The 72,089-nt window shown below is 46.4% G+C and overlaps 1 protein-coding gene across 1 annotated transcript; it reads left to right on the top strand.

The window, feature by feature from the left end:
• Positions 1–24,146: 24,146 nt before the first annotated feature.
• LOC149332836 (uncharacterized) lies at positions 24,147–62,074 on the top strand. Its single transcript, XM_089558422.1, has 2 exons — positions 24,147–24,647; positions 57,998–62,074. The coding sequence occupies exon 2, from the start codon at positions 58,057–58,059 to the stop codon at positions 58,846–58,848; it is 792 nt and encodes a 263-aa protein (XP_089414548.1). The 5' UTR covers positions 24,147–24,647; positions 57,998–58,056; the 3' UTR covers positions 58,849–62,074.
• Positions 62,075–72,089: the final 10,015 nt, after the last annotated feature.

Here is a 72,089-nt window from a genome sequence, read left to right as displayed (position 1 = left end):
TTCCCTAATTAAATAGGATTAACGACCGGCTCCCGTCATTTTTTTTTAATTCTCCCCGTACGGTGGGCGGAGTCGACCAACGGCGGAGTAATACGTAGTAATCTGTAGTAGCAAATAGTCCGCGCGTATATATATATACATATATATATATATATATATATATATATATATATATATATATATACATATATATATATATATATATATATATATATATATATATATATATATATATATATATATATATATAAAGGGAATGGGAATGAAGGGCTCGTTATAAATATGAGAGAAGCCAACAGCCACAGAAACCAAGGGACACAGGGGATTTTTAATTTATTTATTTATTTTGTGGGGTTGATCAATTTAGAATATTACTGAATGTGTTATCGCTTAAAGCTAATCGTTTAGAAAAGCAGAAGAAAAACCAACCACACGCCACCGGTACGTTCGGTTCCCACTGGCGGCATGTAGTTGTTTTTTCTTCTGCTTTTCTATGTTGACTTTTTATGTTCCTGAGTGCCTAATAAATATATCAAAGGTGTCTTGCATGTACAGTCGGCCTCGTCATTTGTGGTTTTATAAGTTTTCTACTCTCCCAATCCTGCAACAGCCTCGTACAAGCGGCTGGCAGTATGTATGAAATAATTATATATATATATATATATATATATATATATATATATAAAGACCTCGGAGAACTTCGTCTTGAAGGCCGACCAAGTTACAACAAATGGGATGTAACAACAGCGTGTACAACAAATGAGATGAGGAGACAAAGCTGAACAATGCTATCTTTCTGTCTCACCTGCGCCCCCAACTTATGCTATCGCAACCACGAAGGGGTCGTTGGAACTTGGTCGGCCTTCAAGACGAAGTTCTCCGAGGTCTTTATATATATATATATATATATATATATATATATATATATATATATATATATATATATATATATATATATATATATATATATATATATATATATATATATATATATATATATGAGAGAAGCCAACAGCCACAGAAACCAAGGATCACGAGGGATTTTTTAATTTATTTATTTTGTGGTGTTGTTCGATTTAGAATATTACTGAATATGTTATCGCTTAAAGTTAATTGATTAGAAAAACAGAAGAAAAAACAACCACATGCCGCCGGTGGGATCCGAACCCACGACCTCCGGAGGTCGTGGGTTGTTTTTTCTTCTGCTTTTCTAATCAATTAACTTTAAGCGATAACATATTCAGTAATATTCTAAATCGAACAACAGCACAAAATAAATAAATTAAAAAATCCCTCGTGCCCCTTGGTTTCTGTGGCTGTTGGCTTCTCTCATATTTATAACGAGCCCCTCATCCCCCCTCTCTTGTGTGTATATATATATATATATATATATATATATATATATATATATATATATATATATATATATATATATATATATATATATATATATATATATATATATATATATATATATATATATATATATATATATATATATATATATATATATATATATATATATATATATATATATATATATATAAAGACCTCGGAGAACTTCGTCTTGAAGGCCGACCAAGTTCAAACGACCCCTTCGTGGTTGCGATAGCATAAGTTGGGGGCGCCGGTGAGACAGAAAGATAGCATTGTTCAGCTTTGTCTCCTCATCCCATTTGTTGTACACGCTCAGCCGTTCGTAAGATGCGAGCCAATCTTCCACGTCATGTTCATCTGTTCCGCTGAAGAGAGCCGGGTCCCCGCTGGCCAAGGGCTGTCAAAGATGACAGCCGGCGGGCCTGCTCTCACGGCTGGATGTTGGATGTCCTCAGGCATGGCAGGTGTCGGAGGAGTGCGGCTACAAAGCTCCGGAGACATTATCGTTATTCGGCGTCTCCACCAAATGTAGGACGGGGGTTTATTCAAGGCACTGGGAACTCAGGAGCAGGGGCGGCATCAGTCCGTGGTCAGCGAGGGCGAGCAGACAGCACGCGCAGCGATGGCAATGCCACCGATGCGCAGCGATGGCAGTTTTGTTTAGCGGCGGCTTTGCCATTCTCTTCAGCACCCAGCTCAGGCAGAGTCACTTGGCGGACTGACACCTGCAGCTGATATGCCCTGAGGCAATAAATCTCGTTAAAAAAAAACCTCCTCTATGCTGCAGAAAATCAGATACTGTGCGTGAGGGGGTGGCGCGTCGGCTATAGCATTTGCCTAACCCTTAAGGGTCGCACTTTATTTGGCCCCGGCTCTCCAACATGCTATTCGAGAGCAGGTTGTTGATGCGCTTCCGTCCTCCCATTCACCATCACCTGTTGCTGCTCCACTGACATACACTGACGACGCCGTAATCTGCCGAAACTCTGCTGAATTACGCCGACGTTGTCCCAAGACCCGTCTCCGGTCCACTGACTTAAGCCGAAGTCGTCGCACAAACTCGGCTGCCTACGCACTCAACAATGTCAGTGCCCGTACAAGCGCCGGCAACTTAGTTCCGACTGCCGTTCCCCTTCGCCGCGACGCAGCTCCATTTCTCCGATGCGTCACCACCTTAAATCGAGATCACAACTAGATGCAGCAGTTCCTGAGACAAGAACAGCGTCCCCGTCAAACCACTAACGACCTCAACTATCACCTGCAAACCTTATCGACGTTTCGGTCAATGGAATTTTTTTCACGGCCCTTGGCGACACTGGTGCCGCAATTTCAGTAATAGACGCAAAACTTTGTCGCCGCTCGAAGAAAGTTGAGACGCCATCTGCCGGACTGTCGTTGTGCACGGCCAGCGCTCGTAGATCAAGCGCTCAGTAGCTCGCACCGCTCGACTTGTGATTCAAGACGTCCTCTATCCGATCGAATTCGCCATACTGCCGTTTTGTTCCCACGCTGTTATTTTAAGCTGCAATTTCCTCTCTCGTCATGGCGCTGTAATCGATTGCGCTCGCGCTGAAGTCGGGTTCTCTGCTCTGCCCCAATCCATGCCGGACGCTACTCCTTCAACGCCATGTGTTAAAGCCCTCGTCGCCGAAGACTTCGACCTGCCTCCATGCTCTTCCGTCCTTGTGGACCTCTCTTGACTATTTCCGTGATGACACTGTCCTCTTCACGCCAGTCCATACTTTTCTTCGCCACAAGTGTCTTCCCCTGCCTTAAGCCGTATTTGACTATTTCTGCTGGCCTCTCGGTACTGTGGGTCTGTAACCCGTTTTCCTGCCCTAGTGCACTGTAAAAAATATTTATTGAAAAATACAGAAATTTTCTGGCAGCTGGCCTGCCAGAAATTTTCTGTTATGCTATGTTTTCGGTTTTTTACTTTTTCTGTCATTTTACAGATCTTTTCTGTTTTCGACGAACAGAGAATTTCTGTTAAGACGATAGAAATTTTCTGTTATTGTATGTTTTCTGTTTTTACTTTTTCTGTCATTTCACAGGGTTTCTTGTTGGCAATTAACAGAAAATGTCTGTGAGGATGACAGAAATTTTCTGTTTTTACTTTTTTCTGTCATTTCACTGGTTTTTTCGATTTGCTGCTAACAGAAAAATTCTGTGATGTTCCATTTTCTCTTACCGTATTTTCTGTCATTTAACAACTTTTTTTTCATGACGCACAGGAATTTTCTGTGAAGCTCCATGTTCTGTCATTTCACACACTTTATTTCTTTCACATCATCTTTTAATGACTGACATAAAAACAGATACAGAACATTAGGACTGCTGCCACATTTCAATAGAATAAAATATTTCACCGCTTTTAAACAATCACAAACAAAGGCAAGCGAGTATTCAAGAATATTGGAAAATATGCAGTGTTAAACAATGCAATCATGGCTGATATTTTACTATACAGTAATATCTTTCAGCATCACTGAATTAAGTTAAACGGTAGGAGGGTGGCCGAAGAAAAAAAGAAACTTACGTTGCCCTGCCTGCACTACAGGCATACAGTAAAAGCATGCAAAATATGCAGTAATGGCAAGTAAAGTAGAAACGAAACCAGTGCCTTTCTGTCATACAGAATGGCATGATTCACTCTAAAATAGTAATACAATACAATGAATACGACACAAAGTAATAATACCTGAACAATGAACACAACCAGTCACTAAACTAATGGCAAGCATACGCAAAAAGAGAGTTTTGGAAAAATATGCTTTGCTCATGACTAGTGCTGCATTAAGCAGCAAGATGAAAGCAACAGGACATAACGGATGCCATGGGCTGTTTGCCTTATCACAGTTTAACTGCAAAACATTTTTTCACTCCAGTTAGTAGGTCTTATCTTGAGACTACAATAACTTTAAAATGAAAAAAGTAACACAGACAAGATAGAAAGTAGTGCTACAATTCATACAACCAGCCACTGAAGTGTAACAGCAAGTATAAGCATAAATAAGGCATCTTAAGCAAATTGTGTCTTGCCTGACACTAGTACGAAATGAAGTGAGATAGAAGCAACAGGACATAAAGCATGCCACAAGCTGTTTGACTTCTCAGTGTAACCATATAACGTTGATTCTCTATACACAGTACATCCACTCTTGTGACTACTGCATGATAAGTCATGCCACAGGCTGTTTGGTTTATCACAGCGTACACAAAATATTGATTTAAAAAGTTGTCAAATTTCAGAACAGTTAAAAGTCAAAGTCTTGCATGATGAGGGAAGCAACTTTTGAAGAGGGGCAATGTTGCTTCTTCTTCGAGTGCTCTGCCTTCGTTCCCCGGACAGGATTCACAGCTGCAATAGTTCTGAAACAAGGACAGAGCATTCTTACTCCACCGACAGCGTCCATATCTATACTGTCTTCAAAGAAATAAACATTGCAAGAAGACTGCACCCCTCCTCCTACCCCAAAATTTAATTCCTTTGTAGCCCACATTTCAGTTTCATTGTGTGCACTAGTGAATATATCCAGTAGTCTTTAGTACTCAGTACAAAAACCAGACTTCAAGCCAAAATAAACCTTTCCTAAATGTTCACTTTAATAAGGTTTTTAACAACCATAGTGCTTTGTTACTTGCGTGAAAGCTGCTCACTGAACTCCAACACTAGTTTTTAAAGGGATGCAAAAACAACTCCATGAAACCTGTTGTTCTTGGGAAAAATTCATTCTGTCTGCACTTTCCCAATTTGTTGCACGCCGCGGTGGCTCAGTGGTTATGGTGCTTGGCTGCTGGCCCGAAAGACGTGGGTTTGATACCGGCCGCGGCAGCCGAATTTCGATGAATGCGAAATTCTAGAGGCCCGTGTGCTGTGCAACTTCAGTGCATGTTAAAGAACCCCAGGTGGTCGAAATTTCCGGAGCCCTTCACTACGGAGTCCCTCATGGCGTAAGTCGCTTTGGGACGTTAACCCCCAATAAATCGAATCAAACCAATTTGTTGATGTCAGTGTGGGAGCGAAAAGTGCATTTATTGCTCAGAAAACTACATTTAAAAATTTGCCGGTCACTAAATTTAAATTCTGATGTATACGCCAAAAAGGACTTCATGACCACATTTTGAAGTTAGTTGCGGGGCTGCTTAGGGCCTTGTTATCTGCACCCAGAAATCTGACGTGTCAGTAGATTGCAGTCTACTTAGAAAATGAGGCAATGATGACAACACCTGCACTTTGTTTCTTCATTTTATGTAGCTTGTAAAAGCACCATTTCAGTCTCCTTGCAATCAGACAGTAGCCTCTCGATAAAGGCCAACTTCAGTTTTCATTCAATGTTCCTTCAAAGCGCTCTCTGACACCAGAGTAGCAATGTCTATGTATACACAAGCCGAATCATCAGCATGCCTATTCTGTGTCACTTGAAAGTACAGCCGTAAGCAAAAATCTTTTGACAGGTAATAGATAAGTTTGCAGCACATATTGACGTGCTTTGTCTTTACAGAGATTCAGATGCATGACGAGGGATATGCATTTTAGTGAAGCTGGAATTAACAGAACTGAGCAGAGGCTTGTTTGTATTACTAATGCCCAACTAGTGATACTCAAGTCTAAAATGAGGTCTAGTGCTGCAGAGCAAGCTGTTACGTGAATGTGACGTTACCCTCTTAAATATGCACTCAGCTTCCACTGTCCAAGAATAGTGCAAAGTGCCTGCTGCCCTGAGTAAAACTTTTCTGACCACAACCTCAAGCAATAACCCAGCTAAAGACACATGCAGAATGCACACGAAATATTCTCTGTAGGCAGAATCAAAACAATATTAAGCAATAGCTTCGAATAAAACTTTTCGTTGAGCATTAGAAGTCGCACATTTTCAGTGCTGTAGCATTTTCCCGATACGCCGCTAGTACGGCTCACATGCAGGCCTCAACAATGCAAGTACTAACAGCCTTTTTCAGTATCCTGGCTTATGCTCAGTTTGAACTGGGCTGCAAGGAAAAGGTACTTTCACTATCGCGCATAGCAGTCCTCGAGGCTAGTCAACACAGCTGAGCGTGTCTGTACAGAACCTGGGCTCCTCACTCCTTCCACATATAAATTCCCCCCTACAGATGCACTTTGGAAGAAATATGTGCGGCTTACAGCGCACCCATCAAGAAAGCTTCATGTCAAATGCAGCAATAACAATGCTGTATCTCTCATCAGCAATCCTCACGTAATTGACTGAGGAGCAAGTTTATTGAGGCACACATAGCGAGGTATGTGCCACAACAATATGCAATGCTGTATGCATGGGTTATCTTGCATAGTATACAATTCAAGACTGTAGGCTCAAATACCGCAAAACGGAAGTCTTCCAGTCGACGGCACCAACCAACCATTACGATGTTGTGGTTATTTTGGCTAATTTGTGGTTTATCCTTTCCCTTTGCCAGCTGGTGTGATGGATTAGCAAGTGCATGGGAATTAACAATGAAGTCGTCAGAATCATTCAACACCATAGGGGCATTTGCTGCTGCATTCTTCAGTTGTATCCAGCTATAGCCACAATATGAAGCATTGCCTAACAGTTCACGCTCAAATGAATGCAAATCAAAATACAAAAGAGAAAAAACCCAAACTTCCCATTAGCAGTGAACCTGTCTCCGACAAGTGGGAGCAATGCCAGCCTTAGGGGAGGGTGACCGGTGCAATCGCACAAGACGTCACCAAAATGGGGATGCTGAGTTGCCCTGTGGGTGTTATGCTACATCCTCCAATCCTCTACCCGCCTTCCCTCTGTCCCTTGACCTTCAAAAGAGACATTTCCAGAGCTCTTCAAAATGAGGGAGACAATATGTATGCCTGAAGCATGCCAAAATGAGTGCATAACTCGCTACTGTAGAGGGTTGCAAAGGGTGCATGCACCTTACAGACGCGGCATAGTTTCAGGGGTCGTTTGTTGCGGGCAGGACCATCTAAATGACATTCTTTCCACCTGTAAGCTCTGCTGCGGCAGAAGGGAAAGGGGTAGGGGAGGACAGTTGTGCTTAGAGAGCTTTGTCAGTTCACTGCTTAGCCCTTGTCCCGTCTCAGTTGTGCAGATTCTTTCAATCTTTGAACTTAATACTGCCTTCAGCACGCCCTGTGCATTATCTAAATCGGAACATATCTGACTGTGTCAAGCTGTATTGCATTTAATGGTGGTACGAAATAATGTGTGCACCATTTCTCTCCCTTTTGCATGCTCTGCTCTGTGAGAATTTCATTATAGCTAGTTCTTCTTTTAGGCACCCAGGGCTGCAGAGCAGCACTGCTTGATTTTAGACGTTAATTACAGACCTAAATGTAGACTGGGAGTTTTTGCTAATCATCATCTTTGAGACTCACAGGATTTTGGACTGTGAGCCCATAGTTACTCGTTCATAAGAAATACCTGTCTTGGACAAAAAAATGTTTTTAACTCTGAATGGTGAGAAAATGGGCACAGAAAATTTGAATGATTTTGTAGAGAATGGTTCTAGTGCTACTATTGTTGCTATGGGCATAGATGTGACAAAAATTTTGTGCAGCGTTCAGGCAACTTAGAAACAGAGATTTGATTTCCTGTGTCTGTCATTATGTCGGCATGGCTTGTTTTTATTTTGAAATTCGTTTTCTTCTACCCAATCACCTGTCCTGCCTCTTGCATTGTAGCCATGGACTGTGCAAATGAACTCTCCTAACAAGCTGTCTTGCCTTATGCGCAGTTCTAAGCAAGACAATTTATGAAAGAAAAAGAATGCCAAAGTGCTAAAATTGCTGGTGCATTGTGACAGTTTTCAAGAAAAAGCAGAGACAATGGAAAAAGCCCTTTTTAAAGTACAGGAACAAGATGAATTATCGTAGTAAGGTTAAAGCTAACCTGATCTAGCCTGGCTAACTTCGCATGGCCTACTGTTTAACCTGAGTAAGTTCAGCTCATGTCGACAATAGCTAATTCGCCCCACTAAACTTTTGCCCATGAATATGCAGAAAAGTGGTACGCCAGACCTTCTTCACACCCGTCTGCAGCCAAGGCACAGTTATTAGGAACAGAAGGAATCCGTGATGATAAATATAACGCTTGTACCATTTTCTACATATCCAACTGGAAAAAGGTTTCAATTTTCCTGTCACCCAATTTAACGCTATCAAAATTTTGTTATGCTGGCTTTTTTGTAGTCACTATTAAAAGCAGAGCAGGCAAGACTAAAACATCAGCTTCATGAGCTAAATAATGGTTTCAAAAGAAGCGGAAATGCCCTGGGAAGGCCAGTATCGTCAAACACAGCGACCCAGAGAAGAGAGATTGCATGAAAAGTGGGACAGGTGGAGTGTACTCATGGTTCTAGGAAACTAACGCACAACTTAAAAATCTGGATACCACTTCTCTGCTGCTTCACGGATATGTACACCAACATAACACATGTTGACTACGATAACACCAAAGTAAATCCGGCTGGTCCCGTCCGTGACCGAATATTACAACCATTCAAGACATTTTAGAGGTTATTGCAGGGGCAGATTCATGGGTGCAACTGGAAGGGGGGGGGGATTTGAAGGAGGGGGGTGGGGTACATTAGAACCATGTATTCCTTGGACATGTTTCATCTAAGAAATGAGGTTCAACATGGCTGTTATTTAATATTTTCGAGTGGGAATCCTTTCCTTTTAATCAATTTCTCCTAATTTCTCCTAGGTGAGCATTACCATATATCCTAAACAAGGTTTCTCAAAGACACCTAAAAAACAAAAGTCTTCAGTGGACGCTGGATATTTAACATATTAAGACAGAGTATTCTGTTTCTGCTGCAAGCTCTTTGACAGGGATCCCATGTAATCACCAGCGGCAACTGGATAAAATGACTGGAGGCACATGGCACAGATTCTTAGAAGCCTCGAATATTTGACAAACCACTTCGCACCATATCAAGCTTGCACAGAGGCAAGTCTAAGAATGAAGCATAGCAAATGCACTGACAAGGAGCATGAACTCATCATGGCACAAGCGAAGAAACTCCTCAAGAATGTCTTAGAGCACCTCATCAAGATAAAAAGCATATATGGTATTTCATGGCTGTTCAGACTGGGTTTTTGCAATCTGTGAGGAACCAGGGCAAAAAAAAAATGACAACAGACCACACAGAAGGAGGACCACATGGACTGAAGCACTGAATGATCAACTTTTGTACAGTTTCCTGTCAGCACACATGGCAAAAAAAGGTGAAACCATATCAGGAGATACCCCGAAACAATGTGACAAGTGGTTTTTTTAGTCTGAAAAAACAGAGGGAATAAGCCAGTAAGGATCTGCACAGCTGTTTCTAGGACACAGCAGAAAAGCGAAGTTAGTGAAGAATGGCCAACAAGGAACATGGAAGAAACCAGGGTGGAAACAAGTGCACAAGACATGGTCTTAAAAGCTAAAACCAATAAAAGTGATAAAAACGTCACAGGCCAATGAATAACAGGGCAAAAGGCTAAAAAGATTAAAGTCGCAAAAGTGACAATGAGGTCAAAGACCAAATGTAAAACCAGAAGTGGTGAAGGCAAAAAATAAAAAATACGACTGAAGGCCGAGGGTGCAGATGGTGAGACAAGCGTTGCATATATAAAAACTGGTACTGCATGACAAATAGGCTGGTACTTTTTCAAATAATGAAACTGAAGGTTTCCTTATGCACTGGTCCTTCATTGCCAGTATCTTGCCTGCTTTTATGATTTCCCAACCCAGTGAGTTCTTGTTCTTCGCTATGAATTCCATTCTTTGAAATTCGGATAAACGTCCTGTTTCCAAATTACAGTGAATGCCAAGGTGGCAGCATTACTCATTATCAGAAAAACTAGCCTACCTGCCATCCAATGCCTGGTTTTAGCTACACAACATTTGTCTCATCATGTGTATCCTGGGCCTTCAGCAGTATTTTTTTTATTTCTTGCCTTCACCACTTGCTCCTGGTTTTAGACTTCGTCTTTTCCCTCATTGTCAAATTTTATCACTTTTAACTTTTTAGCTTTTTGGCCTGTTACTTGCTGCCCTCTGAGCTCTTTAACTCTTCTATCACTTGTAACTTTGAAGAGCATGTCTTATTTTTTCACTTGTTTTCATCGTGGTTTTTGGCATGTTTCTTGTTGGCCATTCTTCGCAACCTTTGGTTTTTTGCTGCTTCATAAATACAGCTGCGCAAATTCTTGCTGGCCCATTCCCTGTCTTTTCCGCCTAAAAAAAAATCTCCTTGTCGAATGTTTGTCTTATTTTGGTGTTCCGTGATACAAGCTTTCATATCAAATGGACCTTGCCTAGCTTTTTTCGTCGTGTATCTGACAGCTAGGAAGGTGTACAAATAGCTGTCCCCGTTTCTTCTGATATAAAAGTTGGCAGTTCAGCATCCACGTTGCCGCCTTCTGTGCAGCTCTTTGCCCAACAGAAAGTGTTGCTCTAGCTTTTCACTGAAAACTTTCTGCGATTACCTGAGCTTCTTGGTTAATACGACAAAGTCATAAAAGAGCACTTAGGTGTGTGCCAGATGTGGTAGATCACTACTGCAGCAAAACAAATTATAATAAAATATTTCACGTGATGGTGAAGAATGCGATCAAGCATTTCACAGAAAATGAAATGACTGAAGTGAGTGCTTTTTTGCCTCTGATGCCTCCCTTCTGGCTAGCAATTTCATGAGTACTGGAAAAGGAATGTGTACTATGGTGGCAAAGATACCTTGGTGAAAAGTGCATCATGCTGCGCCATCTAATAAGTATTGTTTATTTTTTTCCCCGTAACGCAAGTGCAAGTGCTTCTGGGGCACTGTAACACCAACAACTGGCTCTCTTGGATCAGTCAGGAGCTCACTCTATGCGACTGTTTCTTACCAAATAAGCACTTTATCGGTCCCTTCATTACTGGGATCTTGTTGCTGCCACTTATCTTTGAATAACTATTCTACTTGTGTCACTTTGATGCCCATTTTATTTATGTCCCTTGGACTGGTTGATTTATTAAAGAAATTTTAATCAGACATATAATATCTATGCATTGCTTATGCATGCACTTTTAGAAGAGGAGCTGAAGGTGTCAGCATTTTCAGTTCATGTAACTAAACTCATCTTTCAGTGGCAAGCCTCTTTGCTTTTCTATATTTTAAACTTGAACTTGAAAAACTTGAAAAAAGGCTGGCGTGCTGCTTACGAAGCGCTGTTAAGTTTAAATCTCGCATATTTTCGCGCGAGTGGTGGTCAAGAGGGGCCGCGTATATCATTTGGAGAGAGTGACTGGGGTGAGAGGTTCAAGGGACGGCGGGAAGTGTTTCTCTGCGGAAAGCAAATATTTATGCCCCCTCTTTACTCCACGCATATGAGTGTTAGCTCGTCGCAGACACTTCAGAGGGCCTCACTGCCTTATATTTGATAAGGCGAAGTGCTCGCATATGTAGCTCTATACAGGGTGTTTCACCTAAGACTTTCTGCAATTTTTTAAAATAAGCTATTTGAATTAGATGCGCGCTTTTTCTGGCATAGCATTGTCAGGCGTGTAGTACATCATAATGCAGCTAAGCCGTGCTAACTAGCAGGCTTGTTAACCAATATTTAATAGTTAACTTTTAAACTATTACCGTTGGGCTCCTTAATTATTGAGAGGCATGTAGCCCACCGCAAGTAATGTCCATATCCGTTTTTAGAATTTCGAGAACGCGATTATCCTCGGCGCTGTGAAGAATGTGAAACTCATCTTTCAGTGGCAAGCCTCTTTGCTTTTCTATATTTTAAACTTGAACTGAACTGAACTTGAGATTTGTTTACCAGAAAGGCTGGTGGGTCACCTGGGCTAAAAGCTGTAATCAAACAGCTTGACGAGGCCCAGGCAACCCTTACAAGGCAGCATAGACGACACCAATAAATAATAACAATACTAATAATAATGATGAAAAAAAAAGGTTAACATGAAATATTAATCTTTACAAAAAATAAGAAACACTTACAAGTAGGTAAGTAGGAAAAGTGTGCAAAAACACTGCACTTTTTTGTTACAGACTGACACAAATCACATGAATAATGAGAAGGCATCTTCGTGAGCAAATGGAAGGAAACTATGAACGAATAACTAGAAAATACTGTAGCGAAAACTGCGTTACAAATTGGAAAAAAGCTGTAGAAGTTGGACAGGTGTTAAACATTTGATGTGTCGATATTTGTTTAATATGGACGGAAGATTGTGACGTAAAGACGGGAGCTTGTAGTCGGTGCGGAAAAAGGGTACGAGCCATGTGTCTTTACTGCGATGCTGCAATGGACCAGTAATTGCTAAAAGTGACCGAAAACCGACAGGTGAAAAGTAATGTGAGCGTAAGAGTCTGTACTCATACATATAGTTCACATGAAGAAGTTTGTATTGCTGAAAAAAATATAGGGTGGAAGATAGATAATCTAGACAAAATATATGACGAATAGCCTTTTTTGTAGCACGAGAATTTTGTTTAGGTTCTGTTTAGTTGTTGTTAGCCACACCAAGCTGCAATAATTAATTTGTGAGCAAACAAAGCGTAATATATTTGAAGTTTTATTTTTACCGGAAGAATTGCGCGTGTACGTGATATTGCCCCAGTTGCAGAGCACAGCTTCTTACATATTCTCTCAACGTGTAAATACCATGTTAAATATGGGGAGAATGTAACGCCAAGAATCTTGTGGTGCTCAACCGCTTCAATATCCTGTCCATTAAATTTAATTGGCTGATCTACTATCTAACCGTACTATCTGCTTGCAAAGTCGGTGGTCCGTGACCTTCGGTGGCATTTTGGTGGCGACTTCCGGGTGCCGCTATTGGTTTGCAGTATCCCTTCAGGCTGCAGCCATCTAAGGGCACAGCTTGCGGTAATGTACTGTAAAGCACAATTTTGTTTTACAATTAGGCTTCCCTCTGAAAAATACCGAAAAAAAATTGCAATGTAAAAAGGTAATATAAACAAAAGGAAATAATGAGAGGCTTTGCAAGTATGGGCCTCAGCAAGGGCTCACACAAGGTGCGGTAAGGTCGTCCCTGAGGTAACGTGATACTGCCAAAATTACCTGGCAATGTTGCAATGTTGCAGGGGTTACACTTACTGAAAGGAGAAAATTAAGAAAGTACGGAGGCTGGGACACATCTTCAGGTGGTACTTGTGAATCTGTGTATTTTGAGGGACTGTTCTGCTACCGTATACGCCTGTGCACACAGACAGGGAAGCTACTGGCAAAGCGTTGTTTGGTAACTGTCATCACTGATTACTTAGTTAAATATGGGGTCCTTCACTCCACGCAAGAACACTGACATGAAAGCTACAAACTGCTGGAAATGAAAAGTTGCATGTCACTCAGAGATCTGCACTCGGCCATCGTTTATGAGGCATTGGATGCATACCTAGCACACTTCCCTCTTTTCCGGATCTCTGGAGGCATCTGCATATATCATATAGTGTAAAAAGAATTTTTTCCATCTTTTTCTTCTTTCGTCCTTCCCACAGCACAATGTATCCAACACAAGCCTAGCTAAACTCTCCGCTTTTATAATTTCCGCTTTTCTTTCGCTGCAGTGTCTAAAGATACACCTCAAAGACTGTTCATTCTCACTGAGCGTATGGAGGATGTAGCTGCCGGCCCATGGCTAAATCTCATCCAACATGATAGTGGATGTTGCCAGCCAGTGCACTACTGCTGCGTGGAGCACTCTTCTCTGCGAAGCATTTGCGAGTTGCATGCCACATATTGTGACTTGTGAGGAGTTTCAAAGGGAAGTTTTCCCATTCTTATATCGCCGGCTGTCATTCAGATGAAGTAAAACAAGCCCAGCTCTCCCAAAAAATCCCCGATATATGTCTTCACACCCGGTTGCACGTGCATATATATAGCACTACCATCGCTCGCACCAGTTCACATATATAAGCAGCAAGCTACGCGGCGTGCACCAGAAGCTTGGTGCTTTCGCACTGGTCTTGTAATCTGTCAGCTCTGCTCGTAATTTAAGCAAGTTATCACCAGCACTGAAGCGCAGCAGAATTGCTAGATCGAGCGCCTATGCTCTGCACAGCACGCATATCCCTAGATATGCCTCTCCGTATTACATAAGAAACATAATGCTAGCTCTTTTTTATCACCAGATATAATATTCATCTCTAAAATATTTATATTATGCCTCACAGCCATGCAAAAGCAAAATATGGGGAATTTATTTACAGCGTTGACCTAGGTGACTCGAAAAGATACTCCACCACAATACAAAAGAACATTGTGGAGGAGCAACCACAAAGCAGGAAGCATGTACAGACCACTTCCGGGCCAACTTGACATTTCTGAGGGGAATACAAGGAAAGTGCCTAACTCGCTGCTTGGTCTTTCAGGCGGAAATTTGCACATATTGAGTGGTTCGAGCTTAGCATGAGCCAATGGGCCCTTCTCAGCCAATGCCACACACCACACGTGTATTTGGAGCACTGATCCTGCACACGCACTCAGCTTCGACTGAGGGACAGCGGATCGTCGCAAGTAAACAAACCTTCAAGTTCACATAGCGGACTTCAGCGCACAACAGAAAAGCACACCTGTGCACCATGCTGCATGGAAATAGCCAGGAATAATTTTGCAGTTTACACACCCTAACCAAACGACATGTGGTGAACGGTGCAACCGGAGAACATGGTGTTTGTCATGCGATCAAGCAGTTCATTGCATGGAGCTCTCAGATTATGTGCGCCAAACACCAATTGGCCCATTTAGGGCAGTGAGTAAACATTCTTGAGCCTAAGGTATGACTAATCCTCATAGAATTCAAAGGAGAACTATGAGAGTAAATCGAGCAGACTGCCAGGCAAGAATCAAATGGCCGGACTTTGAAAAACACTGTCAGATTTGTCCGATGTATTTGGAAAAAAAATGCTCCGGGTCTACCCAACGTACTAAGGGGAGGAAATGCACGTGGTCCATCCGGCGTACCTTTAACCACAGCCTCCTCTCGCAGTCAGTAGTGAGAGCACACCATAGAAAAATTTCACTGCTCTATTTAATAACCCTATTGTGAGTTATATAAACAAAAGACTTAGCAGATGAATGCAATTCCAAAAAATGCTGGAGCTAAAGAAGATTATTTTTTGACAGAACTCACAAAATGACTGCTAACGTGAACAAGGAAGCCTCATTGACTTAGTGTGCTCAAAACATTGGCTGCAAAAATGAAGCACTGTGGTTGCAAAGGCTTGTACACTTACACCATGATTCCAGTCATGTAGACTGACATGATAAGAACAAACACCATGCATGACCCGCCACTAAACCAGGGTGTCAAGCAAGCTACTTTCTTCCAGTTCCCTGACTTTTCCATGGGTTCCCCGACTATTTAAGTCAAAATCCTCTGAATACTGAACAGACGGGAAAATAGAGTGGCCAATGGTAATGGACAGTATACATGATATATTCACAGCAAAAAACTATATACTGAAACTTCAAACGCTGCAATCAAAATAGATTTGCTCTTATTTGAGGCAGCTGATTTCTTCTTGAAGAAAGTCCAGCTTCAATGCAACTTATGAAGCTATCTTTGCTTTTTCTGTTTCATTTCTCTAACACAGGTGGTTAACATAGCCTTTATTCTTCTGAGCATATGTTGTCTCCACTAAGTGTGTTCATTAAACAGTATTAAAAATTTGCTTAGATTACAAGACAAATGTGTTTCCACATAATACAGCAATGAAAGGCATCAGACATTGGACAAATATTTAAATCCTCATCAATTATCCTATCCGAACACCGATTAAGCACCACAAAATACAAAAACAAAATACAAAATATAGCATACCCTCCAAATAACGCCAGAACCACATCAGCTGCCACAGCTCAAGATCAAAGAAGCTCCAGCAGCCGTAGTGTAAATGCGATCAAACCATCACAAAGTTCATTGCAGTTACATGAACACAAGTCCTCATACTTACTAATAGCGAAAGAATGCTGACAATTTCTGCGAAGTACCATCTACGACGTCAAATCCATCAAATCTGCATGGCGACACATTCAAATCTATTCATAAACAATGGATGGTTACATGGCCACAAAAGGGTTACTGGCATTGCATGCACATATGCACTCTTCAGTAAAACCTCTCCCCCAGGTGCTGTGCTCCTCTGGGCAAGTATCTATGACCCCTATGAGCAAGCAACGTGTATGACTTCCACCAAAATAGCCATATACTGCTACATAATCTCAGAAGCAATATAGTACCATGTACCCCTTCCAACCCTTTCATATTAGTGACTGGGCACCATGCAATGCAGGTAATATAGCCATAATCTGTGAAGAAGTGGTTGAAGATCAACTCCACAAAAAATAGTTTTATCTGTCTTTCCTTTCCACAGATTTTTTCGGAGCGCTATTTTACCAGCTGCATTAACCAAGCAGCAGCAGCAGCAAAATTTCATTTCATAGCTGATTCGTTGCCTGGGTTCAGCAAACATTTTCTTACTTTTTTAAAAATTGCTTTTGCACTTTGTTAGCATTTTCATAAAAAGGTCTTATGATAAAGTGGTATATACCTATAACTTTTTTATTATCACTGCGTATTTGAGAAGTGGCAAAACCAAAACAAGAAAGGTTATTACAACTCAGTTAACAAGTGAGATAGGTACTTACTGCTGTGTGAACTCCAGGCAGAAGCTTGTTTCCTTGGGGTACACAACATTGAAAGCAAAGTGCACCAAAAACATGAGCTTGAAAGCCTGGCATGGGTTGGCTGCGTGCATAACTGGCAGGGTGTCGATGCATATGGTGAAGCGCCTCGCAGTAAGGAAACTGCCTCCTGCACAAACAAGTTTTAAATCAGGAATGCTCGCCCAAGTGCGGAACCACAGAGTTATACATTTTGCAATGATGAAAGGAGAACATGGCATGTCCCCGATGTCGTCATCACTGGCAGATCCCTGGCATAAGAAGGAGTTGAATGCGTATAAGAATTGTCTACTAAAGTAGCACCATGTGAAAGCTGCAAGTTTAAACCAGTTACAAATAAGCATGCAGCAGAGTATAAGCATAAATAAGTCATTTCTGCGCTTGCTCAGGCTCTTATTTTTCCCAACAATGCGTGGTGAAATGCTTTGGAGTGTATACAAATAAGCGTCAACCACAAATAAAGGCCCTAAAAATCAGCACAGGCATTTACAAATGCTGGATTATCTACAATACATAAACATTGCACCGTTTTAGTCAAATGCAGCCCAAGAACACAGTGTAAATGCCTCTCGAGAGCAAAAGAGGCGCTCCATCGAGTGGTGTCAAGAGACTGTCCTAGCACTGCAGTTGATCCGGCAGACCGGTAGTGAATAACGTTGCACCTACCAGCCCCCTCAAATGTCACACTACTAGGTCACAGGGGAATTATTTAACATAAGTAGAGCGCAGCTTGCGTTTTATCTCAAGCAACCGAGCAAACTGTTTGTAAATGACTGTTTTAAGTAGCACAGTACAGGTACTAAGGTGCGCAGTCGTCGTGATCGGCGCAGTGCTGCGGAAAGTTCGAGCTCGCGTAGTACATGCTGAATGGTGTACTGTTATCTCGAAGCGCCCATTTAGCGAGTACACGAACTATTTACTACAGAAGCACCAGAAAAACGCAAGCAGCAGATATCGTATTCAACAGCCACAGAGCCCAAGCAGACACGCGCGGCACGGTTGTGGGCGGGCGGTTGCATGGATGGTAGTGGCTTAACCCTTCGTATCGGGCTGTGGCTCGCGCCTCCAGCCTAGGATTCCACCCCCCCCCCCTTTTAATTTGTATTTTAATATGCATAATTTGGCCATCTTTCATAAAGTTACTCCTCCCTTGACCTATTCCACGTGCTGGCCGAAGCGATGCGATCGACATTGGAGGATACGGACTGAGCTCGCGTGTCGAAGGCGCTCAAAAATCTCGAATGTCGGCTCCAATGACATCAGTGCCATTGAAAAACTTCCCTGTGACAGCGCAAGTACGGCATTTGAAACGCCTGTGTAGAAACTTCTCAGCCTGCTTTGACCCGTGCAACGCTATTTCGGCCCAAAGATAAGATCAGTTAAATCTTACAAAATGAACACAATTACTGCATTACTTGTACCGACATGAATAAACGTCAATAAAAATAAAAAGACACAACGTACACTTATAATCCTTTCTTAGACGAGAAACGAATTTGAAAATCCCGCGCTCTTTGACGTCCTGCTCCGCTAACCAATCGCGTACTTCCCTGGCCAAAAATTTCCCCCGCTTACTCATTCGGTTCTTTTAGGAGTGCATATTTCCAGACAAAGCAAAATTTGTGCATTTTCCCGCAAACTATCGCACTCTTCCATGTTTCTCGCTTGTTTTCCTCTCTCTTCCGCGCGCTGTGCACCTTTTGTGAGAGACAGTAAAGCAGCAGTGACGCATCGGCGGTGAAGCGGCTGTGGTGGGCACGCTCAATGTCCGCCGGCGATTTATCTTCACTGCCCGGTTGAACAGCAGTACAAGGCCGCAACAATACTCCCAAAAGACGACAAAAAGCGTATCATTCATGCCGGTAAAAATGTGCACCACTCACCTTGTGTGCGAACGGTCTGATCGGTGAAAATCAGGGACACAGCCTGTCGGTACTATCCTAGCTCCCCGCTCACGTCCATGCCGTCCTCCATGATGCCGGATCGCAGCAAATAGCACTGCTTCTCATTCTGCGCGCTAATATTGCGCGTAGAAACTTTTTGACGCTTAAAATATGTAACGTGATTGATGAAAAGTAGCAAAGGTTTTTCGGATCACTTTTTTGTGTAACGGCGGTGCTCACGTCACCAACTTTCGGTGAAATGGGCGTGTTGCGGCTCCAAAAACAGAAAATTACTTTCTTTTGCGTGAACGTGTTTCTGTTAAGGGCGCAAAACAGATATTCTCTGTATGACAACAGAAAATTTCCGTAAAAATGCTTGTCATTTCACACACATTTCTTACAGTGTGCTTTGCGCCATGGAGAATGCATCGGCAGTGTCCAACACATTGCATCTATTCTAACCCGTGAGGAGACTGCCGATGCATCGCACATCAACCTCACTGCGCTCAGCCCACCATCTTCCTCACCCACTCCTTCCTCTACAGAACTGTTTCTCCGCTCCATCGACGCAGATCTTCCACCGCCGCAGCTCACGTATAGCTTCTCCCCTTGCTCCACCAGTTCCGCGGCGCCTCCTTCGATTGTCATCACAGCTCATTCGGCCAAACGTCGACTGTCACACATTGCATCGACACAGGTGTCCACGCCCCACTACGGCAGCACCCCTATCGTGTGTCAACAACTGAGCGCCAAGTTACTGAAGATCAAGCCGACCAAATGCTCAAGAGTGGCGTCGTCCAGCCCTCAAATAGTGCTTGGGATTCGCCAGTTGAGCTTGTCAAAAAGAAGGACGGCTCAATCCGTTTCTGCGTAGACTAATGCCGCCTTAACAAGACTACGCGCAAGGACGTTTATCCTCTGCCACACAAAGTTGACGTGCTAGACTGCTTGAAAGGTGCTCAAATATTTACTTGTTTAGATTTATATTCCGCGTACTGGCAGGTATCCATGGAAGAAGCCGATCGGCCGAAACCTGCATTTGTCACCCCTGACGGCCTATATGAATTTACTGCGATGCCTTTCGGCCTTTGCACTGCTCCTTCTAACTTTGAGAGGATGATGGATATCATTCTGTGGACCAAAGTGCAAGACCTACCTCTGTTACCTCTACGACATCGACGTGTTTTCGCATTACATTGACACTTATCTATACCACCTAAAGCACGTTTTTACGTTCCTCTCTAGCTGACGCCGGCCTCCAGCTCATCTTAAAGAAGTGTAATTCTGCCGCACGCCAACTTACCATTTCAAGCCACGTTGTTCCAAGGACGGTGTGCGTCCGGACCTGGCCAAACTTCGTGCTGTGGCTGCGTTTCCTCGACGTATATACTTCTATCAAAGAACTGCACAGCTTCGTAGGTCTGCGTTCCTACTTCCGTAGGTTAACGCAACTTTTCCTCAATTGCTGCACCTCTGACGCAACTTCTGTCCGGCTGTTCCGATCATTCGCACTGGTGCCCGAGGGTGTGACGACGCCTTCGATTCCTTGCGCCGTATCCTCACCGCCCCGCAGATACTGCGACATTTCGACCCGACCGCCCCTACCGAGGTCCATACTCACGCCAATGAGGTAGGCCTCGGCGGCGTACTCGACCATCGCAAATCTGGCTTCGTTGATTACGTCGTTGCTTATGCCAGGCCTACGACCACATAGGCTGAATCTATTTACTCATTCACTGAAAAAAGAGAATCTGGCGACAGTTTGGGCTCTTACCAAGTTCCGCCCTTACATCTACGGCCGGCCGTTTGAAGTCGTGACCGACCACCGTGTGCTGTGCTGGCTTTCCTCTCTGAAAGACCCATACAGCCGCCTCGCGAGGTGGGCCTTGCACCTGAAGGAATATGATATCCACGTCGTGTATCGCACCGGATGTAAGCATCAAGAAGCCGATGTTCTATACCGCTGCCCACTTCCAGCCGTTATTTCCAGCCTTTCCACCTCTTACGCCACCTCGCCGACGCTTCACTTCAGTGCCATGCCTTCGGCGCAGCGTGCCGACCAATGGATCTCTTCTCTTTTTGACTTCCTCTCCAACTCAACGGCTGCTTCTCCATCACGTGCTCTTCGCCATCATGCTTCCCATTTCTCAGTTGATGATAATCCGTTTTATCGCCACAAATACAGCTCAGAGCTCCGACGGCCGCAAGTGGTTGCTAGTTATTCCCCGTCACCTTCGCTCGGAAGTCTGCGACTATTTTCACGCTGACCGGAGAGTGGTCATGTTGGTGTGTTCTAGATATACGCTCGCATCCAACTACAATATTACTGACGTGGCATGTACAACTTCATCCTCAAATACGTGCGCTCATGCCCTATCTGTCAACGTCACAAGACCTCTTTTCATTGTTCTGCTGGAGAACCCCCCGCTACCTTGTCCGCCACGCCCATTTGACAACGTCGGCATTGATTTATGCGGACCCCTTCTGTACACTTCAGCCGCCAACCGTTGGAGCATCGTCGCGGTTGACCATTTTACAGGGTATGCAGAATCCGCCACCCCAATTGCGGCTGCCTCCGCCCAGGAGTTGCCTCGTTCATTCTGAACCGATTCGTCCTTTGTCACGGCGCCCCTCGCGAATCGCTGAGCGACAGATGCCGCGTTTTCTCGTCAGATGTTGCGAAAGCACTGCTCACCAAGTAATTCATCGTACCACCTCCGCATATCATCCTCAAACCAACGGCCTCACCGGGCGCTTTAAAGGGCAACTCCGGCGATTTTTCGATGTGCATCGATTGAAATGAAATTTTAAGTCTGTTTTCTTTATGATAGCCTGATGCCTCATGTAAAATTTCGCACCTGAAACCGGCGTAGTTTTTCCGCAAGCGAATTTTGAAGACAAGCGCTCCTCGACGCGAGCGGCACCGACTGATCGAGCAACTTCTACAGGCCACCCTGTTCTGTGACGTCACTGGCGGGGCGGCGTGTCAAGCTGGTTGGGCGCGCGCTGGCGCTGGCAGTGCAGGGGAAAACTGAAAATTGGTTTTGAGGAAAGTAAATGACGCAGCAATGAACACCCGAACCGCGACGTAAGGGAGGAGTGAAAGAAGAAAGGAAGAAAGAGGTCCGTAGTGTAGCTCTCCGGAATTAGTTCGACCACCTGTGCAATTTCGCGCCATCTCAACGTGCTTGATGTGATGTGTACGCCAGAGAGATGGGTCACGGCAACTTCTGTTGTGCTGTGGGGTGCACAAATTCTTGATCTGTGACAACGGGCGTGATCTAGCGTAGGTTTCCTAGCGGTAAGAACCTTCGCGATAAGTTGGTGAGAGCTGTCCGCCGTGTAAACTGGTCTCCGAGGAAGCATACACGCTTGTGCTCGCGCCAGATTGCTATGAAGACAGCGTGTACTTCAAAGAGAGCTTTGGACTCGCTAAGGCTTCGTTCAACTGGCGCTTGAAGGCATATTCTGTGCCAACGTTATTCTAGTACAACCGTCTATCGCAGCGGCCAGCTGAACGAAGCGCGGCCGTCAAGAAGCGGTATGTTGGATTGTAGAACTGTAGCTGGCGTGAACTCACTTCGAAAAGCTCGCCGTCGAGATAAAGCTTCGCAGAGAGGACTGTTGGTGATGCATGCCCCTGTAAGGACGTTGTGCACCGCGGCAACGTTCCGGCAGCAGATTCTTTCATCAGGCTGGGTCGGCCGGCACTGGCCACACGAACAGCTGTCGGCGGGTGCATCTCATTAACTTTTGTTCTGACGACTCTGTCACAAATGCATGCACGAGAAATGACTCAAGTAGTCACTTCTCCGAGTTCAGACCGTCTCCGTGCTGCAGGTGACGCGGCCTGTGGTGTGATTCGGCTGGCTCGCTCGGCGGTGGATCATACCTAAAAGGCGACTCGTCCAGTCCAAAATCGTCGAATGAGTCGTCTTATAAAGACTCGCTGGTCTCGGAAAAGCTGTCCTCCGCGCTTTCAGTCATGTCGACAGCGCGGCTCAGGGTAGTTGTGATATCTTCGGGGGCTTCACAGCGCGGCGAACCCGCTCGTGACGTCACAGTCAATACCGCACGAAGGCACCTCCCCGGTTTCGGTTTTGCGGTTTCGGTTTCGAGTTTTGCGTTTTTTGCTGTTTAAAAATTATTTTACGGTTGCCTTTGAAAACCTTGTATCGTACACATTACAGGAGGTTCCTAGGAACACAAAACAGCCATTAACTTAAAATGGCTGAAAAATCGCCGGAGTTGCCCTTTAAGCGTACCGGCCTCGGAGACATGCTGTCTATGTGTATCTCTCCAAACCACTCTAACTGCTACCGTGTCCTTCTGTATGTTACCTATGCGTACAATACCGCAACAAGTCCACGACTGGCTTCTCTACTTTCACGTTTACGGCCGTCACCCTTCTACTACCGTCCATACCATTCTGCCGTACCAACCAGACGCTTCCCGGTATACCCCTCTTTCTGAAGCCGCACAGCGCGCCGAAGGCCAGAAAAAAAAATAGTGAGATAGTAAGTGCACAGTTCCGACAGCCACCTCGTTGTTAAAGAAAAATTCGTCCTGGTCTGGCCTCGAACCCGGAGCCCCTGCTTCACTGCAGCAGTTTCTCTACCAACTGAGCTAACCGAGACGGCCAGCTAATGGTAGGGCGAGAGCTAATTGATCAATAACTAGATGCACGCGCAAAGCTTTGTCGCTCGCAATACCATGAACATTCGCGGCCCCATGCACACAACGGCGGCTCACCGAAAGGCAACGCTAGAGAACCGCAGCGAGACCGAGCAGTCCACTAGGCTCGACAAGGCGTCGTCATCAATGCAGTCATCGTCATCCAAAGTGCAAGAGAGTGGACGGTACAAAGCAAAAAACATCACCGAATAAAAACGAACGATGAAAAAAGCTCCGGAAAGACAGAGCGGCGAAGTAACGTCAAGGAAAACGAGCCGCTACCGCCGCAACCGGCGAAAACAAAAAGGAATAAATCGAGCGACGGCGAAGCGCATCGCGTTCTTACTTTTTCGATTCGCCCCTCTCTCCCTTTCGCCCTCGCTGCACTTGCTCCAGCCCCCCCAACAGGACTACCCGCCCCTCTTCGTGACGTCACGTGGTAGGCGGACGGCCATTGGTCGACCACCGCACTCTTTAAGACGCAGCCACGCGCCGCTGCTGTCCGTTCGATCAGACAAGCCGCAGACGCCGTCGCGTCGTTGCGTCCCAGCGAAGGGCTGTGCGTGCCGCTGGTCTTCTCTACGACGGCGCCTGGAGCAGCGGGCGGGGGGAACGCGCGTGCCCCTCTTCTTCACGTCGGACGTCCCAAACGCGGAAACGGACTCCCGCGAAGCCCCAGCACCGCTAAGTGCGCGCGTGCGCCCAGTCGCCGGCACATCGGTGGTGTGGGAGGACTGCTTGGATTTGTCGGCGCCTTTGAAGCCAGTGCGCCTTGGCCTGGGATATTAACGGCGCCGCTTGCTCGTTGCGTTTTACGCTGGGGCTCTACCGGCGATCGTCGTGAAAACGTGAGGAGGACCGTCGAGCAGGGATTGTTAATCTACGACTGCTCTGCCCCGTACTGACTCTGAGCGACCTTCCCTGCTAAAGGACTATTTTTTGGCCTGGATAAAACGAGGATTAGGGACTCACCGGGGGCACCTCAGCAGCCTGCCGCGTTGGCAGCGGGAACAGCTGTCTCACTGGTGAGTGTAGGGTTCAGCTTCGACGATAGTACTGTGCATCTTTTGTCGAACGTCCACGAGCCAACTAAGCAGCCGCTTTGCCATAGGATGCAGTAGTTTGCTTTTATACTTGAAAAAAAAAAAAAAGAGGCCAACATGGATATGTGAAGTGCGACGACGCAGACTGGCGCAAGTCTCTTCCCGTGCTTAGTTTAGAACCACGCGAGTTTCGAAGCGGAGTGCAATATTCACTCGGCTTCGAAATCCAGATTTAACGAGAGATGTTCAGGATTCAAATGTCGATGTCAGACAGCATCTCCTTAGGTACTTGTAAGCTGTTTTGTTGCGTAGAAATGAGGATCTACATATTTGCGCTGTGTCGCAATGCGTTCATTAAAACAAATGTTTAGTTGCCCCCTGATTCGGTAATCTGGAGAATCTTTTCTGCGCGCAGTGCATTGTGCTATTAGGCGCCGACCGGAGAGAGCCACCATGTGTACGAATTGAAAACTCTAGCCTGCAGAGGGCGAATTTTCTTGAACGGAATATAGCCACTGCGTCTCGTGCAAAGGTTCTGGCATCCGATATGTATTCACGCTATGCTTTGCTGCAATAGCTCTTCAGAAGCTAAGGGCGTGCGTACACCGTTGGAAAGCTAATTGCGAAAAGTATTCACCTTTCAAGTGACGGTTATCAGGAAGGCTCCACATTCTGAGCCTGAATGGACTAAAAGAGTGCAGGGGTTAAACATTTTTGGGCTAACTGCTTTGTCACGATTAGCTCCTCACAGAGCAATCAATACTACTTTAGAGACTATCTTTAAAGCCATCTTCAGTCGCAGTCTTTGCGTGGACTAACCGTTTCATGGAGAAACTAAGCGCTACATTTAGTCGATGTTCACCTGACTTTTGACTTAGTGTGCCTGTATCGTGTTTTCGGAACCGCATTCCGGATATACAGACGCATCCACAAACGTTTCGTGCGGCGAGATATATTTTACAGGAACACTCGGGTCTGTAGGGCGCATATACGGATTTTTTGGACTGAATAACCACAAGTCATGAATTTAGTTGGCCTTTCTAGCATTAGAGACATGTATATATATTGTATCTCATATAGGCCGTCGTTTATATGGTTCATCTTTTTTCTGACTTTAGTGCTATATTACCTGAAGGGCGAAAGCGTTCCAGTGGCCTCAGGGTTAAAGCTCGCTTTACTGCTCCAGCAATATGAACTTCACAGGAGTCGCTATACACTTAATTAAACCCGTTGACTGCCTGTAGAGCTGGTGATGCATGCTTTCTAGAAAAACAACTCGGGCTACTTACTTCAGGCGAGCACACAGAGAGGACAGCACTCGTAATGTCTTGTCTGAATCGAGTAGGGCTGAATTACTTTTCTAGATACAATGCTTACCTCTGATTAGTTGGAACGATCTTCCGCTTCCACTGGCCCACCAACCTGTGAGCGGCACTGCAACGCCGTATAACGCTGCCACACAGCCTCAATCATCTTAAGCGGCATGCCCTTATAAAAATGATCTATAGATAGTCTATAGACTTCTTATTGATTCTGTTGACTTCCTATAGATATTGCTTTTTGTCTATTCATAGTCTATAGACTGTCTGTAGACAAAAGTCTTATGAAAGTGTATGGCCATCAATCTATAGATTGTCTGTTGTAGAGTGTCTATGGCATTTGTATTGCCTATAGACTTTTGTCTATAGGCAGTCTATAGACACTCTATAGACTGTCTAAAACTTGTTTTTAAGGGTGCGCAGCTAGAAAATTGATTTTTGGTGACATCCCAACATTGAGGTGCCGTCAAGGGAACGCATTGCCTTTATGCATTGCAGTTATGCATTCCTTTTCGCACGAGTGTCTCGACCGAGCACGTTCCCGCGGCTATGCACATACGGTCCCGAAAACCATTGTCTGCTGCTCGATGTTCGTTGTCTCGCGAAAATTACAGCCTTAGGAAGTAATTAGCACCAGGAACGGAGCGAACGAAATTGATAACGATGCCCAACCAAGGTGAACCACTCTCGAGGTGTGCACGAGCCGAGGCGCGCTGCCACGTTCCGCCCAGGAAGTGTCGAACGTGCGCGCATGGGGCACTCAATCACTCCTTGTTCACAGGTTGCAATTAACGGATGGTGCGGCCTATACTGCCATAGCTGGCGTGCGCCCTAACCAGTAATCTTGGCTGCGAGACGAAAGTTGACTAGCAGAAGAGTGTCCCCTCGTGGGGCATTATTTGAGAAGCGGGACGAATACGCACGAACTTGCGTGCGCGCACCTCTCATTTGTCTAGCATGCTTTCGCGGATCAACTCAACTACGTGCACATCTTCGTCTTCATCAACTTCTACCTGCAGTGCGCAGCCACAGTCAAGGAATTCTCTATCTTCATCGTCTTCGTTACCGTTCAAGCAGTTCTGCTTTCGCACGTTTATAGAGTTTAGGTAAAAGTCATCTGCCATACTTCAAAACTCAAGATGTGTTTCACGAGGCAAACATCATCTACAGACCACGTATAGTTTAATTTAGTTTATGGGGTTTTAACGTCCCAAAGCGACTAAGGCTATGAGAGACGCCGTAGTGAAGGGCTCCGGAATAACTTCGACCACCTGGGGTTCTTTAACGTGCACTGACATAGCACAGCACACGGGCCTCTAGAATTTCTAGAGGCCCGTGTGCTGTGCGATGTCAGTGCACGTTAAACAACCCCGGGTGGTCGAAATTTCCGGAGCCCTCCACTACGGCGTCTCTCATAGCCTTAGTCGCTTTGGGACGTTAAAACCCCATAAACTAAACTAAACTATACGTGGTCTGTAGATGATGTTTGCCTCGTGAAACACATCTTGAGTTTTGAAGTATGGCAGATGACTTTTACCTAAACTCTATAAACGTGCGAAAGCAGAACTGCTTGAACGGTAACGATGAAGACAGAGAATTCCCTGTCTGTGTCTGCGCGCTGCAGATAGAAGTTGATTAGGACGAAGATGTGCAATGAGTGCACAGAGCGAGAGTGTGTTGCAGTTCAACTCGAGGCGCGATCGGCTGCGGCGGTAGCCGGAGTTTGGTTTGGTTTGGTTTATGGGGTTTACCGTCCCAAAGCGACTAAGGCTATGAGAGACGCCGTAGTGGAGGGCTCCGGAAATTTCGACCACCTGGGGTTCTTTAACGTGCACTGACATCGCACAGTACACGGGCCTCTAGAATTTCTCCTCCAAAGAAATTCCAGCCGCCGCGGCCGGGATCGAACCCGCGTCTTTCGGGTCAGCAGCCGAGCACCGTAACCGCTGAGCCACCGCGGCGGCGCAGGTAGCCGGAGTGTTGTGCCATGCGATCTATTTGTGTTTATGGGACTGTTTAGTCTCTGCGAGAGCCGTGTGATGGACCGCCATGCCGAATCACCGCGGTCATTGAAATCTTTTTTCCTGAGCTGCGCACTTTGGCGCGGGGAGTACATGCTGCCCTGGAAGAGCCACACCAGAATTTTAATGTTTGGGAATGTGGGGACTATTTCATATGGTACTATTCCATATTTCGGCACTATTTCCATGCAATAAAGCAAAAAAAAAATGCGGTGATAGCCTGTAGCGCTCTTTAGTGCACTGACCACCAAACTATGAGTTCGCGCCGCCGCGGGTTGGAATCCGAAGCGCGGCAATATTTGTTTCATTGCGTAATAATATTTGACGCGTAATACGCAACAGAAGGTGCCAGTACACAGTACTGGTGCACTTTGCATGTTATCTCTATCGGATCGAAATTCTGAAAGGTGCCATGGTCACAGTCGCTTATAACTTTTTTTTTTCAAACCTGCTTCTGGCTTCTCTTTTCAAAAACAGCTCCCTGCCTAGTTGGATTAATTCAATCTCCATGTTTGCGTAATTTTCAAAGCGAAGGACACAGTGCTTCCTGCGTCTTTTGTCGCTGTTTGAGCATCGCTTCTAAAATCTGGGAGACACGCCTACTGCGTCAACTTCTTTCCCGGTACCGTATACTAGTTTTGCATTGTTCAGTCTGTACGCCTGGTGGATGCTTGCCAGCGAAGGAGGATGAAAGAGTAAGGCATGTATACCTGTCAAGAATGGTCGCCTGACGCATCCCGATAGCCGCCTTGTGTACGTGCAGCGGAGGCGCCATTCCGCAGGCATGAACCAGCCTTCTTCTGTTGACGCGCACAGATCGCGCGGAGTCGAGGACGATACTGCGTCGCTCCGAATGCCGCTACGTACAGAACGGGCCTTTAAGCGCTTCGCCGCCGCCGCCAAGTGTACAACGTAGTACATGGAGTACGCACGGTTAGACTAAGAGTGGCGCTTTGGAAGATGAAGGAAGACCTTCTGCGCGTCCTTGGCCATCTCGAGCGGTGCGACGACGAAACTGCGCTCGCGGTAGACTACGCGCGCGGGTGCTCGACGGCGGCAGTCGATCATTTTTTTCCGCGTCTATTACGCGAGCCGTCGGAAGAAGTTTCGCCACGCGCAGTATGCATTGGCAGCGCAAGAAGAGAAGAAGAACCTCAATGCGAAAACGAAATGAAACAAAAGCGTACTACTAATGCCCCATAAATCTCCCTCCCGCAAACGGTTCATTTCCCCGTGGGTTCTCAAGCGACCGCCGCCACTGCTACGTGTCACGAGCAACGGCGCCCGTATGCATTTGAAGAAGGATGGGGCGACGCCGGTGTGCGAGTACCACGCTAGGCCTAGATTTAGGCTTAGCTAGCGAGGAGGGCGCCGCCTCGGGGCTTGAGGCCTAGCTATAAGAACGGAGGAGCGCGCGCGTGCTATATATTCAGGCTTTTCTGTCCGCGCGTGCTAGTTCGAGCGCAATTATAAGCGCCGGTAGGAGAGGACCGCGGAAACGACTTCCGCGTATGCTCGTGCCAGGACGTGAAGGCATTATGTCAAGGAACGGGAGGGGCCGAGAGGGGAGTCGGCATGCAAGAGGCTGGCCTATAAGCCTCGAGCTCTGAGGCCGGGCATGTGGGTGAAATAAGTGTGAGACTGCGCACTCTGTGTAGACGTTCTATGCATTTTTCGATGGAAGAGATAGTGGTTATTGGTGTCATTAAAATTAGTTCATCGGCTTTTAGACAACTCCGCACAGCTTATTTGCACGCCTTTCTGCAATATTATTTTTTCGTCATATGTTGTTGTGGAGCAGCAATTCTTCTAAGCGGCAAAGAAAGACAAAATAACCGTAAAGCGTTGTATTCCTTCTGTGACATGACTAAAATGAACGCCAGCATTTCAAGACCGTTTTGTCATGCCGTCTTGAGGTCACAAACGTACGAAGGGGACAGCAAAACTATATAGCTTCCAAATAGGCTACAGCTGCATGTTACCACCCACCGCGATGGCTCAGTGGTTAGCGCGCTCGGCAATATACTGAGCGGAAATACCCGGGTTGGAACCCGACCGCGGCAGCCGCGTTTCGATGAAGGTGAAACGCAAAATGCGCCCGTGTGCTGTGCGATGTCAGTGCAGGTTGAAGATCCCCAGGTGGTGGAAATTATTCCGGAGAAGACCTCCACTACGGCACCTATTTCTTCCTTTTTTCTATGAGACTCTCCTTCCTCCCTTCCCTTACGGCTTGGTTGAGATGTCCACCGAGATATATGAGACAGGTACTGCGCCATTTCCATTGCTTGAAAAAAAAAACAATTTCCAATTTCATGTTACCAAACTGAAAATGAAAATCGGATTTTGGTCTCCTCTGGTCTCATTAAAGCTCGCAAGTGCGCTCGACAGAAATTGCACTGGGCGCGACGAAAATTGGCTCTTTATGCCTACTGAAGACGAGGGCCTTTCCAGCAGAGCTCTTGTCTGGGCTGGTTTATCAAGTCATCAACTTATTATACGCTCTGACAGTTCTTTGATCCCATGTATCGCGTTTTACACCGATCCATATCGAAATGTTTCTGCGAGGCGCGCACGCGGAATATGAAAAATGCGCGTGATTCATATGGTCCGAATACTACACGCCACTCAATAAGAAGGTCTATACACAGGCTTCCCCAATATTTCCGCCCGACGTGCTCTAGGTCATGCGGCGTCCATCTGTATACCTACCTTTGCGTGCCGATTGGTCGCAAAGTCTGTCTATTGTTAACCTAGGTACTGCGTAACACTAACATGGACGTGAAGAGCACGAGGACAGGTGCAGAGGCCATGCCGCACAGACAATGCCGCTCTTCACAGTGGCAGTTGGTCGGGAAAACACCGAAGGAAGGGCCCACTGCAGATGAGAGCGAGGAAGATGAATGGAAAGCTAGGGAGGTTAACTGTAGTTAAGGCCAGAATGCTACCCTACACATGTGCAAGGAAGAGAGGACAGGGCGATCACTTTTTCACGTGTCCGTAGGTCATCACTAACAAGGTACACACGGCACACGCTGAAAGTTTACAGCCTTGAACTCAATCCTGAATCCTTCGAGCGCTTCAAAAGCGCCTTCATAGCTGTCCTCTGCGATGAGGGTTTAGTCCAAGGACCCACAGTTTTGGCTTCTGTAAGGGGATGAGGCTCTAAGATGCAGAGCTTTACAGCTGCAGGATGACACGCTCAACCCGGGGGCAATCACAAAGTAAGAGCTTAATTGTCCCTTCGCACCTGCAGTTCTCACACACAGGAGAGTCTACGCCTATGCCTATGCTATTCCGTCTCGATTCATGCTCCGGATGTGTCGCTAGTAAATATACGAAATCCACCCGTAAATTTCATATCAATCATGTAGGAAAGCCAATTTTGAGTTGTCGTCATGCTGAAAGTTTCGGTTTAAATAGTTGCGTTGGGGACTTTTTCCGCAATGCGTCAGCGTGGTAAGCGGCCGCTCTTACGCTCGCCTGCCAACGAAAAAAAAAAAAGACAACTAATACGGGTTATAGACTGTCTACTGAATTTCTGAAAATTGTTGTAAGAAATTTTTGCACGGCCAAATAAGAGCGCAACTTCTACATGACATTGCAGGGCACCATAGCCTGCACCGTGTCTAGATAAGTTCACAGAAAGTAGCATAGTCGCTTTGGAAAGGGCACACTGAATTGAACGTGTCCTTCTTAGTAGTTGGTCATTTTGTATAAGCAGAGCTCGGGCATTTTGGGCGCCATCCAAGCGTCCGATGTTGCATGCGCTGGATTTCTTCCATCTTCAGGCCCGGTTTTCCTCTGTAGCGGACTTGATTATACTTCTAATTAGCCTAAGTGCCTGATATCTCTCGTCCGAATGGCGTTTACGAACGGGACAGGCCCCTTTCATATGAATAGCGACGTCTGAATACGTAACGCAAACACTTCCACGGCTTGAGTCATTCTCGGAAAGAGATTCGAAGAGATCTTCCCAGGCAGATGAATGGAGGCTTCCTACAGCGTCGGATGAATAGCTGCCAAGAGAATTTCGTGTTCACGGGCACAGCGATTATTAACCGATAAACTGCCACTTCTCTCAGTTGCCACTGAAAACTGATGCCTTACTGGGCGCGGCCGCATCTTTAATCCTATATGGAGGTTGTTATCTGCAGAAAGCAGAAAAATTTCTCTGGTATTCCAGCTGTGATCTGAGAATAGATAATAACATGACTCCCACCAATGTGAGTCATGTTGAATGTACTACCCCCCCCCCCCCCCCCCAGGGGCCTTTAAGGGTCAAATAAATGATGATGATGAGTCTGGTTATATACCGCCAAGTTACTCGCAGTAAAGCCAGATCACGATCATGCCACGCCCTCATACTATTTCCACCTACGCATGCAGTTAGAGGTCGCTGTTGTGAAGCAACCGCAGTTCAGGCTCACTAAGTAGAAGAAAATACACTGATCGATTGCAGATTTAAAATAGTGGCCCATTCTGCTATAGCATCGCAAGGCAGTCGTCCTTGATCCAAACAGGATGACTCCTTATCATCAAGAAATATTGCGCTCGTTGTCTGGAACGCTGTGTACTGCTGGCTACAGATTTACAATGTGTGCATGACAAATGATAACTTCGTGGTCATCGCAACGACGTGAGACAAATTAAATAAATGAGATGAGCGTAAGATGGCCAAAATAATATAGAGGATCCTTTACTAAACCTCAAAAATAAAAGAAATCAATAACTCACTACTCTTTAACATTTACAACAGGCATAAATTGCATAGGTTTTAGTGCGGACTTGTAAAGAGTGGAGTAAAATCGCGATAACTTATGTTCCAGTTTCTTACTCGATGGAATGAGAGCTAAAGTAACACATTTTGATGGAAAGTATACCATCGATGAGGATTTAAATACAATGGACACATGATTTGAAGTTACATGGGCGTGTGCCCTTAGAACAGCATGGGCCCAAGACCACCCTTCATGGCGCCTCGTAAGTTAAAGAACCCCAGGTGGTCGAAATTTCCGCAGCCCTTCACTACGGCGTCCCTCATAGCATGAGTTGCTACGGGACGTTAAAGCCCCAATAAACCTAAACCAATCATAGTTATGAGACACTGAAATGCAGAAATTTAAAAAAAAAATGATGCAAAAGCCAAATCTTAACGCATCTGGAGTTGTTATTTTTCGTTGTGCTTATTTCCCCTCTAGATGCGCGTGCCACTTCCCGCTGTGTCGCTGCTTATGCGCTGTACCAACGCGCGAATATGGCAGTTATTCGCAAACGTCGGACATAAGGAAAAATGGATATTTTTTTGCTTCTAGATCATCTTTGCCTGTGTGGTTAAAAACACTCTGGAAGCGAAAGCTTTTCCATGCATCGATACTGCTTCTGCAGTGGTAACGGTGGCTAATACGTATCGGATAAGTGACGAGCGCGAGTTCGTTGCGTTAAGAGTGCAGGCTTTAGACCGGGACATGAAGTTCACGGAACAAAACGACCAAGATTCTCAGGCAGCGTGGAGGTTCGTCAAGTTCGACAAAATGGCGTCGCGCAAAGACGGCACCCATGCAAAAGACGTCAGCTAAACACTTGGCGGCATGCGCCAAATAAAAGAGAGATGAGATGGCGCCCAAGGAGCCGCTGTAAATCAGCTCAGAGCGCGTTGCAATGAATACCGTGCGGAGGTCGGTCGGCCGTCGCCGCTTCATTACCTTTTCAAATTGCGCTGGCGACGAGACGGCGAACCGAAAGCGAGGCGGCGAACCGAAAGCAAGGCGGCTCTTTCTTTGTGTCGCTGCGCATAGCCGCAGAAGGAGCGCAGTGGTGAACGCATCTTTCGTATCTTGCTCTGCACTGAAGAGCCTGGTGGGGTGGAAGCGCTGTGTGGCCTATAACACGGTATACATTCTGCCCACAACGTAAGAGTAGCGCAAAACCAGGACGACGGACACAAGGGGAGAGAACACACACCAACAACACAGGCGCTGTGTTGTTGGTGTGTGTTCTCTCCCCTTGTGTCCGTCGTCCTGGTTTTGCGCTACTCTTACGTTATGGATCAATACCGACTTGCCCAAATTTCCACCCTGGTGAAACATTCTGCCCAAAGCGGCTAAAATGGACCTTGCCTCCAGGGCCGGTCAGTCCATGTAAGACCTAACAGGGCTGGCCATGGCTGTGTAATTCCTCTCCGAGAAATTATTCCTGCTGAAAATATTCCTAAACAGTCCGTAGACTCGGTAGATTCATTATAGAGTCCATAGATAGAGAGTTCATAGACAAGCTTCAAATTCTCTATAGACTGTCAATAGATTGTGTACGAGCTGTCAAAGTATATTTTTGTGAGCCGTGGTTAGCCATTTAAAGAACTAATGACTACGACGTTCCCCAAAGGATAACTGCGGTGCCACTTTTAATCCTTGATAAGTGAGAATCGCATTAGAACACAACAAAGGTCTAAACGTGCAGCAGGACTAAACGAGTGCTCACTCAGACTCATACATTCCTGCGATCACTCGAACTGATGAATTCCGATTCATTCAGTCTCACAGCTGACGTGGACTCACTCCGAATCACGACTAATCCGGGGTCAGCCATTCGTTGCGACTCACTTCGACTTCTACTCAGCCGCCGCGGTGGCTCAGTTTTTGGCACTCGGCTGCTGACCCGAAAGACGCGGGTTCGATCCCGGCCGCAGCGGTCGAATATCGCGAAATTATAGACGCCTGTGTTCTGTGCAATATCAGTGCACGTTCAAGAACCTCAGGTGGATAAAATTTCCGGAGCCCTTCACTACGGCGTCCCTCATAGCTTGAGTCGCTTTGAGACGTTAAACCCCATAAACCTAAACCTTACTTCGACTCACAACTCATTCGGGCTCACTCACTCATTTCGACTCGTGACTCTTGTGCTCACTCAATCATTTTGACTCACGAGTGATTTGGGCTCACTCACTCTTTTCAGAAGAATAAGAATGGGGTGGAGTGCATATGGCAGGTTCTCTCAGATCATGAATGGCAGTTTGCCAATATCCCTCAAGAGAAAAGTATACAACAGCTGTATCGTACCGGTACTCACCTATGGGGCAGAAACGTGGAGGCTAACAAAGAGGGTTCAGCTTAAGTTAAGGACAACACAGCGAGCTATGGAAAGAAAAATGTTAGGTGCAACGTTAAGAGATCGGAAGAGGGCGGAGTGGGTGAGGGAACAAACGCGGGTTAATGACAACCTAGTTGAAATGAAGAGGAAGAAATGGGCTTGGGCAGGGCATGTAATGCGAAGGCCAGATAACCGCTGGTCGTTAAGGGTAACGGAGTGGACTCCAAGAGAAGGCAAACGTAGCAGGGGACGGCAGAAAGTTAGGTGGGCGGATGAGATGAAGAAGTTTGCGGGGATACAGTGGCCGCAACTGGCAGAGGACAGGGTTAATTGGAGCGACATGGGAGAGGCCTTTGCCCTGCAGTGGGTGTAGTGAGGCTGATGATGATGATGATAATGACTTTTTTCAGCTCAAGACACACATGGGCTCACTGAAGTATCACAACGCTGAGCCGGCCTAGACGCGTACGAAGGACCTCTGCGCCCGCTCAGCTACATTGTGAAACTCTGACAAAGCTTCTGACACATTGCCACGTGGCTCATTACCGCATCCTCACCCGTGTTAACTAGCAACGAGGAAAGGACAAAACGCTTTCTTCCTCGCCTCCGCGGATTCCTTTTCGGTCCCCCACCGACGTCGCCCAGCCGTCTTGCCCTCAAGCGTGCTTGGCCATGGCAATAAATCTTTCCGCCCTACCGCTGCCACAAACAAGGAAAAAAAAGACTAAGCTCGCGCCGTCGTCTCGTGAACGCAGACCATGAACCTGAGCCTGGACGTACTCATGACTCAGTTGATGATTGTAATGTGAGTTCTGACTCCCCCACGACTCTGGTATGATCTGAATAAGAGTACAAACTCACTCGCAACTCAGATCATGATCTGCATGTGAGTCCTAACTCACTCACGACTCAGATCATGATCTGAATGTGATTCCTAACTCACTCTTGACTCAGATCATGATCTTAGTGAGAGTCCCGACTTACTCACCACTGAGATCGTGGCGTGAATGTAGGCCTGAGTGAGCCCTAGTGAGTCAACTCATGAGTGAATTCACAGACCTGTGAGCAGGGTTGAATGATTAGAGACCGGATATACTGTCGCAACTTTTAGTAGTAGTAGTAGTAGTGGTTTATTTAAAAATAAAAAAGTGAAGCAAAAGAGTGTTGCCGGCCGCGGCAATTGCTATCTGATATCTTAAGCACCCGAGCTGCAGCCGGCGGAAACGAAAGGGAAAGGGAGAGGATAGTGAGGACAAGTATAGAGGGGAGCGACAGCAAGAAAGGACAGGGGAGAACAACTTTTAGTTACCAAATTCCAAAACAGCAACCACTGCGAGATTAACTGAAAAGGTTCAGTCAGTCAGTTAGTCTCCGGGCGGAGAAACCCATTTATAGCGAGGCCTGAGTATTGTAATTATCCCCATTTCAGAAATTAGAGTGTACAATACGGTGCACTCAAAACCAGAAGGTACCTAATAGGGCATGTTGACTAGATCTTTGTGGAAGTAACCGCACAGCGGCAAACCAGTATTTCACAGAACAACGATTACTCCTTTAGAGACGAACTGGTAGCATATACCAGGTGTCCCAGCTAAATGTAACCAACCTTTTAAAAAACTCGGGATGCCCTAGCCGTCTGAACCCAACTAAGGGTTCTTTAGAGTCGCGTGACCTGATGTGCAGTATTTTTTTTCGTTTTTCAAGGTTAAGTAATTTGTTAAGCTTAATTAGCTAACTTTTTAATTATTGACTTGAGGAACAAAGTTTAAATGGAAAAGTTGTAGATCGCTTTGAGAAACAGCTTACTGGGACATTTGCAGCAAAGTAATATTTACGTAAAGTAGTTTTTTTACCGGCCTTTAGCCATAACCCGCACAATGAGAAAAAGCGTCCACACGACAACTGTGCCACTTCAACGTCCCAAGACGCGCCTTAACGCGCCTTTTTCTGAAGTCCTCTCCTCGATGAGACTTTGGGTGCACATTGGGGCAGAGAAGTGAGCGAGCAGCTGGTCACGTGACAACTTTCTTTTAAGGCCAATAAATGAAGCTACGTAAATTGTAACTTGACGGAAACAGCACTACTAGCGGTTTTTCGAGGCGATCTAAAACTTTTTCATTGACACTTTCTTCCAAAAGGCAATAATTAAAAATTGAGCTAATTAAACGTAACTAATTAATTAACTTTGAAGAGCGAAAAAAACATTCAAGACTAGGCCACGCGACTGAGAACAACCCTCAGTTGGTTTCAGTGGACTAGGACACTTCGCCTTTTTTAAAAGTTTGGTTACATTTAGCTGGGACACCCGGTATATTCAACCAGGGGTAGCTTTCCTACATTCTAGAGGTGGTGCCCAACGCGTGCAGTTGATCGCATTTTAGTGATGTTTTGTTCGGAGCGTGAGTAGGCAAGCACATTCCTCGCTTCATTTCACCTTGGCAGTGTATCGTGCCCTCGAAAGAGTAGGCCGCCAACCGGACCGGGGGCGAGACAAGAGGCGGCGCTGTTCGCCTTATGACAGGCGTACGCCGGACACATCGGGCAAACCTTGCCCGTGTGCGTATAAGTGTGTAAAGGGTACTCGCTGTGGGCAAGCATTCAATGGCAGCAGGGACGGCCGTAAAAGAAAAACGTCGATGAGATATTAAGCGCGTTCGCGCTGCTCGTTAACGATGCATAACTTAAAGAGAGCTATTCCAGGGGGAAAATTGTTCCTGCCTTCTTGCCAGACAGGAATGATCGTAAACGCTGTTTTCGGTAGCCGTGGGTGCTCGCGGCTTCTCCCATGCGCGGTTCTTCTTCTTCGTGGAACTGGAGAGCACGCCGCAAAGTTTTTTTTTTTCTTTATTTTCTGAGGTTGCGTGCAGAAAGGCAGACAGACCCGCTTCCATCCCTCCCCTGCACGCCGCGGTTTTTCGACTCGACCCGTGTAAGGCACGAAGGTCAATTGGTTTCCCAGAATCCGCTGCGCGTGCCTGCACGCGACGCTAGAACCAGGCAGACCGCCGTGTGCTCCTTGTGTGGTGCCCGTGACTCAAAATGTAGAGTCGTATGCTTAGGTAAGGGCGCCTGTACACTTGTCTGCGATTTACTGCCACGCATAATGTGCCCTTTTGAGCCATGAGAGGTCGCTCCGAACGAAGCTCGCGTTGTATCCCCAAAACAACGCGATTTATTCGAAACCGGCGTTTGGCTCTAAAACTAAATCCTTTCCTTCTGTTTTCTTGGCTGTTTTGTTTCTGCACGGTGCTGCGCGTATGCGAAAGCAGTCGTAAACGACCATAACACATCATGTCTACATATAGCGCAGGATTAACGTAAATTACTCGGTTTACCTGGAATCTATACTTAAGAGCATAAGGCGCGTTGTAGAATGCTAACTAAACTAAGCGCTTTGTTTAATAGCATCTAGAATGCTAAACGAGCAGGCGCCCTAACTAGCTTATACTGCGATGAGATGAAGTTAAGTGCGTTCAAAGGAATTCCTAGCCGGGAACGCTGACTGCTGCTCAGGAACTCATGTAGACAACACGAACGTCCGGCGTGTGTACCTAACTAGTCGACAATTAAATTGACACAGGATTCGCATATGCGATGATTGGTCTCCTCCTGAAAGCATGTTCTTCAGTGGCAGTGCCTGGTAAGGAGTAAAGCAACTAGTCTACTTCGTTAACACTATATATGCTGTGCGGTTGTGCTGTAACGCCATGATGCTGTCGAAATTGGAGAGCGATGAACAGCTTTGAGTACACGTGGAAGCTCCCAAACGACATTACTTTTCCATGAGCAGTCTTCAAAGCCCAGCCGCCATCAAACAGCTTCCACCTTAATTTTAGCAAGCTGAGAAAGACATAATATTGTACGAGCCGTGCCAGTAGAGCTCCGGGGCGCCAGTAACCGCAAAAGTAATAACGACAGGAAGAAAGAGACAAAGTGAAAGCAGCTTTGAGTCACGTGCCTGCGTATATAGTCACAGAGGTCGAAACGATAACGGCGCGCAAGCTTTCACGTAGTCGGAAAACATTAACCAAGAGAAAAGAACAGAAATCATGCGCACCCACTACACAAAACATGGGCGTCGTCGTTCTCGAACTGGGCCCTGCACTTTCTCTCCATCAACACTCTCAGCGAACAACGCCCTTTCTCCCTCACACTTTCACCGATCACGTGCATGTTCGTGCCCGCTTGCTTTCTTAGGGAGCTTACTCACGGTGCGGCCGTAGACTTATAGGCAGGTGCTCGGAAGGGGGGGGGGGGGGGGAGGGGTTGCGTGTAAGCCGTATACGTGGGTGTAGAGACGCTGATTTCGGTATATCGGAGCCGCGAAGGAGAGCTTGTGTGTGATAACAGCGCGCGACGCCAGGGCGCACGCGTCGCCTGTAGTTACACACAGACACCAGTCCACAAATGCGAGCAGGTCGTGAAAGCACGCCAGAAGAAAGATGTTGCAGCGTGTGCTGTGTTTAAGTTGCCGAAAACGCCCGAGAAAGTACGCCTCCCACTCCACCATAAAAAAAAAAAACTAAGAAAACTAAGACCTGCCTCTGATGGCTGGGGCGCCGTCAGAGCCAGGTCGTAAATGGCACCGACGTTTCGGCGAACGACGCAGACGACACTGGTCCGAAGCAAGGAGGGGAAAATAAATTACGTACTGGAAACGAACAGCTATGGAAGTGGGACGTGTGCACACTCGTCTCCGTAAGCGGTGCATCAGACTGGGTGGAGCCGCGGCGGGGCGACCACGAGAGCTTTTTCTTTTAGTCGTTGTTGTTCCGCAAGTACAAGGCTTCCTTTAAGCAAACGAAGGTACAGGTAAAGATAACAAGGCTCAAGATAACGACCTCGCATACGCTCCGGACACTTAAGCCATAACAGCACATATAGTCGCGCTATATTGCTGGGGGCGAGTCTTGTCATCGTCGACGGCTTCTTCTGGTCTACAGCGAATGTATTGTTGAGTAAATTTTCTTTTAGATATTTTCAGCAGACAGCGCATTGGATCCTGATAGTTTAGCAAACAGGCTATAAGCCTGTCAGGCTCTATGAGCCTTTAGCTCCTGCTCCATTTTTGTCTCTTGTGAGAAAATGAAATGAAATGAAAGAAAGAAAGAAGGAAAGAAAGAAAGAAAGAAAGGAAGAAAGAAGGGAAGAAAGAAAGCAAGACAGAAAGAATGAGAGAAGGAAAGAAAGAAAGAATGAAAGAAAGTAAGAAAGAAAGAGAGAAAGAAAGAAAGAGAGAAAGAAAGAAAGAATGAAAGGAAGAAAGAAAGAAAGAAAGAAAGAAAGAAAGAAAGAAAGAAAGAAAGAAAGAAAGAAAGAAAGAAAGAAAGAAAGAAAGAAAGAAAGAAAGAAAGAAAGAAAGAAAGAAAAACTGTTCGGCTTTTGACGTAGTTCAACCGAGTAGACGTGCGAATGCATGTGTTTAGTCTGGTTGGCTTTATGGTTTTGTTTGCTGGGTCGTTGGCACGTCTGGCGACGATATTACGTAGTTCGATAGTAGTATTAGCTGACGAAGGTGACGATGTGTGATGCACAGCGCCAGAGTGTGTTTTAGTGATGTGCGTGATGTGCTGCGAGGCGTGATGTGCTGATGCGATTGCATATAGTGTTCTAGTGCAGCGACCAGTAGCCCCCTTACCCATTGCAAAGAAACTACATGCAGTGTTCTCAGCAAGTCACTCACTGCTTGCGCGAGCCGATTCAGAAACCAAACGGCGTTACATATGTGCCGATCTGTTTTGCGTTTTATATATTACTGATATCGTAATTTTCAAGAGCTATTTCCTAATACCTGCTGTCCATACTTTTCTCTCTTATGAAGTCACCTGAAGCAGTTTAATGATGAGTCGAGAGCTTTTTGTCATTGGCAATTTGTAAATAACTGCCAACGACGGAACGCTTCCTAGGTATCGTTCAACTGCTTCACGTCTCCTACATAGTCGCCTACGTATGCTGGCAAAATCTCAAACCAAAAGAAAAAGGCGAACAATGAAATACAGCAGTCTGGTTATCACCATCTTTCGTGCACACCCTTTCCACTTCTGCTTCATGCATTTCAAAGTGGCATCTGTGTGTTGAACGTATTAGAAGTAAATGTTTTATTTTCCGTCATGTACTTACATACACGTAAGTACATACGCAGGCGACAGCAGGAGCGTAGGATCGAAATCAAGGCGGAATAACTCATTGGCATCCACCCTAGAAGATCCACGCGGCTAGGAAGGAAAGCTACGCAGCTTTCATAAAAACTTCGTAGTCGAAGGCAAATCCTCTCGCTGCCCTGGCTAGCACAGCCGATAGAGCGAAATGCGGTGGTGCCAGGTTCGATCCCCGAGCCAGGACGAATTTTTCGTCAATTGCGAAGTTTCTGTAAAGCTGTGTAGCTTACCTTTGTATAACTTTGGTGGATTCGATTGCAGCCTTATTTAAACCTAGTCTACCTCTGGAGATTCCTTTAAATTCTGTCCTAAGGGCATTGCACTGCTGAATGCCAACCACAGGCTCAATACCGGGGACGAGATTTCGGGTGCGCAATCCCTCCACGGCAGCCGAATGACATCCAAACATTCGCAAGCATTGAGATTGCGGGGCCGGTGGAAAAAAATAAGCGTGGTCGAAAAAAATCGTTCTTCAGTCTTCCTAAATACAGACTGGCTCATAGGCCATGATATGCACTCTAAACCAAATACGAGCAAAATGGGACAAACAAGCCGGAACCGAAGCCCTTATATGTGCAGCCGGGATGTGTAGATTTATCTGGAAATATTATTTTATGGCTATTGTTTTCTTATTAGAATAAAGGTTTCGCTGCTCGGTGCAGTAACTTATGCGATGACTCATCAGCTCTGCGGATACGGGTCGGAAGGTGTCCACACGACGGCTCGCAAACTGAGCAGAGTGTGTTCAAAAACCGGTTTGCCTCGGTGCCTTTGACTTTCGGAGCACGCGCCCGAAGCGCGGATACACGAGGGGGTTGCGGTGCGGTACAGCAGGGTGGCAATTGTATCGAGAGCCATTCTCGTTCGAGGGAGAGGGTGGTAAAGAATGATGTCGAACGGGCCCTTTCGAGTAACCCCTGCTCCATTACACAAGTGGCCCGTGTCGCTGGCGTGCCACTGAATCACGAATGAGTCGTCTCATAAAAATTGGTGAGGTCTTAACGGAATTAAAACCCAGTGAAAACATCTGTTTAGCGTGGTTGGCTCACAGTTTTGCTTTGATGGGTCAGCGGCACGTCTGGCGACTATATTACTCAGGTTAAGCTCTGATCAATGTTAAGCTGATCTGATCTTTCGCGCCGCAGATGGAATACGCCGATGTGCAATGCACACCACCTGCAGTTTAACATGAGGCGCGACCTGCTGGGAAGGTGATCGTGTCGCCGCGGGTTCGACTCCCAGTCGGGCTATTCTTTTTTTCTTGGTAGGTGTTGTAGAGTAGATTGCTTTCGCACTCATGTACTCTGCATATAATCAACAAATATGTACATACCACAAATTTCAGATTCAAACAATTGCGACGGTATTTTGTTGATATGTGATGTATTTTTTTTTTTGCATTCATTACTTCCGATTCTCTAGGTGCACTATGATCTAGAGACAATTTTGTGCATTTCTCTAAAATTTTGATCATTTCATGCAACTTGATGTGTATATTCTGCTTTAATGCTTGTATATTTCATTGTAAGCGTATTTCATTGTTTGTATTCTAAAGTGTGTACTTTTGTTCTCTTTTTGTTGTATCTTTCTTATGTTTATTTCCATCACCTTATATGTCGAAGCAACTGCTATCTAACGGTTTTCCGGGCCCAGTCAAGCTGCGAAAGCAGCTTTTTGCCTGGAAATCATTCCAGTTGTTCTTGAGAAATAAATTCAATTCAATTCAATATGCTCACTTTGCAGAACGACGCGGTAAGCTTATTGGCTCACTGCAATCCACGAATACAACGCGACGAACGGGACATGCGATGTGTTGTGACCCTGCGTGTTCTTTTCTTCTGCGTCCGGTTCGTCCCGCTGTAGTTATGGGAGTTGCGGAAACCACTGCGGAGACCTACACAGCGCAAATGAAATGTGAACTGCAATTTTTTGTTGTACCAGGGTGATGCCAACTTCCCCCGATTTCAAGGCTTGCTTAGTGCCTTAGAGTACCTAATTGTGTTGCCTGAGGCATAGTCGTCGACGAATAAAAGGCGACACTGTCCTGGCTTAAGTGCATGTTGCTACTCTTTGAGAATAACAACGGGCGCTTTCACTCGATAGCAACTGGTTTGGTTTGGTTTGGTTTGGTTTAATGAGGTTTAACGTCCCAAAGCGACTCAGGCTATGAGGGACGCCGTAGTGAAGAACTCAGGAAATTTCGACCACCTGGGGTTCTTTAACGTGCACTGACATCGCACAGTACACGGGCCCCTAGAATTTCGCCTCCATCGAAATTCAGCCGCCGCGGCCGGGATCGAATCCGCGTCTTTCGGGCCAGAAGCAGAGCACCGTAACCACTGAGCCACCGCGGCGGGGTCACTCGATGGAAACTATCAAATAAAAGATTTAAGAGTAGTCGTTCATTTTTCAGCATATCCAGGACCATTCAGAGCTCTCAAGGGCGCAAAAACCACCAAATGACATGCGCTAGCACTACCGCGTTTCGTTTGATACCGACTGTACGATATACATGTACATGCATCTGCTATTCATTTTTTCTGTGAAATATTTTATAAAAGTACATTGGCATTTCGATTTAAGTTCCAAGCAAACCCTCCCAAAGCTTGTTTATTGTTGTGGCATCGAATTTTAGGTGCACAGTAAGAAACAATGCTTTGAGTTTGCGAAGAAAGTAAAAGTTAGTATCTTTAGGAGTGAGAATATCTTTTCTTCCTCTACCCTTACACACATGCTAACTCCTCAACTAAACACCATAACCATAGCAGAATAAATAACTTCCTCGCATTACGTATACAAAACGTAGGCGCCTCGCGTTCTGATTCTTTAAGAGAGGTATTAACACTTATCGCTCGCTGATACCACAACACCTTGAGCACAATTGCTAAGGCCGTGGCTAACTCAACACCATTGTTTCACATATGCATGCAATGAACGTACAATGATGAGACGAAGCAGCATGCTAGACCACCTAATCAGAAAACATACAGGGATTCCCGGCAGTCGTCCGTTTCCACCAAAGGTTTTCCGCGCAGTCAGTAAATGAGACTCTGCATCCTGCCTTCTTGTTACGTTATTTCTCTAGCTGTAGAAGTATTTTTGTGCAAACGAGTACCACGATGAATCGCAAAGCGCACACTGTCAGAATACCTATTCCGAGCACTTTATGCCTCGTAAGATACTGAGTATATTTGTAAGTAAGCTCTAGCAGCGCATATTCTCTGTAAAGAATGTTTCCGATATTTATGGTGTCCGAAAAGAATCGCGGTTAATAGGTGCAAAACGGAGTATATTCAATCGAACTGATAATCATCGCCGCTAGTCGAGTCAGAAAGAAGTGAACTGCGTAAAATATGAGGTTGTTTGTTCGTTTTTCCTTGCCTCCTTTCCACACAAAAAGAAAAAGAAAAAAAGAAACAGAAGGCAGATGGTGTGACCCTATATGAGAAGCACCGTTCGAAACAACTTTTGGAAGTCGCATGCGCTGCAAGCACCTCGAGGTGTATTCCGCGCTGTTATACTATTAATCGCAACCAACTTTCCTAGCTTTCTGGGCAATTAGGCTTCATCCAAACAAACTTGAGTGAAAAGTCACGCGCTGCAGCGTATCACACGCTTTGCGAAGTAAGTGCGCGCCGAATAAGAGCCCTTCCTTGTTTTTATTTCTTTTCTGTGCACTACCTTTTCCGCATTCAAACGCGTACGTGCGCGCCGACAACTCGTACACCTAATTCGTCAGCGATCCAACAGGAAGCTATTCCGTCGCCCTTGCGCAAAAGCCGTAAAAACCAGAGAGGTCGTTTGGACCAACCGGAACACACATGCTCAGCCCGCTGGTGCGACGAATGTATACAGCGAAGCGGGAATAGAGGTGACTCGACGCTGTTCCACGCGGGAGCTAAATCAAACGTACGTATATATACATATATACGCTCTAAACACACACTGGCACCACGACGGACGCTCATCAGCCGCTGCAGGAGAGCCACGCACCGCGCATGCACATATATATATATATATATATAGTGGCTCCGCGCATGCATATATATATATATATATATATATATATATATATATATATATATATATATATATATATGTATATACTATGAATCGCAACCAACTTTCTCAGCTTTCTGTCCTTCTACGCAATTATGCTCCATCCAAATAAACTTGAGTGAAAAGTCACGCATATATATATATATATATATATATATATATATATATATATATATATATATATATTTATATATCAGCGGTAACTCAGGACGTGCTGCGTCCGCCGCTTAAGAACGTGGGTGGCGCTGATGAACACTCTCAAGGTTAGGTTATTTGTAAACATAAATACCCCCGAAAGCAGACGATGAGACAGCCGTCGCCGTAGCTCAGCGGTAGAGCACCGGACGCGTAATTCGGAGGTCGTGGGTTCGGATCCCACCGGCGGCATGTGGTTGTGTTTTCTTCTGCTTTTCTAATCAATTAGGTTTAAGCGATACTATATTCAGTAATAATCTAAATAGAACAACAGCACGAAATAAATGAATAAATTAAGAAAATCCCCTGTGCCTCTTGGTATCTGTGGCTGTTGCCTTCTCTCATATTTATAACAAGCCCCTCATTCCCCTTCCTTTGTTTGCTATATATATATATATATATATATATATATATATATATATATATATATATATATATATATATATATATATATATATATATGCGGCTGATGAGCGTCCGTCGTGGTGCCAGTGTGTGCTTAGAGCGTTCGCGGCTAAGGCGGTGGCTAATTAAACACCGAATGTGCGAAAGCAAGGTTTGTGCCGCGGTGGCAAGGGGGTGATTTCTGCGGAAGTACAGTCTTGGCCAGTATTGTTAGGGCCACACGGTCTGGTTTTGTGTTGCGTAGTGTAGCCCCACAGTACTCTTCTATTTTAGAAGAACTTCTTGGGCAAGTTGGTGCACTGCTTTGAAGGAACCAAGTTGCGCTAAAAAGACAGTCACAGGAAAAAGCCAAGGAAACAGACAGAGCGCAAACTATCAACTGAGTTTATTTGTGTGAAAGTGCCTTATATAGTCAGAATCACAGAAAAAGAACACGGGGAATGAGAGAGGGGGTACAGCCAATCAACTCCTGGTCAACAACAGGTGCGCAGAAAATAGTTTTCCTTTTATAGGAGCCATGAACTAAAGGCTAAGAAGAAGCTTTTCCTCGGGCTACAGAAGTTTACAGCTTGGGGGGTGCATTGAATGCCCGAAGACTTTTGCACCAGTCAAGGGAGTGCAATCGCTAAACCTTTTCCTGCATGACTGCTGTTTCGGATGCGAGTAAATGCAGGCTGGATGCCGCAACCCAAATTAACATGCTCTACCGAGTAGTTTTGTGTCTCGTTTTCTGATTTGATCGCATGTTGCGTCCATCATACGCTTCTTGCACCTGAACATTGTTCCGGACGAGCGCACATCCTTGTTTTTTGATAAAACAAAGCAGAAGACAAAGGTGTAGTTCAAGGTCCAAAATATAGGTGCTCATTAATATTAATGTCTGTACTATCAGCAAGAAATGAAACGTGAACAATACAACCGAACACCGCACTGCAAAATAAACAGCTAGTAGCCAGGGGAAGCTGAATGCTAGCTCCTGCTATTTTAATTTCGAAGGCACTAAGACTCTTCTTTAAAAGTGTTATTCAACCGCGTTTGTATTTCCAATACAGGAGCTAATACATTGGCGTTTTTATGTTGCCACGTCAGTTTTCTTGTTCGCGTTTCATTCGTTGCTGATAGTACGTTACGCTTTAAAGTGCCTTCGAAAAATATATAATAGTTAGTTAGGTCTACCTTGAGCTCTGCCTCGGCAAACGCCTTTACCCTCCCCCTCATCTATCACTCACGGTGCCGGAGTCTCGCCTTCTTCGGCACATTCAGATGAATGCAGTTATCACCCCGTCCCGCCTCTTCCTCTATCGCTATCGGTCGGACCCTTCCTGCCCCAACTGCCCCTGTGTCTATGCGGACCTGGCCCATTGCCTCTTCTATTGCCCGGCTGCTCAGCAGTCGGGTTCCTTCCCCCCACCCTCTCTATCCATCACCACCTGGCTCGACTGGCTTGGCGCTGAAGGGAAAGAACAGCGACTTCTGGTCGCCCAGACGGTCGACATGCTCGGCCTATAAGTTATGGTCGAATAAAGGTCTTTTACTACTACTACTACTATAATAGTTGACATGTCGCTCAAATATTTTAAGATTCTGTTACTGAGTGTAGATTATTTTGGCGTTAAAGTACCAAGGACAAATGTCGATGTGCCTATCATACCGAACGCGCCACGAAGAAAAGGCCGACACAGTGGCCCGGAGTACAACAAAACTCACAGGCACGCGGGCCACGGCGATAAACCGGCCATCCATCTGCTTCCCTTCGACTAAGCGGCCTCTTCCGCGCGTTTGCTCAGGCATTTCGCCACTCTGGCGCCGTGCTTAAGGTTTTCCTTAGGTTTTTTCTTCGCTCACGGCCGCAGGAATTGACGGAGAAAAGGCGGCCTCTCCTTTCCGGCTTTTCCCTTTTTGATTCCTCGCAAAACACACGAACCATTACGGTAGCCACACTGAAGGTACAGGAACGCAAACAGAGCGCTGAGCAGTAAACGCGCATGGAGGCAGTTTCACGTGACGAGCGCCGACCATTCGTCGGGCGTAAAAACCGAGCGAGTTACACGGGGCGCGTAAAAGGCGCTTCTGTCCTCTTGGTTGTAGCGGATGGATCGCGCCAAGAGTCACGGGAATGTTTGAGCACTTTTGCGTCACGCGGGCACCCAAAGTTGAAACCGGTGCCAGCATTTCTGTTCCCTGGAGGTGTTTGCAAGGAAAAGGAAAAGCGAGGTGAAATAATGCGAGACCGAAAGAAGGCCGTAAAAGATGGGTGCGTCTTCTTCATACCGTGCTAATAAGTGGCCCCGGATGCTTCGCACACGCTGCAGTCACCCTCCGAGGCTTAAACTAGGGGGAAGGGCGGGGGAAGAGGAGGAGGAGGGAGGGGGGGGGCAGAATGAGGGAGGAAGAGCAGGAGACCATCCGCATAAAGGTAACAAGGGGTGTTAACCAATCACCGGACTGCGTTGTTCCCTTCTGTACACAGGTCCCTGCATACTGATAAGGGGTAAAGAGAGAAAAAAAGAAATGGGAAACAATGACGAGATGTACCAATGACGAGACGTAAGCCTGTCACCATAAGTACTGCAGGGCAAGTTACGAACCTCTCTGTCCGCGCCACTGCTCGATAGTACTAAAGTCCCAAATCTTACGTCGCAGTGATGGATTCGTGCTTCACTGCACCGTCAGATAGAGAGTTCACAAGTTAGAAGGTTTGGTTTGGTTTATTGGAGTTTAACGTCCCAAAGCAACTCAGGCTATGAGGGACGTCGTAGTGAAATTTCAACCACCTGGGGTTCTTTAATAGAAGGGTTGCACCTTTAACTATATAACAGTTTGCTCGTCCAGAAGCACGAAGTAAAGAAAGGAATTGTTGGTCATCTAATCAATTCGTGTAATGTGTAAATGCGAGAGCATTACTTTTCGCTGAGTGTGTCGCTGAGTTTAATGCGCTGCGTTATATGTTTATGACTGTAATGTTGCGGCTTCTGAGGTCGCGGCAACGCGGGACGACAGCTGGGTTTTATTACCGGAATTCTCATTAAACTACTGCTTCACCAACATTGCATTGAGTGTTTTGTTCTCGATGACACCACTTTTCAGAACCATGACACCATTTCGCAATCCGATGACAGTACTTTTCCGAGCGGCATCATTGCGCTGACGGGACCCTTCCTCTTCGGGTTCGTAGGCGGATTCCACGTCGTACTCAGGGTCGGTGTCGTAGTTGTTATCCGACGGGTGCCTGAACTACGTTGCATCTTATTCCTGGTCGTCGTCCACGGGCTCCGGGTACGAAGTCTGCGGGTCCCAGTTGATCGACAGTAGCCTGGCTTTGTTATCGGAGTAGTAGGTCAATGCGTACGTTACTTCTCGCCTTTCTCGATCTACCCCTGCCTTGTGATGACCACGCCAAACCAGTCGCGACAGAGGCATCTTGCCCAGCGCATGCAGTGGAGCGGGGGGGGGGGGGGGGGTCTTAAGGAGGCTTAAGAGGGGGTCAGCCGCTCCCATCTTGAGCTTAAAGCCACTCATCTCGGTCTGCTTTCTCATAAGGCCTGTTTACATGAACTCGATAGAGTCGAGTCGAGTTTGCTCGTCGGGTAAAAAAAACCAGTTGTAGGGTTCATGTAAACGCTGTCGGGTCGAGTAAAGTAAGCGGCAGAGCGAGTCGAGTTAACACGCCTGCAGGGGGTAGGTTAACTCGCTTGACGCGCATTTTTAAAGGCATGGCGTCGAAGTGTCGGGTTAGCGGGAGGGGAAAAGGACAAATTCGAACCTGTTTTTCGTCTGCGCCGTCACGCCTCCGAGACAGCGGTACCGCGCCGACATCTTGGAGGCTGCCACTGCCCTCTCCCGCTTGCGCTGTTTGTCGCTTGGTGTCGCTGGAGTTGGAACGGTCTGGACTCGCTAAAATCGCGTTCGTGTAAACACGCAGTCGATTGAGTTGGGCTGACCTTGCTCAACTCGATCCCTTGACTCGACCCGCCGCCGTCGGGTTCGTGTAAACGCCGCTATAGGAGTGAGAGGGCATTCTAGCGGCCCCAGGGAGGAGGAGGGACGCCCCCAAACCTCTTCCCATCCATCGCGGAAGGCGCCTTGCTAGGAGGAGCGTTTCCCTCTCTTGCCTGGGCGGCAGTGACATATCGTGGATGGGTGATGACGTCATTCGTGCGCCGCATTCTTGCCGCTCGTGCCTGCAACGGCTTTCTGGCTACAGCGGGTTTTTCATTCACGCAAAACACTGGCTGGCTACAGCGGGTTTTTAATGCTCGCGCATTAAAGCTCTCCGCTCAGCGGTTCGCATCGTGACCACGACAGACGCTGCTATTTTGAAACGGCATAGTAGTAGCGCTAAAAAACGGGGACGACAGGATAGAAGGTGACAACACAGGCTCGTCCCTGTTAGTTGGCGCTACTACTATGCCTTCTCAATCTAAACACCAACTAGCCCAGCTTTCTGCCTTAAATAGCTGCGGTTTTACGCGGACCGGTTCGACTCAAAATCCTGAGGATGAAGGCGACACACAACCCGCTGCGGTGGCTCAGTGGTTAGTGTGCTCGGCTCCTGAGATGGAGTACCTCTGCTTCCTAGGGTAGATTAGGCGAGTCTCCCCGGGCCCACTCCTCCGTCGGTGGGTCGCTTTAGTAGAGATTCCCGCACTGGTTTCTTTCCACTTTCGGGTGGCAAAATCTCAACTGCCCAGGGGCCGAATCTTTTATATTACCATTGGGCTTATACCGGCGATACAGTAGTGGTGCGGGAGAGGCTTATTTTCTTATTCATTTTTATGCCTCAATCTGCAATTTGTCACTTGAACAGTAGGCAGTTTGCTCACAGTCCGGTGGGCAGGTTGTGATGACGCCACAAGGTCACGTGACCTAGTTTGCCCTTGCGCTATCTTGAAGAGCAACACAACCCTTCAAGGTTTCCGCCAGGTAGTTACGTGCAGTGACCGAACTATCCGCGTGTGCTACCTTGGACGATGAACAGCTGGGCGCCCCCACTCCAGCTGTTTCTGTGCTTTGTGTCGTGCGCGTGTGTTTGTACTGTGCTCTACCAGACCTTCACGCGCGTGCGACCTGTATATACTGATATTTATCATGTATATATGTAAATAGATTTATTGTCAGTGTACTCCTCCCCCTGTCCTTTCTACTATCCCCTCCCCTCTTTCTTTTAACTTCTACACACTGCATGCTATCCTTTATTTCCGCTGCCCCAGCTCAGGTGCTTCCAGCCGCGATAGCAGATGCCGGGGTAGCAAAAATTCTTTTACCTTCCATATTAAATGCAAATGAAGCCACTACTACTACTTTAATGTTGCAAAGGGACAGGACAAACATCGGCGAGTGCGGCTGTAGTGTTAGTGCACGAAAAAAACAAGTTTTTCCTGTTAAATGGTAAAAACTTCATCAGGCTTGCGCGTGGACCACAGATCTATGATCCCACCACCTGCTATGAGAAGCGGCCGATTTCTGGAGACTAACAGATTTATTAACAAATGGTGGTTCCGCCTTTGACTTGGGCAGTAAGCTGTTGGTGGCGCCCTGAATATTTTGTCCTCTTCATTCGTGCTTTGCGCCGCGCTGAGTAACACCCCTGAAGCCTGCCAGTTTGGCCCAATCAGGGCGTGACACTTCGAAACACGGTCATAACGGCGAGTCTCGGAAATGTGATTAAGAAACGCCACGCACGACTTTACGAAATCAACTGCTGCACCTGAGCCTCATATTGGTGCAGTGTTGGCTGCTGTGTAGTTACGTGTGTCGATGCTCTCTGTTGGAAGCTCTTGGCTGTGTGCCTTCTCTAATGAAGGCATGCTTATTACCTTTGGTCGTGAAAAAAAATGTGCCGTCAACCTAATAGTCTGCTCGCTCCCCTTATAAAAATGGTCTATAGACAGTCTATAGACTTCTTATTGACTCTGATGACTTCCTATAAATATTGCTTTTGTCTATTCATAGTCTATGGACTGTCTATAAACAAAAATCAACTAAAAGTGTATGGCCATAAATCTATAGCTTGTCTATAGACTGTCTATGACATTTGTATAGGCTATAGACTGTTCTCTAAGATTTGTCTACAGACAGTGTACAGACTTTACAGACAGAAATCTATAGACACTCTATAGACTGTCTGAAACTTTTTTTGTAAGGGTCGAACGTAAGACACATGGCTCTCAAATAACCGAGCCCCCTCACATTCATGAAGACTTGTGAGAGGGAGAAATTAGGTAGATCAGGTCACTCTTTCGTCACGCTTGCAACAGCACTTCACAACATCCACTCTGATAAAGAGAAAACTTAGGAGGAGGCAGGGAACAGCGAGGTATTAAAAAAGAACAAAAGATGTAAGCACGCAGGTATTGACGCAGTGCTGAGGAAATGATTATTCGATGCAAAAAGCCTTGCCTGCCAATCGCTCCGACCAGACCCTCAATGGAAAGAAAGTCAGAAAGGAAGGAAACAGAAAGCCAAAAACCCGTGGCTCCGCGGGCGGTCCAACGTGGTCACGAAAAATAAAAGACAAACATGGGATATATATCCACGCCATCGCTTCGTTCCGTCCGTCCGTCGATCGATGGGGTGCAGCACGGTTCGCCACGCATATATGCGCAACGTCCTTCGCGTAATTGGTCACACTCTGTTAGGGTCTGCGATCGAGCTGCGTGGCTCTCTGCTTCGGCTTCATCTTGTGCACTACACGAACGGGAGCCGACGGAAAAGGCGGAAGAGCGGAAACTACAACCGCAGCATTGGTGGCAGGTGCAATTACACGCAAAAAATCAAGAACGACACGAAAGAATGAAAGAGACGAAAGAAGCAGAGGACAAGGACAATTGAAAGAATGTCGCTAGAAATTGGCGAATAAAGACAAAAATGAGAGGAGAAGAAAAGTGAGGGAGAGAGGAAAGGCAGCATAAAAGGAAATCAAGAAAAACGAACGAAAGGGGGGCTAAAGTTGGAAGCTGTCTAGCGTTGGCTTCCGCGAGTGTTGCCATATGACGTTCGACGAATCGCTATGGGCGTGCAAAACATCGTGTTAAAAAAGAAAAACCGCTAAACAAAAGTCATGGCCAGTTACAACTTGACAGGCAGCGTAAACGATATCCATGAAATTGCGCTTCACCTCAAGGCTCGCCTTTCCTTCTCCCCTGTGGCGGGAGCGCCGCGAGGCGTAAAGGCGTGACCAACACATGTGTCACGTTGAACGACGCGCGGACTACCGTTGCCGATCAGCGCGACACCGTGAGATGAGCCGCTGTATAGTTGCTGTTCTTTTTGCTTTTTAATCTCGATGCAATCAGGAGTCGCACCCACCTTTGAGAACGGTTTATCCTGCGCGGCCACTTGTGACGAGGCGGCACCTCGTTTGAACCCTGCGTGTTCGATAGAGTGCCGACGCGCGTGTATGGTAATTCACGCACAACCACACCGACGTCGTTTGCGTCGACAGAGCGGCGCTAATGCTTCTGTACAAGCGCGCCACAAATATCCATACAAGGTTATACCAATGCCCGCTGTCGAACCCCTGCCGCTGTATACGATTACGAATCCCGTCACTGGTGATCTATCGACAGCTGCTGTACACGGGTATTTACCGAATCATGCAGGCAAGAAATAGGAGGCCTAAGCTTGCTTCCTATATTGCGGGGGAGACATTCCGTGAAGTCACTGTGCGCTTTTGTACGAATTCATCATAGAGGGGTTCGTCAGGGAGACTCCGGAAATGAAGATGGTATTGCGAAAAGGAGAAGACGTACAAGGCTTGCGTCTCTCAGAAGCGCGTACATGATCAGAATCGTATGCACAGCTGTCGATGGCTTCACGGTAAGCGCCAGGGCCGATTTCTGACTCGCTGAGCAGTATCTATTATGTATACGCTTGTCTGCAGGCATGGAAGGCATTGACAGGGTGCGGGCTTGGGTAGCCGACGGAGAAACGTAATTATTTTGTTTCCTGTTTACAGTTTACCGCCTTTTATTCCGTTTTCAAACATTCCTGTGTCGTCAAGTTGATGAATCCAAAAGAACACGCTTCTGCATTTGCTTCCAACTCGGACCGATGGAGCGCATTTCTTATGCCGCTGAAGCCATATTAGTATCACTACATCCCTGACGCCTAGATGTGTGCGGTGAGGGGCTAGTTGGTACGACATTATGAGAACAAAGAATAACTGCGCAAAAAAGGACGCGACAAGAGAGAAGAAGAACCATACGGGACAAACGCAGACTAACAACTGATTTATTCCACCAAATCCTCTTTCCTTCAACAGCAAAGTGCATGCGCACCAACCACAAAGACAAAAGCCACACTCATCTCTTGAAATCAAGAAACTCCAATTCCTCGCGGTACAGGTGTACGGAAGCATCGCTAACAGATTTGTCAGGCCATAATCTCGCGATTTACTAGGCTTCAATAATTTCCCGTTCTTTTTTACCTCTCGAGTGTCCGATAACCGTAGTCGTGTCGAAAAACGGATTACAATCTTTGTCATCATGCTTGCAAATGTTGCAATGCTTAAGCAGATGCTGCCCCCTTGAATCAGCTAAGGATTCTCTTTCTCTTGTCCCGTGCTTTTTTGTGCAGTTATTCTTTGTTCCCATAATCCCTGACGCCTCTGAAATTTCGTTGCAATCCGTCCATTTACGCAGCGCTTCCCTATCGCCTGCGCTGAGTAACACGCGAGGTCGGCCGTAGCCAGGCCACGTATAAACTCCCCCTCCACTTTCGCTACTCAGATCAGTGTGTGACTTATCAAACTACGATTGTAGCAGTTTGACGAGTCACACACTGATCTGAAAACAGAAAATGGAAGGGGGGGGGGGGGGGTAATACGTGGCCTGGTGCAGCCCAGGACATATGTCATTGCAACTCACAGCTGTTTTTATTCGCAGTGTTTTGACGCAGTGTGATGCAGGAGTTATTAATATTAACTAGAATGAGACACTGACCGATCTTCTTCTATGGCTTTTGTGACGACATGATACGAATTGTGTAAAGCTAGAAAGCAACAAGCTTCAATACTGCATCACCGCCCTATCTTTTTAATGGCACGCAGGAAATTATGCGTTCTGCCAATGCAGCCGACGACTGCAATACAGGCGAATAAAGGTGGAGCTTACAACAGAGAAAGAGCCAAGAAAACTCGACGGTGGCGCCATCAAACATCGAAATGGGAAAGAAATTAGAAGCCCCAAGAAACCTGAGGATAAGTAAGCTAGAAAAAAAAGTATAGTAGAGGGAATTCGGAGCAAGAAAAGTCAAACTGATTTTTTTTTTTTTTGTCGTAGAGACGTACGGCGAGGGCGCCTACACGAACCGACGTCGAGAATAGGAAATCTGGGAGGGCACACTGCAGGCTGCATATAAATTAGCAGACGGCGTGACGTGGGCGCGACAGCGAAAAGGATAATGAAGTCCGTCCTACGTTTCAGGGGCGTTTACAACGCTCGTCCATTCGCGACAAGGCAGAGCGAACGGATCTTACGCCGGCCGTGTACAGTCTCGGTTTGTCGCAGTCATCCGCGTGTAGATGGATTCCTCTGCCCGGCACTGCGTAGACCAAGGGAAAAATTTCTCAAACATGGCTACAAAGAAAACTCTACACTGAATTCTAAAATATATACAGTTGAAGAAATTTTATTCTTGCTCCAGGTGGGATTTTCGTCAGTACGGACGACTTTGATATAGCTGCGTACCTCCTCTTCCTAGCTGTAAGTCTGCGTTCATGGGGGCGTTAGTGCGCAGCTAATAACCCTCGTTTCGAGAGCAGTTGAGCAAATCGGCTTGCTTTCGAGCGCTGAGTACAGAGGGCAATACGCTTGCCTATAACACGTTCTGCGCGTATTTCGGGCTGAAAACGCGATATCTAGCGATAAAATTCGGTTAAAAATGGTCTGGATGTTAGCATGCTGAGTTAAACTCGTAGGATTTCATCGCCATTTTTTTCTTCCTGGTGGCAGCGGATTTGGGAGCTGCGGAACACAGAGTTCGGCTGTTCTAGACATGCGTTTTGCTCTCTGTACGTCTTCGATAGTGCCGGTGCTTTCTTTTTCTCGTCTGGAGCTTCCTAATTAACGGCTTTCCGCTATCAGCCAAACTCGCCGCTTGTGATTCGTTGTTCCAAACTCCTGCTGGTCCATTGCAGATAGAAGGATGGCGCGGAATAATCTCCTGCCCCGGTCTGGTTACCTCTCGCGGTCAGCTGACTGGAGGATCGTGGCTTCGAAAAGATTCGCGTTTGCCCGAGACGAGCATACGTGTGGTCTTTCACGGACAGCGAATCGGGCTCTCGCATTTAGAGAGAAAGAACGAGCGATACATTAAGACGAGGGGCGCCACCGGTTGCGTCCGAGGCGCCAGCGCGGCGGACGGCGTGGGACGCGAAAGGCGCCCTGGCGACAGGTCTTGCGCCGCCGGGGTCACCCCCACGGTCTCGCCGTCCCGACACGTGGGCCGTGGCCTCACTATCTCTCTCCGCGGTCGAGACGCCGTCGCACCACCCTCTCTCTCTGAAAGGCGTGTACGCTTGTATGAGTTTCGGCGAAGGACACTATACCCATTGGGACCTGACACGAAAACAGGACTCCCGAAACTTGTTTGGCTGCGGCAAAACATAATAGCTTCGTGGAGTTCTCTGCTATCATCATGAGGCAACAGTTTCGAAAAAAGGTGCTGTAGCATCATGGCTCGAGATTTTGCCCTTCTATACTCCGTTTCATACATAGCAGGCAATGCTGCCGAGGTTGCTGAAGTAGTGCGTCCGCGAAACCATATTACTCCGCCACTCATAATTCGTACTGCTCGAAACACCGGTCATTGTTTGGATGAATACAAAGAGTGGTATAAAACGATGTGGTAGCATTGAAAATCACGGTCGAAGCCGTGAGGCGCTCAGCGTTCGGGCTCTCTGGCCATAATTTTCACGGAGTGTGAACTACTTTTTGGCGGCGGATTGAGTAGGAGCGATTCGCTCTACCAACTGCGTATCATACCGCCACGTATACTTTTTGCTTTTCGAAATCTCGACGAGTCGCAGAACGGAAGTGTGGCAAGAGGTGAAACGAAGTCCAGGAGGGGCCAGTCACGGAACTTGAGATTTGTCACAACGAAATATGTTTGTGTTCGCTTTGGTTGTATGGCGAACCACTTTTTGCGTGCGGAATTAGCCTGGCGAACAGGCGCACTAGCTTTGGCAGGGTTGCCTGCTATGTATGAAACAGAGTATAGGAGCTCCAGGATGGCTCAAGCAGTGAAGCCCATTAGACCATGAAAATATTAAAGCGCGCCAGCTTGTTGATTGGCAACCGCGAAGGCTTAGTGTGGAGTGCTCTGGAATGGTAAAAGCTGCGGTTTTTAATACTGAGTGTCCCGTTCAGCTCATACCCCACATTCTGGACAGAAGCATTTTTGAACGGGAAACCGTTTATGAACGCATTTTTTTTTTCATATAATGCAAGATTTTACTATAACAATCAATATATTCCGAGATCACCCGACGGCAATCTTGTATTTTTTTGCTATTTTTCTATTCACGCTTTTACTATCGTCAAAAGCATTCCCCATTGGTTTTCTATAGCAGTGTTAACTGTTCGATGCGATCGATGGAAGCGCTATAACAGAAAGATTTTGTGACATATCAAAAGAATGGACAATTGCCGTGAATATTTTCATAACAGTGTCTTACAATTTTTCAGTTTTCAAAATGTTTGCCCGAGAAAGCTGGGCATGGTGCCAGAGTTCGATGCTGTGGTCAGTGAAGGAAGTGCTATGCTTAAACGAAAAGCAGAATTCGAAAAAAAAAATGCTGAGCTTGTTTGGTCTACCGGTTCAGCCCTTTCATTCCAGGAGCACCAATGTTCACCACCATCCACCGCGTTTTTTCGTTTCTACCATCGTCAAAATCTTCATGCAAAGGATAGAGGGGATAGATGAGGGTACAGGGACAGGGTACAAGATGATACAGAAGTTTATTGAAATTTTTGCGCAAAATTCAAACCTAGTATTTCGCTGATGTATCCGTAATGTACCGAGTGTTCAGCCTGGCTGACTTTCACTAACAAGTCTTCCTTTACTTCTTGCTTCTTCCATTTTCACAGGTTGACGCCGCGAACCCCAGACGGGCCTAAACAGCGACTCTCAAAACCCAACCGGTGTCATGGACGTGGACAGCGTAGCGCTCGAGTCCTTTCTCGAGCTGAACTTCCCGTCGGAACTCAACTTCTCCTCACCGATCGATTATCCGGCGTTCAACGCCACAGATGGTGCTGTCCATGCGGCACCACACCAGCCGACGCCAGCAGCTGCCGGCATATTGCCATTCCAGACGGCAGCACAGACAGTTGCTGCCGGGGACCTGGTCGGCGCCGTCTCGGCGAGCCCTGCAACGACGCCATCGCCGGTGACCCTGTCCACGGGACGTCCGCAGCGATCGTGCCGACTCAACCCAGACTACAACCTGAGGCCGCGGTCGGTCCAGGCACGCATCGAGACCGAGCAGCGGCGGAGGCAGCAGCAGAGTCGCAAGAAGGAGCCCAAGCCCAAGCAGAAGCCCCCGCCCCTGTCCAAGTACCGGAGGAAGACTGCCAACGCCCGGGAGAGATGCCGCATGCAGGAGATCAACAGGGCCTTCGAAGAACTGCGGGCCGCTGTTCCTGCGCTACCGGAGAGCTGCATCCAGGACGAGAAGAACGGTGACAACAGCAAGCTGACCAAGATCACCACGCTGAGGCTCGCGGTCAACTACATCGCTGCACTGACGCAGGTCCTGAGGGAAGCCAACGAGACAGAAGAGAGTGTGTCCGAGGTCGACTCGGTTCAGAGCATCGATTCTCTGGAGTCGAGCTTAGATTTCGGGGACGACGCTCTCCTGATGCCGCCGGATCTGGTCGGCATGATCCTCGAGTCTGACGGCGAAAGTCTCCAGCTCAGCGACGCTCCGACGCCGTGAAGTTGGGTGCAACGTATCCAGAGGCCGCAGAGCTTCTCGCAGACATTGGCACTTTGTTCAAGCCATGGCGTCGTCACTCTTTCAGCTACGAAGAGCTTGAACTCAAGAGTGGAGTCGCTTGTCCTAGATTCGCAGAAAAGCAGCATCACGGTAGATAGACGCCTTTCTCCAACAGTGTTTTTGTGCGCATTCAGAACATTTAGACTTGCTGCAAGAACGTTTGTGTCTTGTTCCTGCTGCAAACATCGTCTATGAACTCGCTTTCCAGACGACGGCACCTGTGAAAGGACATTGCTTCTGCTCGACCTACCTACTGTTCCTGGAGCCGGTTCTCCTGACGACAGTTTGTGGCCGGAGCAGTTATCCCAACGAAAAGGACAGAATGTTACTAAGTGAGTGCTTTGTAGGCAGTAATGAGGCAAACGTTGTCGAAGTAACACAAACTATATTTTTTTCTTTGAGTGCCCAACCGTCGTGCCATGCTGTAGTGCCTTAGAAATTCTGTCAGGAATGTGAGCTTTTTCCTTTGATGCGGCAGGTAACTAACTATCCAGCGCTTGCTCTGTGTGCCCAATACTGTGCTCCAATGTTTTGACGCCCATATGGTTACTGCTGCAACATTCTTCGAGTGCGGCGCATCATCACCTACACATGTTCACGTGCAGAGTGGATTCTTCAGCCGTGCCATAAGCAGAAACACCAACCTGTGCCATGACAATCTGCACACGAGTTGTGCGCGATGCTCAACGGTTTACATGCAATCTAGTCCGTCCGAAAACATTTTTTACACCATGCAAAAGTATCGAGCGCATATGTACGGAGCGTGAAAGCGTCAGCATTGATGCATGTTGTGCACGCTCGCCAAAAATAAAGAAATAGACTCTCAATTCTTCAAAACATTACCAAAATGAACACTGTTGACGCTCAAGTGAGCGGAACCTATCTCTCACTCATCAAATTTCTCATCCGGCGATTGCTGTGTAGTGCGGTTTTTAACAGGAGGGTGACATGCTTTCCGCTTTCACGAACTTTGACACCGCACAGTAAGGAGTAAGTCAACAAGTCACCTCACTCTTTGCAAGCAGGTTTTCGCAAGGCTTAGTGATTCTGTTCACAAATTAATGCTGAGGAAGATAGGTGAATACATGCAAGGTGTGCCACATGGTATTTCTTTCTGATTTACTTCAACTTATTTTCCTTTCTCTTCGGCTTTCTTTCTACTTTCCGTTTTGTCTCCTACATCGGTCGTCCAAAACTTGCCAGCTCCGATTGTAGCACACGGATCAGAAAGAACTTCTGAAATCACGCTGTTAGAGGAGAGAGTAAGAGTCGCGTCACCTTACGCAATGCGTTTTAATAGAAGCACATCGAACTACTTGCTCGAGATTCACTGCTGAAATAGTGCACGCATATCAGATTTTATTTCTTGTGCTCGCCAGCACCAGTTACACTGCTGACGTCAGTCCCAGCATTGCTGAAGCAATGCACACATCGCATATGGGCGGCTTAGATATGATCATTAGATGTGCTTTCGATGAAGCAGTTGAACATGCATTCCAGCCTTATAGATTTATCTTATTACCGGTGAAAGAACTGCACAGAGTGCTTCGTAAAGATATCCCCTTCGTACGCGTTCGGTCAGAAGCAGCGTATTTCGGAGAACCACGCTGGTCGTGGATTGCAATGAACATATATCTCTTTGAGACAAAAATAAGAGTATGTTATTTTGCTCTACCTTCGTTCTTACGCTCTGTTTTCTGGCAAATGCGGAAGGCTTTCCCACACTTTCTATGTATTCATGTTTTGTATTATAAGAATGAATGTAATGTGGAACGTATGAGATTGTGTGCTTAGAGAGCTTATAGAAGAGACTTCTATTGTAAGCATAAAGTAACGGCATGACTATTTGTTCATCTCAGTGAAGCCTTTGAGAATTTCGATGCACAGCAGAAGAAAGCGAAGAAAACAAGTTTTAATAAGCACATTCACTTGGTCGCACCAACCCTCGTATCGATGAGTCATAACAAAACTATTCCTTTCTATTTTAACTTGAGCGCTTTAAAAAAGCATATTAAGAAGAATTCGCAAGAATATATCGCATATGAGCTAAGACATCTACTGAGGTATTCATGGCCTGGTGTGCAGGACTACGAAAGGAGGGAAGAGTATTATGCGCATTCTTCTGTTTTTTTTTTAAATGTTCGCGGGTAATTTACAGGCCCAGACGAACTACGTTCTGTACACTTCTGTCAGGTGGGTTACCATATTTCTAAATTTCTTACATGGCGGGCAAAATTATCTGGAAATCATCACTCGTAGCAGAAACTCGCGTGATTCATCAAGGCTTGGACCACCTAAAATAATGACAACTCTCTCTTGGTCACGTGGTGAATAAACGTGTCTAGGCGGGACAAGAATGAAGTTTATAATTTTGCACAAACACTCGATACAAGCTGACAAGTGTTCATTTAGAAGATCATCAATGAGCAGTTTCCGTGTATTGTACTTGAAAATGCACTTTAGTTTTTTCTTGAAGCTGGCAAAGTAGAACGAATGTCGTACGCAAGTTACACAGACGCTGTTTACCCATCAAAAGAGCTTAAACCGAGGTATATTTACAACAGTTAAAGATATAGTGCGCATTGCTGATGTACAAGCCGACTGTTGGTTTGATTTTTATTGTCATGATTACAAATGTGCACCCAATAGACGCTGATCGCAGATATGTGCCACTGTGCTTGGTTGTTTGTACGGGATTGATCCAGTGAGTGTGTATGTTTGGGATTGATCCAGTGCGTGTGTATGTTTCTGTGACAATGTCCAAAACCTCAGTTGAAGACCGGGCCGGAAGCAATAAACAAAATGCTGGACGACCAGCCTAGCAAGAAATCTATACCGGTGTGCTTACACAAACGTGCTTGTCGTGTCTAGTTTCTTTTGCATTTGTTTGCGAAGTGCATAAATTGGCACGTCAAGTCTCGTGATTGTGCCTGCGAATGTTTCTGTGCCTTATTATGCTTCTCGTTGAATGCTTTTGAGCGGCTTAGTGTGTGATGCAAATACTTGTTCATCGTTAGGAAGTGTGCGATGAGAAGCGGCGCAACGACGACGTTCTCACCGAATTATTGTTCAAATTTTTCGACCGAGAGGAACTTTTTGTCATTCTCATTTTTCTCTATATATTATATTTTTGAAAATGGCAGAACAATAAAGAATGTTTATGACAAACGAACACAACCTGCGTGTTGTCGTCATTAGAGCAGCGTTTAGATTATTCATTTGTTGTGTTCGCTTAGCAACCTTCTATTTGTTTCGTGATAGTGTTCCTGCGGGAGCGTATACAGGAACACTAGGGAAGAGGGTAGCGCACCGCTCTCGAGCGGACCGTCTGGTTGCTCACCCGTGAGGAGGGGGAAAGCGTCCACTTTCCCCCCTACGGCTTTCATCCCTACGGGATTCACCCCTACGGCATTCCCCCCTACGCTTTCCCCCTACGGCATTCCTCCCTACGGTATTCCTCCCTATGCATTCCCCCATACGGCATTCCTCCCTACGGCATTCCTCCGTATGGCATTCCTCCGTACGGCATTCACCCCTACGGCATTCCCCCCTACGGTATTCCCCCCTACGGCATTGTTCCCTGCAGCATTCTTGCCTACGGCATTCTCCCTATGGCATTCCCCCTTACGGCAGGATACGGCATTCCGAAATTCCGACAGCTGCTGTTAACAACACCCCCAACTTGGAACGTCCTTCGCGGTACCGTTGTTACAGCCATTGTTACAGCCATCACCATCAAAATGAGCGACACCTGACACCCCGGCTCCCACATTTTTACAGACTCCCAAGCCGCCTGTAGAGCCCATACGAGTGAACATGTATTGGGGGCGCAATGCGCGGTCATCTCCAACAAGATTATGTCATCACCTGGGTACCATGCAGGTCTTCATGGCAATTTTTAAGCCGATGCTCCAGCTCGAAATTATACCCACCGAGCGGGGCACACTGACTCTACCGTCTCTCAACACAGTCTTCAACCCGCCTAGAGGCCTCCCCGCCACATAAGCGACTTTCCGCGGCGGACTCCTACAACCCAAGGACGCATCCAAAATCTCACTTTCCCCAATCTCCACCACTTACACAACGCATTCACCCAGCATTACACGCAGACATATGTCTCTATTGTGGTGGTATTACTACATTTTCACACATTGCATGCACAGCTAAACCCAGCCACTTAAAGCCGCCCAACGTGGCGCTGGAGCAGTGCGAGGTGACAGCGGGAGGCGCTAGTCGCCAAAGTGTCGGCGGAAGCTACTATACAGGGTGTTTTACGTAACTGGAAGCATAGAGTTTCTTACTATTACCTAGAGGGAAAGCTGGCAACCCGTCTATGGGAGTTTGCATGGAGCCCTCTTCAAAACCACTTCAGCCACCATGGGCGTTCAAAGCATCATGGGGCGGTGAGCTACCGACTGCAGAACTACAACTTTTGACCAGAAAATAACGGAAAAATAAAGCTCTTCGATAACTAAGAATGTCCTAACATTCAATATACTGTCTGTAAATTGTAACAAACGAGCAGAGAAGCATCTAAATGCGAAGTTTGCCCAAAATAAGAGATGGCTAGCTCTCCTATTGGCCAAGTAAGGAACGCTACAAAAACTAATATTTCGTAATTAACAGGCGAATTTTTCAAAGTAAATATGTTTAAAAAATGTTGTTGCTTAGATACTTTAAGAGGTTTTTTAATAACATTTTGGAAAAGTGAAACCTTTTATTGGCGTTGTGTGTCGTTGCGGTTTCACTACTATGGTTTTTACACTCTGCATTCGCGCGAAAGTCGTCTGCGCACACACGAACAGCGTTTTCGGAATGAAACATCTCAGTAGAGCCAGTCCGTGTTCCCGAAAAAATACGACTGTCCCGCAAAAACTACCTCACCGTCCCATGATGCTTTGAGCGTCCAGGGTGGCTGAAGTGCCGCGCCGCCAGCTTTCCATCTAGGTAATATAAGAAACTCTATGACTTGAAGCAAGGGATTAAAAAAAGCGGTAAACCGCAGCCTGCTGAAACCAACGATACATTGCTCGCCATCATGTGGCGCCCCTCAGAATATTTTTCATTGCGCTTAATTAGTGGATTAACTAAGACGAATTGTGCAAATTTTCAAATATTCATTTTAGTGCCAGGACCGTTACGTTAGGTTGTAGAGCAGGTCTGTATAAACAACCGATCCAGTTTATTGTAGCATCGTATCTCCTACGGGGTCCTTTTTTCCGGCATCTAAAGAAAGCCCGCGTAATATGAAAAAATATCACGTGACTACGCTCGTGCGGTACCAAATTGCAGCGCCTTAACAGCTGCGCCACCGCGGCGGGTCGGTTATGCAAAACTACGCAGCTTTTTTAGGGCAAGCTGTACACGCTGTGGGGTGAGATGTGACACCACGTCGAAAGAAAAAAATATATAGTACAGCACAAGGTAAACGACATCTTCAGCAACTGCGTGTATGAATACACTCCTTACGAATTCTTCCACCAGGGTGTTCCTCTGCCGTTGACAGCAGCGTCGGCCGGTTCCAAACAGCGAACTCATTTGTACGTTGTTGGAGCAGGGGCGGAGCGTTTATGCGATTGAACGATGTCCAAAGATACACTCCCCAGATAAGTCGATCCAGAGAAAATCAGAGCGGCGTGCACGAGGTAGAGAAAACACGTGAACACCGCCAAATACAGTTCTTGTGCGCCTGTAAGCGTGTATAAACAGCACAGACACACCCATACACACAGAAACAAGGGGAGGTGGTTCCAGATATCTCGACACTGCCACGCCAAAAACCCCGCCTCGCGCAAATGAACTTGCCAAAGCAAGGAAGGCGGCCAGCCGCCAGCTATATATAATGCGAGAAACCAACAGACAATCGGGCATAAAAAAAAAACGAGTTTTTTTTTTTGTTGTTGTTGTATTTTATGCGGACCGCGCGAACGCCCTGAAAATGAGGGAGATCCGCAGCGGCGGTACGAAGGAGAGATTTCCTTTTTTCGGCTGCAGTGATACGATCGGCGGAGCGCTCAGTTTCCTCGCCCAGGATAGAAGAAAACCGCCGCCACCATCTCCTCTGACGAAGTTTACGAGCCGCGTTTAAGCATTCGCCCCGAGCTGCTTCTTTTGGGCCTCTAGATGCATAGAAACTGCAAGGCGCGCTTGTACTACACGGAGCGGACTCCGCCGCCCTGATTACGCCTACAGCACACGAGAATGATAATGATGACTCCCTCCCCGAAGGAGCATGCCGATCGAGTAAGCGCAGCGACGGAATACTTTTTCTGGTCAATGAGGCCGAGCTGATAAGGGACAGTGGCAGTTCGTTCGCGCATGATTCAGGATAGGCTCAACCAAAGACGGGCTCTGATGTCATGTTGTTGATGATGTCATCACATCATCTGATGTGATGATGTTGATGCGCCGTAAGTGTATATACATCGAGAGATATCAGGTTGCGACTTTTGAGCTCGGCGTTATAGCTTGCCACCACTCGATAGATACACAGTGATGCCTAACCGGCTCACGGTAAGTGAGAAACCCATCGTTTGCATGCCTGTTGTCTTTTTTTTTATTTCTTGAACAAGAAGGACGAGCAGGCTGAGACATTTGTGAGCACAAAACGGCTTCAGATATTCTGTAGAAGTGTCTTCCTGTTTTTTGTGAAATATTATTAATAGTTCCGAAGTTATTGCTTTATGACAGATTCTGCAAGCGACACAGGCTCACACAGTGTAGATCGCGATTTTAAGAAACAGGAAAGAAATGCACATTACCTCTTCTATCCCTGTGCTAACTTCAGCCCAGCTCAAGCAGCGAGACGTTCGGAATAACTGTTGATGTTTATTTTGAGGGGTTTCCTTGCGTTCACCTTGTTCCAGTATGCTGGTATTTCGCCTGAAGAGAAATAACAACTCAGTTCTTACTTGAGAACAAAGCTAAGGCACGCAAAAAGCCAGGTCATATTTGTTACAGAATGCTGAGCGCGGCTAACTGCATTTTTACACAGAAAAGAAATACTGGACACTGCGGATAACGAACATAATATTACAACAATCGCCTTCAGTTCATACGTTTTTTAACGACTCTTTCTATGCTAGTGAACCTATTTACTGCCAGGGTCACGTCAAGTCACTTTATCTAAGCACAAAAAAAGTTACAGTACTCGTGATGCTACAGGTTGCTAGGAAAAAAAAAAAAAACAGTAATGGCACGACAAAGGCAGATACCCCCGTTCAGAATGCAAAGAAACAGTGGATAATAAAAGCACCCATATACAACTTGTGCCTTAGAAGTACAATGAGAGCATGTAAGTTAAAAGAGATTTCAAATGAAAAAAAAAATTGATCTTTTTGAAGTCTACAAACTCGCACTTCAAGTAAGGGAGTCACTGCATTTGGACTAGTACACTATCGCGCGTTAATAAGGATTTAATAAGGTTAATAAGGTTAATAAGGGACTGAAGATGTCAGTATTTCGAGTTCATATTTAGTGCAAGTGCAAGGAACTTTTGAAACCTGCTGGCTCTGCATCTTATATAGGTTCCCGCAAGTGTAGTTAGGGCTGCCAGTTTTTCCAAGAAAGAGTCATCATTTCTGCGACTCGTATGACAGTTTTTCAATCATCATCAGCCTGACTACACCCACTGCAGGGCAAAGGCCTTTCCCATGTCTCTCCAATTAACCCTGTCCTTCGCCAGTTGCGGCCACTGTAACCCCGCAAACTTATTAATCTCATCCGCCCACCTAACTTTCTGTCGTCCCCTGCTACGTTTGCTTTCTCTTGGAATCCACTCCGTTACCCTTAAGGACCAGCGGTTATCGTGCCTTCGCATTACAAACCCTGCCCAAGCCCATTTATTCTTCTTGATTTCGACTAGGATGTCACTAAACCGAGGTTGATCCCACACCCACTCCGCCCTCTTCCGATCTCTTAACGTTACACCTATCATTTTTCTTTCCATAGCTCGCTGCATTGTCCTTAACTTAAGCTGAACCCTCTTTGTTAGCCTCCACGTTTCTGCCCCATAGGTGAGCACCGGTAAGATACAGCTGCTGTAGACTTTTCTCTTGAGTGATATTGGTAAACGGTAAACTGCCATTCATGATCTGAGAGAACCTGCCACATGCGCTCCACCCCATTCTTATTCTTCTAGTTATTTCCCTCTCATGATCCGGATCTGCGGTCACTACCTGCTATAAGTAGACATATTCTCTTACTGCTTCCAACACTTCGCTACCAATTGCGAACTGCTGTTCCCTTGCTAAGCTGTTGAACATTATTTTGGTTTTCTGCGTGCTAATTTTTAGCACCACCGTTCTGCTCTGCCTGCCTAACTCATCCTAACTCATTGATCATGCTTTGCGATTCTTGTCCTGAGTGGCTTAGCAAGGCAATGTCATCAGCGAATCGCAAATTACTCAGCTATTCTCCATTAACTCTTATCCCCAACTCTTCCCATTTCAGGCCCCGGAATACCTCCCGTAAGCAGGCAGTGAATAGCATTGGCGACGTCGTGTCTCCCTGCCTGACAGCTTTCCGTATTGGAATTTCATGGCTGACTTTATGGAGGACTATAGTAGCTGTGCAATCGTTATAGATATCTTCCGATATTTTTACATGTGTTAAAATAAAAACAAGTTAGACAGGTTGTTAGAGAGATCTGGCACCACTTGGTATCACGAATACTTCCAGGTACTGCAATGACAACCCGACGTGAGGATAACCGCCCGTACATGGAACCTGAAGGTTCTGTAACAGCCAGCTCACTAAGCGTTCTCTACTGGCTTTCTTTTTTACCACCTTCCCTGTCATCCGCTTAGTTTTTACGGTTTAAATGAGTACGCTTACACAAAAATGTCTTCGGTAAAGTTTCTACGAAATCTGACGTAATGTTCCGGCACTTTCCCATTAAAAGTGCGACACCCAACACTGACCAGAAACAGTGTGGTCCAGCAAGCCTGGATCATTCAGCTGCCACCAGTGGAGACAGGGGACACCGACCACCCAGCTCCTGCAAATTCTTCTCGTGGGTAAAAGCTTTCTATCCCTCAGTTCGGACTAACACTTCCTCTATGATCCTTATTCAGTTTAAGAAAAATGTTCAGTCGAAATTGCAGTTGACTTTACAGTCGGTACAACAGGAAACGGAAAACAAAGAAGGAATGAACAAAGGAAGGAAGAAGGGAAGAAAATAAATTAATTAAAATAAAGCGAGAAGGAAAGAAAGAAAGACTGGTCAGTGGAATGCCAAATTTCCGAAAGCGCTGGCCCACAACATAAGTTAGGTTTGGTTTATTGGGGTATAACGTCCCGAAGCAACTCAGGCTATGAGGGACGCCGTAGTGAAGGGCTCCGGAAATTTCGACCATCTGGGGTTCTTTACCAAGCACTGACATCGCACAGTAGACGGGCCTCCAGAATTTCGCCTTCACCGAAATTCAGCCGCCGCGGCCGGGATCGAACCTGCGTCTTTCGGGTGAGCAGCCGAGGATGGATGGATAGGAGCGACCCCTTTGAAACGGGGTGGTGGCAATTGCCACCATGCTCACCTTTTCTTACATTATTTTTGTTCAACTGTGTTGTCAATTGTCATTAAGATTAGCCATCTTCTTTACCTACGGTTTCCTACACTTCTAACCTTAAGCCACATCTCTGCTTTTCAGCCACCAATCTTCCAATCGCTTATTGCTAACTTCCACTGCAGATTTATTTACATGACCATTGTTATCTTTAAACCCTAGGGCCACAGGAAGAGTGACTGCGCCTGCATCGACATCCGGATGGATACCATCACATTTGAGTATGAGGTGTTCAATTGTTTCCACAGATCCACCACACACTGCACATGTGTCATCTTCTTTGTTAAAGTTCTTTTTGTAGCTGCGTCTTCTTAGGCACCCTGACCTAGCTTCAAAAAGTAGGGCACTGCCTCTTGAGTTAACATACAAAAATTCTTTCCTGATATGCCTTTTCCAGTATCGATATATTCTACGCTATGTTTCTTTTCCATTGAATAAATCCAATTTTTAACTGCGCCTGCGAGAATGTAGCGTCCACCTGCGGTGGTGTTGCCAGTTTCTCGCAGCACAGCACAGTGTGTTCCGTTGTCTCGACCTGCGTCCCGCACGCCCCACACAGATCAACTACAGTGCCGAAGCGCTTTGCAAGCATTGGCAATGCACCGGCGCGCACCTCGAACTACAAGCGGCTACCAACGCTGCTATCGTAGACGCGCTAGACGCGGATGTCTCGCTTCCCTGTCCGGTAAAGCTTCGATAGGGTGCCTCGATGGCCAGCGTCTAGGCCAGCGGGCACCCAGGCACCCGAGCTCCAATTAAAGCTCCTGGCGCCATCTATCGGTGATCGCTGTAGGTAGCAAGACAGGGCGAGGAACACGGGCTGGTGCCGCCGCGCCGCCGTTTTCGTCGTCCATTTCGCAAAAATCGGGCGCCGCCCGCTCGTTGCAAAAGGCCTGTGTCGTCTGCCCGCAACGATAAGCTGCCGCCGGCCAACCAAATAACAGCGGAGATGAAAAAAAATATATAGACTCGGGAGAAGCTTTCTCGCACTGCCCGCAGCTTTTAGAAACCCCAGGCACGTCGTCTTAGGCACAGACGAGAGAAGAGGCGACAGGAAACGCTGCCCTTAAACATTAAACGCGCGCGCGGTAAAAAGAGGGAAAGGAGGAAACGTATCGAGCGATTCGAAACGTCTCCTCCTCCACCGACAGCGCGATATGCGGGCTCTTCGTCTATCCCCCCCCCCCCCCCCCCCCCTCCCTTTCTCTATACTCTGTGGAACACTTGTTGCATAGATGCTCCGCGCATTGGTTTTCCACCAACCGACCCTGAAGCTCTAGTGATTGCCTACTTCATTTTGTTTATATCTCTCGGTTGCGCTGTGCGTTCCACTTGTACCGAGCCGCGTTGCAGAAGCTCGCGAAAGGTGCCCTGCCCGGTCGTCGCGGTTTCCGCGATAACACTAGGCGCCAGCGTGTCCGTCTCCGAGGACGACGACACGGGGGCGATCCAGAAGCGTTCGTAATGGTTTCAGTTAAATGTTTGCGGGTGTCTGTGCTCTGTTCTTTCTTGGTCTACATGTCCTTTTGCATTGAAAGTCGGTGTATGCGTGAACATAAATGTGTCATTATGTAGTAGTACTTAGCAGCGGTAGTAGGCCTATATTACGCCATGTTATTACACTATGGCCCAGAGGAGAGGCGAATATAGGCGGATAAAGCATGCCTCCTGGCGAGGTCTGCTCCCCGAAAATAAAGAGAAAAAAAACTGTATACCAAAGGCGCCAGTCAAACTAAAATTGAACGTAGCATCAGTTCAAAGAGAATTTTGAGTGGAAAATTCAGCGCCTAAAGAGCTCTAGAGAAGGTACAGAGTGAGGAAAAAATGCTGAAAGTCGTAGTCACAGGAACATGTAAAATACAACGGTATTCGATGGCAGACTTGAAGGTAGCGGAGCCACTAATATTCTATTGACATGTCGCCTTTACATTTAGACGCACCAAAAAAGGGATCTGGTAAAAAAAAAAAAAAGATTTTTTTGTTAACTGCTGGTACACTCGGGCTCATAATATCAATGCCTAGTAAGTAGATTTAAACGTTGAATTTTCTTCAAAAGAGAAGAATGGCTTATTTTCTTCGTGGCAGAAGGGAGACTAAAAAGGGGGGGGGGGGGGGGGGTAGTGTGTGTGCATGCGTGTGTTATTTGCCCTTGGTGTCAGTTCAGAACCGCAGCGCACCTAACTGTTCAAAATGGAGAGGCAGACAGGAAAAAAAGAGCCGTGATGGAAACGAAAAGAAAGAACAAGAGATGAAGGAGTGCTAACCACCACGGGAACTGATTTCATTAGGCTGCGATCGCACGCGCGTTTACCATGCGTAAGTGTAAACGAAGTATAGAGCAGAATGTTAAACGTAAAGGATATTTAGCCCCATGAGAGTAGAGGATGGAATAAACAATCCAGATTCCACATCTAGAAAACTGATCCTACGCCCTGTAGGCGCCTTTTTTCTTTTCGTTGTTTGCATCTGGGAATGTGTAAGCTAAGGCCAGAAAGTTTGCGAGAAAATGCTGCCAGCACGAGGCGCGTCTGTACAATGTTATTAAAGCAGTACACGCACCAAACATCCTTTGTAATGCTGCGCAAGTCATATAAATAACCACTTGGAATGCAGCGGCACTCTTCAAGAAAATTTAAATCGAATTTCTTCTGTCATGCTGTTCAGTTCGAGAATCCTGACGCTATGACGTCGAGGCTTAGGCATCGTAACGCTAACGAAAACGTATTTTACCTGGCTCATTTGTTGTCATTACGGCTTCTGCATGCGAAGGATTGGCGTAATAGTAGTAATGATTTACAGGAACGCAGTAGTGATTGTACTGCGGTTTTTATGTCTCGCGTGATTCGCACTAATTAAATTCGACGCCAAATCAACCAATTGGCTGCTGAAAGGGAAACCGAAGGTTGGTTTTGGTTTGGTTTATTGGAGTTTAACATCCCAAAGCGACTGAGGCTATGAGGGACGCCGTAGTGAAGGGCTCCGGAAATTTCGAGCACCTGGGGTTCTTTAACGTGCACTGACATCGCACAGTACACGGGCCTCTAGAATTTCGCCGAAACCTAAGGAGCATTAGAGGAAAAATTTAATTATAAACCATTTTGTGGGCGTAGAGGAACTCGGCGTGATAATTTTTGTCTACTAATGACTTGCGTACTACTACAAAGCAAAAAGAACGCACCGAAAAAGTTTGGTCGCCATGTTTCAGATTTTGCACACGTTGGGGAATAACGGCACGCCGTGAAGTTCTTAATTTCTTTCTGCGATAAGCAGTGTGGTTCTCGCACAAGTGCGTCTTTAATATGGCGGCAGCGGTGAGGGTGACGTATTCGAGGGCCGTGCTTTCTTTCTTGTTCGGGAAGCTTGTTACGAACTAGCATGCCCTGTTTCGTCGCCTTGTTCCTTCAAGGAGGTACGAACACCTAGAATTAGGAATTTTCTGCGTGTTTCAGCGTCGCTGTTTCTGAAAGGACACGAGAGTGAGATATATGTGACGTAATGGGGGTCTGGTACTCGCTCTCCACGCCACCAATTTCAGCACAGTGAATGCGGTTTGCCTAGTTTAGGCAATGCTTTCTTCACAATTATTCTAGGCTAGCAGGATTTATCGGACACTCT

The sequence above is a fragment of the Amblyomma mixtum genome, chromosome 8 (genome assembly GCF_055824585.1).
Source record: "Amblyomma mixtum isolate Tamu chromosome 8, ASM5582458v1, whole genome shotgun sequence".
NCBI lineage: Eukaryota > Metazoa > Arthropoda > Arachnida > Ixodida > Ixodidae > Amblyomma > Amblyomma mixtum.
This window is presented reverse-complemented; position numbering and strand designations above follow the sequence as displayed.

Coding starts and splice junctions, on each gene's coding strand:
- LOC149332836 (XM_089558422.1), top strand. CDS start 58,057: ATGGACGTGGACAGCGTAGCGCTCGAGTCCTTTCTCGAGCTGAACTTC.